The sequence below is a fragment of the Haliaeetus leucocephalus genome, unplaced genomic scaffold (assembly GCF_000737465.1).
Source record: "Haliaeetus leucocephalus isolate CR32 unplaced genomic scaffold, Haliaeetus_leucocephalus-4.0 Scaffold696, whole genome shotgun sequence".
Taxonomy (NCBI): Eukaryota; Metazoa; Chordata; class Aves; order Accipitriformes; family Accipitridae; genus Haliaeetus; species Haliaeetus leucocephalus.
Window position 1 is genome coordinate 151,577 of NW_010973132.1, and position 72,089 is coordinate 223,665.

At 40.0% G+C, this 72,089-nt stretch overlaps 2 protein-coding genes across 2 annotated transcripts in view; one reads left to right on the forward strand and one right to left on the reverse strand.

Annotated features, from left to right (window-relative positions):
* LOC104839639 (dynein light chain 1, axonemal-like) overlaps positions 1–5,142 on the forward strand; it is a 23,722-nt gene extending 18,580 nt beyond the window's left edge. The window contains exons 7-10 of the mRNA XM_010580024.1: positions 398–453; positions 1,671–1,797; positions 2,208–2,354; positions 4,795–5,142. Of these exons, the coding sequence (XP_010578326.1) occupies positions 398–453; positions 1,671–1,797; positions 2,208–2,354; positions 4,795–4,841 (377 nt within the window). The 3' untranslated portion in view covers positions 4,842–5,142. The remainder of the gene's footprint in view (positions 1–397; positions 454–1,670; positions 1,798–2,207; positions 2,355–4,794) is intronic.
* Positions 5,143–18,602: 13,460 nt separating this feature from the next.
* On the reverse strand, positions 18,603–40,949 carry ELMSAN1 (ELM2 and Myb/SANT-like domain containing 1). Its single transcript, XM_010580025.1, has 12 exons — positions 39,398–40,949; positions 33,429–33,746; positions 32,119–32,464; positions 31,587–31,653; positions 26,167–26,309; positions 25,082–25,185; positions 23,610–23,685; positions 22,339–22,427; positions 21,053–21,202; positions 20,672–20,848; positions 20,077–20,276; positions 18,603–18,819 (listed from the first exon to the last, which is right to left on the reverse strand). Exons 1-12 carry the CDS (start codon positions 40,853–40,855, stop codon positions 18,603–18,605), a joined length of 3,345 nt encoding a protein of 1,114 aa, XP_010578327.1. The 5' UTR covers positions 40,856–40,949.
* Positions 40,950–72,089: the final 31,140 nt, after the last annotated feature.

A 72,089-nucleotide genomic window follows, 5' to 3' on the forward strand; every position in this document is an offset into this window, starting at 1 on the left:
AAATCAAATCTGCTGCCTTAAAATAAGATTGGAACCACTGCCTGGAGAAGAAGGGGTACGAACTATGTAAGATCAAAACTAGCAAGTTAGCAGTTAAGAGTTCAGGTGCAAGGTGAAATAATATTTTTTATTTGGTATTTATCTGGACTGAATTTCAGCCAGGTAACCTGAGCAGCTTTGTATTCATGAGCGTGTTTCTGAGCTGTCCACCACATCCATTCCTGATCTGTGTAGGACAGGAGGTTTTGTTTCTGTTAGGTGATTCTCTCTTAAAGCAGCCTGTTCAGAGTGCAGTTTCTTTGTAAGTAGAATATGGCATTTTACCTGACTTACAGCATTTTCTTATATTTTAAAAACCCCCATTTATTAACAAGAAACTTTCTTTTATCTATTACAGAAAATTTGAGGATTCTGTCTTTGGGAAGAAATAACATAAAGAACTTGAATGGATTGGTATGTGCTTCTTAGTATCAATTCTACGCTAACAAAATGGAGTACTGTCTAGAATGCAAGATAATTTCCCTATGTTCATAAAAGTCTTTGCTGAATTTATGTTATTGCCTAATAATTTATTTTCTCCTTTCACTATGATCTGTTCATCCTCTTACATGTTGCTTCTGAATTTTCAGATAGTCTTTCTCTTTTTTTTGTTTAAACATGCTTCATGTTTGGAGCTTCTTCAGGGTTAATTTACTACATAAAGGGATTTTAGAAAGAGAGATTTTGTTGTCTTTGATAAATATAAGCAGAACTTTTATTTGAAAACTGCTGTCTGTAAAGCTTTCTAAATTCCACTGGCTTTACGTGAAAATAATTCCTACAGACTTTTTGCATGAGGAATTTTCTACCTGAAGATACTTAGTCTATGCTTCTTTACTACAAATATTGGCAGTCCTGTGAACACACACTTCATGAGAGTCTGTCCTTTTTATGTTAACTGGCACCCAGAGCAATATGGCTTTAGGGGAGAAGATGGTGGCAGGACTGAGTCTACCAGGTAGGGGAAAATTTGTTGAGGAAAAAATTGCATCAATTTTGTTACATTTCAGTTAAGGGCAGAACTTTTTTTCAATCAACTTTTTAAAAATGAATATAGAAATTCTTTTCTTCCTCAAGAGATGCTGTATGTTTCTCCTGCAGAATGTTTCTCTTCAAAGCTATTCCCACCTTCAGAGATGCCATATCTCTTAAGTGTGAAATGCAGAGTCAATGTGTAACGGCTGGTTTAAAAACCTCTTTTTTGAGAGAATTATGAATGCAACTTCTGGCCAACAGATACAAACATACATACACCCGAAATGAATCATTCCCATGTATTGCATAAACCCCCTTCTAAAGTAGTTGTTGAATTGCATTCACTTCAGGTATGTTGCAGTGCACAAGCAGCCAAATTTGTCTCCTCTGCCCCGATGCCTTAAGAACAACTACTCTAGCCAGCTATTCCTTGTCTTATTCTAAGATTGTGATTTCTGTCCTCCTAAATATATTTCAGATCCTTTGCTCTTAATTCCCTTGAGTACTTGTCATGCATAATTAGGGACCTGCTTAAAAGGAAATTAAGATATACACGTTAGTATTTTCTCACTTGAGGTGACCTGCAGGGGGTGAAGAGTCTGAAGAATAAGGAAGATATACTTCCGCTTACCTGAGTAGTCCTGTCATTTTTCCAGGAGGCAGTTGCAGATACTTTAGAGGAGCTGTGGATCTCATACAACTTCATTGAGAAACTGAGGGGTATCCGTGTGATGAAGAAGCTGAAGGTTCTTTATATGTCAAATAATTTGGTGAAAGACTGGGGTAAGCCACACCTCTCTATTCTGTAACTTCTCCTGTAATATGGTGAATGCATGAATTAAGTCACCAAGTGGAAAATAGTTCTGTATGTTACAGGGCTTTAAGTCTCACTGATAAGCCTGCAGACATGCATAGAATCGCTAAATAGCAACTCATGCAAGAGAGTAAAAATAGTTAGAATATTTAATTTAACTTCTAAGCCCAATGGAGTTTGTTCTTTGAATCATCTTTCTCAGACTTCTTTTAAAATGCATGCCTGTTCTTTAACCTGATACCAGTTCAAGCCCAAGCAATCCCTATCCTGCTGTATCCCATACTATTTACGTTTGCACTGAGTTTGAAAGGAACGTGTGGTGCAGATGTACTTTCTATGTTCCACAATCTGGTTGGTGTTTTCACCTTTGTGGTTGCAGCAGAGTTTGCGAGACTGGCAGAGCTGCCATTACTAGAGGATCTGGTGTTTGTAGGCAATCCACTACAAGAAAAATACGCCTCTGATCAGAAGAACAATTGGATTGAAGAAGCAACCAAACGGGTACCCAAGTTGAAAAAGCTGGATGGTGAGTTTGGGGCATGAGGCAATTGGTGTGAGTTAACAGCTTAATATAAAGACAACCACAGGGAAATTAATCACAACCTCAGAAATTAATCTGTGTGCCTATGTAATCAATACTCCTCCCTCCACTCTTTGGAGTTGTTCAGAAGTAGTTATTCAGATCTCGGCTGCGGGATCTTCTGAGAGTGTTTGATGGATTTGGAGTGTTAAATCCAAGTGGTCTTGCAGCGTACAGTTGGGCTTTACTCTTGAAGTTAGCCAGTCAAATAGTTTTAGCATATAACTAATAGTGAACTGAAAGATTTAGCATTAAATAAGCTAACAAGGCTTTCATCTGCCAAGCTGAATTACAGTTTTCCCACCAAATTTGATTTACAGTTTTCCCAACAAAAGAGGGTGACATGGTGGGGATGGGGATAGACAGGGATATGCTCTGTTTTGCTTCTGGTGCAAGGACAAGTTTTCAAAACTTCATGCAAGTTTCCTAAATGCCTGAATATCCCCCTCTCGTCACTGTAGTAAGCCTCAATTTGTGAGCTGTCCTCTCCTTTTTAAGAAGTCCCTGATATGAAAATATATTGAAGCATGTTCTGCTTTAAAAGTGAGATAATTTTAAAATCTATTTTTAAATATGTTAATTTCTGTTAATGGAGATGTTAGCTGTTCACTATTATCCCCTGTTTACTAAAGCAATGGAAGAGGACAGCAGGACTGGTCAGTAATAAAGAGTCAGAGTATCAGCAGGGAAGGTACAAGTGTAGGGATGGCAACGAGAGGACAGCTTCATTACAGGGAGCAATAAATAGGAAATCAAAGCCAGATCAACTGAAGCAATAAGAATTATTAGGAAGTGGAAGCCTGGTGAGAGAAGTGTACTGCTATGAAGGATGGCCTGCAGTAGTCCATTTGCTGTTGTAGTAGGAAACTTTTTGAGAGTGAAACAAAAAATGGCATAGGGCAAATATCTGTACAGGCAAAGAGTAACCTTGTTAGTATAAGGTTAGACCCTTAGTTCCTTAAGCATTTCTGCAGCCTGGAGCAATGGCCAGCTCTGAGTTAGGCAGGTACATTTCCTATGCAACATAGAAGGAGGATGATGTTTAAGAATGGAAACCACAAAAACTAGAATGTTGAGCAAAAAAGATGTCAGAAACGCTGTAACTGGCCATAAGGTTCTTGCTCTTACACTGTCCCATGGTCCTGTTATGCTTATGTACTATATGTGAGATGACTAATCTAGGGACCTCAAAATTATTTAAATGGTTGAAGATGTTCTTCTGGACAAAAATTAGCACTGAAGGTCTCTTTCAGCAAGTAGGTGTCTCCTTTCTGTTAGTCCCTGTGCCAAGAACCCTGCTCAGCAGTTAGGTGCGTAAAGCACAACAGAAACCAGGCTCTGGTGGTTTTATTTTCCATTTCCTACCTGTGAAAAAAGAAACACAGCAATCTTAGAGTAAGCAAAGGGTTCTCATCACAAAGCCTCACCACAGTTCAAGTCTCTGCCTCAAGCTCAGCAAAGCATCAGTATGACCCAGTTCCCATTACCCAGGTGACAGCGCAGGTGAATGGACATACACCTTCACACCCTGTTGTTCTTGTACTAGTTATTTAGGCATGTATTTGATTGTGCTATTTCAGCATGCTGTGAGCTTACCTATACTATTGGGTTTTGCTACTGTGGGGAAAATTTAGAACTTGATAAATCTTTTTGGGTGCTATTAGCATTTCAACTTATTTTAAATTCATGAACACATCACTATGAGGTGGTGCAAACCCTGCAGACTGCCACAATCTGAGGTGCCCTTGATCAACATGGCAGTTAAAAAGTGATATTTTTTTTTAAAAGTACCCAAGGGGTGGGTATAGACTGATGCTACTGTGCAATGCAGCTTTATTCCATGACGTCCAAGTTATCCCTAAGAGATGTGACCATATTGCTTCTTGGATCCATGTTAATGTAACTGTATTGTGTAGTGTGGACATCCTAGTTAGGTATCAGTGAGGAGGTATCCCATACTAACTTGGTCATCTGTGTCATGGAAATCGCAGCACAAAGTAGGGGCCCAACAAGAGAAGGGTGATGTGCTAGTTAGTTGTTAGCAGTTGAACCAACATGGTGCATCTCCCAGTGACCAAGTTAGGCTGATCTTTGCAGGTCCTGCTTTAGTACCTTTTTTATTCCCTGTTACCTGAGAAGTCAGAAAAACATCCAACAGAAGAGCTCATTGGTTGAAGGCTTTTCTAGTTAAGAGCAGTTCAGGTATGCAGAAGTTCATGTCAGTTAGAAGCAGTGGCAGGAAATTCAACTCTTTCCTCTTTTTGCCAGTCCGACTCTTTCCAACAGTCCAGATTAGCTTTCAGGTATATCAGCATTAACTATATTTTTCTCTGCATAATCTATTCATAAATTTTTGCAGATTTTTTTTTCTCTCTTTTTCTCTTAGGTACCCTAGTTATTAAACAAGAAGAAGATGAAGAAGGAGCAAACTGATGACACTTTCTTCTTGGGTATTTAATTATTTAAGTAACTCCAGATAGCTCGGCACATAGAACTTTTATACAAAATGTTTGTTTTGAACAAAATCTTTGGGCAATTTTTGAAAGACCAGCTTATCTCCACAGTCTGTCACCCAAAGAGGTAGTTACCAAAATTTGGGCACACCAGTTTGTCAAGTTTATGACACCTTCTGTAGAGACCAGTGGAGCTGAGTTTATCTGCTGTTTGGCTAGCAAGAGATCTTTACCTAAACTAATACATAGCTATTTTTAATCCCTGATTAGTGGTGCTTGTTGTTCACTGTTGGGTTATAATAGAACCATTTCAGCTTGTTAGGTGCAGCTGGCCAACATTATCATTGGAAACACTGAGGCCAAAAGAACTATGTTGTCGTTTAGACACACATTACAGGCTTTGTTGTGTTTCATTTTGTCATGGGTCTTCCTCAATATTTTAAATATGCAAGTTTGCCTTTTCATCCCCTTAACTGTTATGCCAAACAGGCCCAGTAGTTGTGGACCTACGCACAAAAAAGGTATTGGTCTGATAATCGCTTGTTACTGGCCTTAAGTTTTTAATTGGGCTTCTCGCATTGGAACTCAACTGCATTGCTTAGAAGGTCATGTATAACGTATATATTTATTTATTTTAAAGAGGCAATGGGAATTCTTTGCATGGTTTCAGTGAGACTAAAATATCTGCTAGCTTTTTTTTTTGTTTCTTACTAAGAAATTATTTTAGATTGGAATATGTTGCCTATTAACCTACAGCTGGTTCCTAGTTTTGGTTTGGGTCACTGGTGGACATAATCCTTCTCAGCTCCAGAATTTTCCTATAACTAAGTAGGCTGATACTAACACAGAAACAAACAGTGAACAAAAGACCTGGGCTTGAGGACACAAGATTCTGGGCTTGGGGATACTCATTTTTTATGAAAGCACAGATGTAAGCAGTGAGAGAAAGTGTATGTAGTTAGTGGGGAAGGTGAGACGAGATGGAAAGTGAGCATTGGAAAAAAAAGTATTGAAGACATACTAAATGTGCGATATTGCAGGGTAACCAGTTTTAGTAAAGCCCCCTTTATGTGACAAGTAACTATTTTTAGTGAAAAGCATTAAACAACGATGAAGACATACCTGACTGCACTGTTGGATGCCAATAGTAGTTTGGTTTTTTTTCTTCTCTTTAGAGAATAGATCAAGTCACCTGAGTAGTTTTTTTCTGCAGCTTGTTTTTATTGTTTCTTTTTTAAAAGCTTTTCTTCTAATTCATGGTACCATCTTTGTTTAAATGAAAATGGCAACAAGTATATCTGCTGGTTCCAGACCAGGCATAGAAGGGATGGAGGCAGAATGCCACTCTTAATTATTTTGTTTGTGAAGATGTGGCAGGAGTTGAAATCTTGGAAGTCATGGTCAGAGATAAAAAGGTAGAATTGGCCCACATGACAGTGGTATTGATCTCAAGCTCCAATTATAATTGTAGTAGAAGATATTCTCCCTCTAATCAATTTCTAAGCGAACAGTGTGAAGTAGATTACAAGACAATCACAGTTTAGATCCATTACTTAAAATAAGATCAAGAGAGCAATGGCAAAAACTGCGGACATTCTTCACCTAGCACAAACTATTTCCAAGCAGCTGTTCTCTTGACCAGAAAGCAGTTTCTTAGTTAACTAGCTCACTGGATTTATCCTACAGGCAACTTTATATTTGCATTTAATTTCTTTTAGAATTATTCTCCTAGCTTTATCATTAGTAAAGGCACCATTGACCAAGAAGCACAATGGAAGAGAGGGTATATAGTCAACAGCCATTTCATATTGGCTTCTTTTAAAACTAAGCCATTCAGTTCACTTGCAGCCAACCACTTTTGGCAAAATGGCTGTGCTTTGGCACACTCAGCCCCTACTGACCCCATCTGCTGTGGCCGGGCAATAGGGGATTGGCTTGTGCCCTTGACGACCATAATTAAAGTGTGGTTAACGTGAGCCAGAGCTTGAGTGGAGCAAAACTTGACTTCTGAATATTACCAACAAACGGAAATGCCAAATTCATCTGTGTGTTTGGAGACATTTTCAGAATAGATCATGCAGTGCTCTTGTCCTAGCGCTTGGCCACAAAGAAAAGTGTTTGAACCTCTGTAGCTGGTCTCTCCTAGCACAAAGGCTACAAGTATGGTACATATGGGTAGGTTAAGCTCCTCGAATGAAATGCGACAGGAGAGAAAGCGAGTGATGAGCACACAGTCCAATGCCAAGTAATCCTCCTGGTTGATTTTTTAGTATCTAAATATGGTCTAAGTGTACATTTCTGAAGGTCGTGTTAGATACAGCAAATACTCTACACTTTGGCTATTTTGGGACATTCTGAGAGCAGAATAGAAACTTACTGTTCTGACTATGTGGTGATGATTGGAACGAAACACAGCTCCATTGACAAGACATGAGGGATAAGAGCAGTTCCTGGCTCTTCTAAGTGACCAATACAGGCTATATGTATGGGAATCAGTCCAAGAACTACTGCAGTTGGCGGTAGAGCTGTGTGTATTGTGTGGCCCACTGTCATCAGGTCTTTTCACAGATTTAACAGCACAAATTCTCTAGCTCTTTTTTGGGGGCTGCATTATAAATACCATCAAAAAAGAAAAAAAATCATTATTGAATGAATGGGGCATCCAGTCTCAGCACAATTATAACAGCAGTAAGGGACACTTACAGTACAAGATTTCCCTTGCCTTTTGCCCTTCATGCTGTGATAAATTAGTATATATTTTAAAACCCTTCTGATAAAAACTGTACATCAATCTCAATGAAACAATACAGAAAGAAAAGAATAAATGGTGGCTCTTATTTGTCAGGAGATGCTTCAGATCAAAGCTGGGTGGAAGGTTCAGCTTAATGTTGCTTTGCCTGATGAATCATGATTATTCTCAAGAACAGATCAACCCCCCCTGAACTTTTTCTCCTCCAAAAAGAAGTAAAGTTTCCCTAAATTTTAAAATTTGCACTTTAAAATTATGCACTGGATGTGGTGGAAGACATACACAGGTGGTAGAATTTAAGCAGCTGATTTGCATATTGATGGTGCTACACCATGTCATGTATAAGCTAACAGTGAAGCTCGGCCTGCACGCCCATAGGGAGCAGCTGAGTAAAATGTTGAAAGGCTTGTCTTTCTGTATTACTCTTTGCTCTTCCTCATCACACCACATCCAATAAAGTTGTAAGCACATTATTATTCATGGATGAAAAGAGCACCCATGTAAAACTTGCAAGCCATGTGGAATTCTGCTTTTCCCAGTGAAATTATGGAGGATTAGCATCCACTTTATTCCTTAGAGAAATATCCTAAAATTAAATTAGTGATAGGAAATAGCTAGGTTTTTTACTTGCTTGTTAGCACACTGACCTCTCTTCGAAGAGCTGATGTATGCAGTGATTATATTGAGAACTGCTGGAAAAATGTGAGAAGAGACCTGAGAACCAGCAGATGACTCAGGTTACACCAGAAGTAGACTAATCTAGAAAAATCTTCAAGCAAGAGAGCACTTTTAACATCCCCTTTGGCTATCTTTTGTATACAGTAATTTTGTAGCATGACCAAACTGTTATATTTGCTGTGTTTAAATTATTTAGGCCTATGTTTATAAATGTTATTCTGTGAAACTTGTTTAAAAATAATATAATGTTATTTTATACAAACGTCTTTGGCTGTTGTGTAATGAAATAGTTGAGCTTGTGGAGAGCGTTCAGAAATTAAATTGTGTTCTCATTAAACTTTCCTAGCTGCTCAGGGAGCAATGTATTTATAGTATGTAAATGCTGTTCCTTATTGCCTCTATATTTTAGAATAGAAAATAACTTAGACTTTAAAAATGCTGATATATTGTGATTGTTGTCATCTGATACATAAATATTTTTGAATCTTTTGAGACATTGCTTGTCAGACTTTGTTCTTAAGTCCTGAGAGAAGAGTATACTACTGCTGTATGGGGAAAAAATCCAAATAAGTTAAATAAATGGCTAGTCTTTCTTCAGTACAAAATTACTAGTTCACTTTGAATTTAAGTTCCGTTAACAGCAATATGCTATCAATTCCATTAAACCTGGACAAGAGAAGGTTAACTGATTAATAAATTTCTGTAATAGAAACTTTAGCCTTCAATAGACAGTGTCACTGAAATGTAGTTTCAAAACTGAGATATAAAGAAAAAGCTTTATAGCCCACAGTCCACAGCAGTCGGTCTTGATAATGACAAGAATAGCATCCTGCAATGACAGTTGTAATGCTATTTAAAAAAACATATAGGGAATTACTGCAGAATTCCTCACAATACCACTAACTCAAAGCTTTCTAATCACTAAAATGCTTTATAAGGTCTTTTTCAGTAGCTGAAATAACTTCCAGAAGCTTGGGCTTGGATCCACCAATTAAAAAAAGATGAAAAACAAAATGCCCAAAACTTTTGACTTTTTTGATCATAAGAAGTTTGTTTGCATCATTTCAGTTTTAGTACAAAGTAGTCAACCTTTAGCACTTTTGCCGGTTGGTTTTGACAGGGAGGCAATGACATTCTTTAAAGCCTTACACAAAGTCTTGCTCTGCTACCCAAAGTGAAGGCTTTGGTGTTCCCTGTCTCTTCTGCCCACCAAGCAAAAATACCACTTACTTCTCCAAATGCTATTGCTGATCAACAGCCACATTTACAGGAGTAAATTAAAGCAAGGGCTTCCACACTGAGCTGAAAAAAGAGCATTTTAATGTCTTGGGCTGAGTCTTTCTCCTGACAGCATTGCCAAGAATACTGAAATGAAAATTTGTCAGCATAAATTAACAGCTAAAAATAAAATGGGTGTGCTGCTTTAGATTCTAACTGAAATCCAGCAGGAGGCCAGTCAAGACTATACACGTTTCTACCATCTGCTTTATGTAGTGAAACAGTTGCAGCTTGTAAAGACTTCATGTCCAGAGGTATGAGGAACACTTATGCAGGCTCGTTAACTAAAAAGCATTAACTATCAAAACAGAAGGAAACATATTAATACTTAAAATCCACAGCAAGAGATCCAACTACTGCCAGAGGAAATGAGATGAGCACTGTATAACAAAATATGTTTTACCCCCCCCCCCCGCCCCTAGATTCAGGTAACAGAACAGTGCCTTTAAGACAGTATTGACTAAAACTTTTTTTAAACTCTACCATTGAAAATATGATGCAATATGGTTTACAACTGGAGTCATTGTTTCTACAACCAGCAGATTCGACCTTGGAAGAAGGGGCAGGCAACTCAGGAGGACCACGAGGATGTCATGAGGTTATTCAGGGAGAAAATTAGAAGGGCCAATGCCCAACTAGAACTTAATCTGGCTACTGCTGTAAAAGACAATTTTTAAAGTTTCTATAAATACATTAGCAACAAAAGGTGGGCTAAGGAGAATCTCCATCCTTTATTGGATGCAGGTGGAAACCTAGTGACAAAGGATGAGGAAAAGGCTGAGGTACTTAATGCCACCTTTGCCTCAGTCTTCAATAGTAGGACCAGTTGTTCTTGGGGTACCCAGCCCCTGAGCTGGAAGACAGGGAGCAGAATGAAGCCCCCATAATCCGAGGGGAAACGGTTAGTGACCTGCTACCACCACTTACACACACACAAGTGTATGGGGCTGGATGGGATCCACCCAAGGGTGCTGAGGGAGCTGGTGGAAGTGCTACAAGCCACTTTCAGTCATTTATCAGCAGTCCTGGCTAACCAGGGAGGTCCCAGTTGACTGGGAATTAGCTAATGTGACGCCCACCTACAGGAGGGCTGGAAGGAGGATCCGGGGAACTGCAGGCCTGTCAGCCTGACCTGGGTGCCAGGGAAGGTTATGGAGCAGATCATCCCGAGTGCCATCACACGGCACGTACAGGGCAACCAGGGGATCAGGCCCAGTCAGCAGGGGTTTGTGAAAGGCAGGTCCTGCCTGACTGACCTGATCTCCTTCTGTGACAAGGTGACCCGCCTAGTGGATGAGGGAAAGGCTGTGGATGTTGTTTACCTGGACTTTAGTAAAGCCTTTGACACCATTTCCCACAACATTTTCCTGGAGAAACTGGCTGCTCGTGGCTGGAGCATGTCCAGAGAAGGGCAACGAAGCTGGTGGAGGGTCTAGAGCACAAGCCCTATGAGGAGTGGCTGAGGGAACTGGGGTTGTTCAGCCTGGAGAAAAGGAGGCTGAGGGGAGACCTTACCGCTCTCTACAACTATCTGAAGGGGGGTTGTAGCAAGGTGGGCGTTGGTGTCTTCTCCCAAGTAACAAGTCAGAGGAAAAGAAGGAACAGCCTCAAGTTGCGCCAGGGGAGGTCTAGATTGACTATTAGAAAAATTTCTTCACCGAAAGGGTTGTCAAGCATTGGAACAGGCTGCCCAGGGAAGTGGTTGAGTCACCATCCCTGGAGGTATTTAAAAGATGTGTAGACGTGGTGCTTAGGGACATGGTTTAGTGGTGGATTTGGCAGTGCTAGGTTAACAGTTGGACTTTATGATCTTAAAGGTCTTTTCCAACCTAAACAATTCTATGATTCTAACTACTAAACAGCAGGAAAATGTTAACTCTTTTTGCAGCAGCTCTAGATTTACTTCAGTCTCTACTTCTTGTCCCAGCCACAGCCATCCAGGAATTCAGATTTGATACAGGCCCCTCACGTACTAAGTTACTCCGTGCTGCCTTTGCTCTGCCCACTGTTTTTGTAGCTGGTTTGAGGTAGTGTCAGAATCTAGCTGGCCTTACTGACAGCAAAGCAGACCTAGAACCATTGCCCGTGAATTTCTAACACATTTTCATGGTTGTTACCTGGCATTCTGGGAAGGTGCTCAGCTTGGAGTGGGACACACACACCATCAACACTTCTGTAAAGCAACTGGAGCTGCACCTGCCAGTTATTTTCTTGGACATAAGACATAAAACACATTGCAGGCTGGTGTATTCAGGGAGAAGTTTACACTGAGAAACAGCCTTGAGGATTGCTATGGAAAATACAGAGGTGGGTATGATTAGAGAGCAGACTAGCTAAAAGGACTCACAAATGCCTCCTTTGCATGAATGCATCACAGTCGCTATCCACCCCGAACCCCCCAGGCACTCCCTCATACCATCAAAAAACTCAGCTATGAAACTATTTTTTTAAACCTCATTTAATAAAAGGTTTTTTAGATATATAGAGGATATTAAGTAAATAAGTTACATAGTACATTACAATCACATCAGCAAGATTTCCTTTAGTGTATTAATATTTTATAAAAAAGCACACAAAAAATAAATTCAGTCCAGTCTATCAACTGTACAGCAACAGGTAAATATATTTATATATGTACATTTTAAACATGTAACAGTCTTTTAAAAGGTGCCCTAGGCAGCAAACACACAAAAGGAAGTGTTTGCTCACTTGTTAAAAGTAATATACTTTATTATAAAGCATTTATACAGTAATTACAAAGGCTGACTGCTCCTGTACAGTACACCAAAGCTTTGACTACAAATTTAAAAACAGAACATAAAAAGAATGAACACAAAAAAGTTTATATCAAATCTGAACTACAAGGGGAAAAATACATGTGGAGAAGCTGCAGGAAACTTTTTTAAAATATACAGTTACATTTCTATAAAAATATATGTTGTCTTCTAACCTGGAGAAGTTAAGGGTTTTTTTCAGGCTCAGCTGTCCTAGTCTTGGAAAGAAAAATCCTTAGACAGCTGGGGATTTAAAGTTTGTGTCTTCCTAACATTTGACACAGGAGAGAATGAGGGCAAGTAAAGCAGCTGAACCCAAGTGATGAATTTACATAGAAACTCACCCCCACAAAAATCAAAACATGATTTGTAGACACTGCTTCTCTGTCTCTATTTAAAGCTTTATAAACTTTCAGACATACATCAGAAGATAATCAGGGAGAAAGTTTGTGTGGGAAAATGTGGTTTAGAATAAGGTTTCTGGCAGAGGTAATCATTGGACTAAAAGTGCCATTGTACAAAAGCAGACAAGACTTACATGGCTACAGTCCTCCCTACTCCCATTTCTTTTAAAATAGGGTATGTATATATAGGAACTTCCTAGTCCACTGCCTGAAAGAGAATTAAGAAGTGTGTAACTGCTGAGAGTGAGAAAGCTCACTCTTTGTGTTTTAGGAAACATTTTTTTTGAATGTTGATTTTAATCTAAGCTTGTTGCAATAATAAAAATGACCAAAAGCCCCAGTTTGATAAACCAGAGGATATTTTTTAGCTATTTTGGACTTCACATTACATGTCTAGTATGGGATTAATAGATGAGTCACTTTAAGCTTTAAAATTTCTATCTTTGCCCTGCCTTTAAACAGCTATATTCCTACCTGGTCCTAGCTAGCAAAACGCCACAGTCCTGCACAGTCAATTGAAATTTGGTAGGCCTTCAACTTACAGAGTTGAGTTCTCTCAGATCCATTACCTGTATCAGTAAATGGAAAAATATCAAATAAATTAAAATGCAGCGTTGTTCTTGCAGCTAGACTGCAAAACACCTGTAGCTATATCAGATATGCATCACAACTGCATGCATATATCTAGTAATTATATACAAACAGTCTTACAAAACTGAGATGCTATCCCATGCAGATCACAAACCTGAAAGACTGAATCTATCTGTAAAGGGCAGACAATGCAGGCAGAAGTATGCGATCGGAGCAAAGTGTGATCTGTCACTGCATCTCCACAATGCCCAATGCTGGCATCAAGACTCAAATAGGTAATGGTTTTGAAATACAGCCACCTGACTACTGGGTATATGACCACCTGAAGTCTGATCTCACACTGTTAGTACATGTTTACAGAATTGCAGTCTATAAATCTTTGTTCCTGTAGAAAAGACAGCTAAAGCAAAGAGACGCCTTGTTCAAACTCAATGACTGAGCATATGCTGCCTTTTTTCTACATTAACAGCAAACCCTTATACTAAATGGGTTTCAGTAAATAGGCCTTTAAGTGATGGAAGATAATGAGCACAGCGTTTTAAACTGGACGAATCAACAGAACATAGACAAGATTTTTTTTTTAAATCATAATTGGAACAACACAGCCTTAAATTAACACTGTGCTGCAGTAAAGAGCCACTCAAGTTATTTCCCCCCCCACCCCCTCCCCAAGAAGAGTAACAGATTCATTCCAGATTAGACAAATTCAGTTCAAATGCTTTGTTCACAGCAATTGGGGGTTGGTTAGTTTGAGTTTTTTTGAAACAATTCTCTGCCAAATTTTGCTAGTAGGCAGGATCTAATTCAGATGCAGGATCAATTCCAAACTCCTACCACAAGCAAGTGGGCAGCAGGTTTAGTTTTGCTTGTTCATTTTTAAACAATACATTCAGAGGAGCATTTTTACTTATTACCATGACAGAAAAGAGGTCTTCTGGTGGCTACCAGCAATATGTAAACATGCTCAGAAACATTTCCATTTGATGTCACTTACTTGGAACATTTACCTGATTTTGGTCAGCCATGCTAACCCACAGCTTTTAGGGGTTATCCTCAGAAAAAGCCCTTATCTTATTTCCTTCCAGTGACAGACCTCACTGTTATCAAATCTTCCTGTTCTCTTCTACTTCTACTGCAGCAGGGTGGGAGAAAAACAACCAGTACTGGGTTCAGCGTGTAATATACACACCATTTTTGTGCAACTGAAGAAAATCTCTGATATGTTCTTATCAGCACCTCAATGGCTTATCCTTGATGAGAGGAAAAATTACTCTTATAACAATTTCCTAAAATAGGGAGAATCAGTGAAAGATCTGGTCTTTGGAAGACTATAATAATGCTTGCATTCAAGCATCATCATATCTGAAAGAAGATTAAATTGGTATTTAAAGCAATCTCATTATTTGCTCCCTAAATCTTTGTAGTACATTTCATCTGTTCAGTTGTCACCATAATTTGCTATGCCATATCTAAAACTACTTCAGGCTTGAAAACTCCTGTGGGTCATGACTAAATGTTTTCTCATTATCACCCAGACATACTTCCAGACACTAAAAATACTAGAGTAAATGCAGGTGATATACAGAGCAGAAAAGTAAAAGGCAGAGAAACATCCCAATTTTATGCCCATAAGGAGAACAGTACATTTCAGCACAAACCCCTGTCCTGGTTTTGGCTGGGACACAGTTAATTGTCTTCTTAGTAGCTGGTATAGTGCTATGTTTTTTGAGTTAGGTATGAGAAGAATGTTGATAACACACTGATGTTTTCAGTTGTTGCTAAGTAGTGTTTAGACCAAGTCAAGGATTTTTCAGCTTCTCATGCCCAGCCAGCAAGAAGGCTGGAGGGGCACAAGAAGTTGGGAGGGGACACAGCCAGGGCAGCTGACCCAAACTGGCCAAAGGGCTATTCCATACCATGGGATGTCATGACCAGTATGTAGAGTGGGGGGAGGTGGCCTGGGGGGCAAATCGCTGCTTGGGAACTAACTGGACATCAGTCAGCGAGTGGTGAGCAACTGCATTGTGCATCACTTGTATATTCCAATCATTTTATTACTATTATTATTATTATTGTCATTTTATTATTATTATCATCATTATTAGTTTCTTCCTCTCTGTTCTATTAAACTGTTCTTATCTCAACCCACAAGTTTTACCTTCTTCCGATTCTCTCCCCCATCCCACTGGGTGGGAGGGGAGTGAGTGAGCGGCTGCGTGGTGCTTAGCTGCTGGCTGGGGTTAAACCACAACAACCCTGCTGCAGATTTGCCTTACTGGAGAACACACGTAAGTTCTTCTAGTTTAGCATCCTATTTTCTAGCTGGAACTATACCTGCTAGTCCATACTGTCCCTCGCTTCTTACTAAACATCTGCTCCTGATCTCTGTCAGAAACAAGACCTGGAGCTAGACAGAGCTTTGGTTTGTCCCAATATGAACAGTCTTTGTTTTTCCCTAAGGGATTACATGCTGATTGATTTTGCACTGTTTTAGCATGGACAGTAAAAGCATTTTCCTAAGACAGTTTGATTAACCTTATTTTAGTTCTCAAGTTTAATCAGATCTCTCCAATCTAAAAAAAAAACAAAAAAAACCCAAACCAACCAAAAAAAAAATCACACACCTCCGCCCCCAAAAATCTTCATTTTTGCCATGTTTCTCAATGTGTGCCAGTTCCACCTCCATCTCCATTTCTTTGTTATGTGTTTCTAGGCCTTTGCAGTCTCTGTTAAGTAACTGTAGACTGTTCTGCTGCTGCAACACTGGTATACCAGGCAAATACATTCGTTACAACACTATAACAATATCTACATTACTTAAATCCTTTCTAGATATACTCACAAGCCCTGCTTGTTTCTAAACTGTTGCCCTGGAGTTCTCAAGATCCGGAAACTATTGGCAGCTTCCCAGAAACATACTTCAGAGCTTTAATTGCATCACTGTTTTTTACTGGAATTAATCCCAGTACTACAAGTGGACCATGAGGTCCAGCTGCTTCACCTGCTGTCTGTCCTGGCACAGTGTGCTAAACCTTCTGTTCTCTGTAAGAGCCCTAGGATAATGGTAGACAAGCATTTTCTCCAATTTACAAAAGGAAGAAGATAACAACCAACATTGAAACTCTTAATAGGAAGACCAATTTGCTTAAGCTGCTTTTTAAAGATTAGTAGCTTTTAGTTCTTCGCAGTTTTTGAATGATTTTAACAGTTCATGACATGCCATCTGCTCCCACAGCCTAGTTAGTCAACAAGACCTGTGCATGTAGGGACATGGAACAGTTATCTAAATGCTGAAAGGAAACCTAATTTCGTTAGGAATGAAAAACACAACCTTGGCAGAAAATTGAACACTTAAATGCACTTTTTTCAATGTTGACACTTTTTCAGTCCTTAATGATAGTTCTACTTATTTTGTAAGAGTAATAACTGTTTCTGCTATTAAGAAAAATGATTCTACCCAAAGGCATATATATGTCAAAGCAAGCATGCAGCCTCCCAGACTTAGAGAGTGAAGCAATCATGGTTGCATAAAACCATGGGGCAGAAAAAGATTGCCAGATCACACACTGGAGTTAGAGCCACTTTCCACAGTTAACCTGGAATTTATCTAACAGCTTGAAGGGTCAAGATTTTAAAAAATCAGCCAGTCAGGAACACTCTGTAGTTCACATGCAGCAACCCCCGCAAGATCCCTGCTTGGGAATGCAGGAACGATCAGCTCCTTCGGTATTGCACCACCGGAGCAGCGCACATGCGATCTGACACAGTGCCAGCACCCAGGAAGCTGGGGGATCAGTGCTGCTTCTAAGGACTGGCTGCAGGGAAGGAGCTGGGCAGCCGGGGTGCGGACTGGGACTGACCAGCTGTGAAGCACAAGGAAGTGATCCGATTCTTTGCATCTTTACAAAATAATGATAAATGTGGGCTACAAAGATGTACAAAACAATCCTGTGCAAATCTAACATCTGTGTCACCTGGACCACATTACTACTTCTTAACTCTCTTTCACCAGCAGGCTTTTGGTGGCTAGACTTTTTGGGCTATTAGCATGTTGTCAGTTCTGAAGGAAGAGTCAGCCTTTCAGCAAAGAGCGTGGCTCACAGCAGGACAACCCAGCAGGCAGTGCTGTCCAGCCACTGGTCTGGAAATAAGTGACAAGCTTCTCCTGCATGTACATACTGTCTGACAGGAAGTATTTGGGAAACTAGGCCCCACCATACAAGCTCCTGACGATGGCAATTTCAAGGAATAAATGAGGGTTGCCACAAGAAAGAAATGGATGTGTTGAGAGGTTAAAGCCATTCACAGAGGGATCACTGCTGGAGATGAGAGTCCATTCCTCCCACCTCTGAGGCACACACAGTCCAGTGCACGAGAAAGTCTTGGTTCATTTTCACTAAACAAACTTGCTCCCATTTATGCAAAGTCAAAACCAGCAGTTTTCATTTAAAATTGCACTTGTGAAGCCCAGACTACTTTCTGTAAAGTTAATCAAAGGCAGACTATTTTGTTTTCCAAGATGAGAAAACCCGCAAGGCCTGTGGCTATTCTAATTCCACAGGATATATTTTTGTATCCATTGCTGCATTCTTAATGGCATAAAAGAAATCACCTCAGGTTTCCTTTTGAAAAATAAAACTTCCTCTGAAAAGGAAGAAAAGTGTCTTGCTCATCCCACTTTTCATTTTTGTGAAGCAGAGGCCAAAAGTGCACGCCATCTTTCCACAAAACTTGTTGGCTGCCTGAATAAATGCTCAGAAAGGAAGGCAGGGAAGTGTAACAGGAAGGAGAACTTTCTGAGAAAGGAAATATCTAGAAATCACCAGTGTCACAGTAACTGGATACACTTAGCTCAGAGCAGAGCATCATTTTCTTGCTCCAGTCTGGAAACCTTTATATCCAAGAGTCCTGTTATCATGATTTCCTGACAAGCACAAAAAGAAAGGTCTGACTGACCTGAGAGAGAACTTACTTCCACTGCAGGTGACATTGTTCTATTATGTACCTCAGGTATCATTATAAATAGAATAGAAATCTTACTTGTTTTTTTTTTAAAAAAAAAAATCCAAGTTGAAACAAAGCTTTTCATCCACCATTCCAGCTTGGTCTGTACTGGCAAGGTGAAGTGGAACATGTGGCATGAGAAAATGGCAGCACTGAAACTGAGACCTAATGGTTCAGGTAAGAAAAGTGCAAGCAAAAAAAGTGAGACCACCAAGAGGGAGGTTGGGTCCAGCCTTGCTTCTCCCTCCACTTCTGGTCTGCTGCTATATTTCTCCATCTTCGTCTGAGCTCACACTGCTGCTTCCACTGCTGCTGCTCCCACTCTCGCTGCTCTCTTCCTGCTGGGCCAGGCTGTGGGCTGCTGCTGCTGCCGCTGCTGCTGCCGCCTCTTTCTCTTGCTGCTTCAGTGCAGCTGCCTTCTTTTCCTGCTCCGCATGGCTTTTCATGTGAGCACTGCGGCTCTTCACCTTGTAGAATACCCTGAGGAAGCACACATGTACGTTAGCATTGGCCTCTCCTACAGCCTCCTTCATTAATTCTCCAAAAGAGCTTCTGCTGCTCCAGCCTCAAGTTTGTGAGCCTCAGGACAGGAACCCACGTTGGCACTGCAATACAGCATTTACAGCAAACACCACTTCTGACTTGGCATGTGCCAGCACTAGGTGGAATGCTAGCAGGAGATCCTGAGCACCCTCAAACCCCTCGTCTTGTTTCTTAATATGGCCATTTCCTCTCATCTTTCATTCGGCTCTTAAAATTTTCTAAATTCAGAGTTGCAGTGCTGGTATCTGAAATATGCACATGCTGCTTAACAAGGCAGGGCCCTGGTCTTTCGGCATCCCCCCTATGCTGCAAAAAGACAATAAACATGGAGGTGAACAAAGGCCAAATGCCACTGCTGAGCCTTGTCCACACAGCTAGAAACACTTGAGGTTTTTCCTCCTGACCTTCAACTTCTATGGTGTATCTCTCCACATCTTTCACCATTAACCATTTGGATTTTGCACTAAATGCCACAAGAAAAGTTTAGACACCATTAAGAATCCTTGCCTATTTCTCCTTTGCCAGTGGCCAGGACCAAATCCTAACTGGCTGACTTCTCACAGCACTGCCCTTTCCAATGCCACGTGCTCCCTGAGGGCACAGAGACAGGGTACCTTGGCAGGGCCAGCTAAGTACCCACCACAGCAAGAATCTGTCAACAGCCCTGGTGAGGTAACTAGACAGAGGTTGCATTTTCTTGCTAGCCCCTAGCTTGATGCCTTTTTTAAATAAAGGGATAACCACTGGTATTACAAGACTCTCAATTGTTTTAAGAGTAAGCAATTTATGTAGGGAACTGAATTTTCTTGACATTTATGAATCTATTGGCAACAAACTTACAAAAACTACTAGAACCATGTGAGGAAAGACAAATGTATTTTACAGATACAAAAGATGGGTGCAAGTTTAACCAGATGAACTGTGTACCCACTGCACACAGTTGAAATGCAGGTGGTGTCTCACTCCATTTGAGGAAAACCAGTCAGCAGCAGGTTATTAAGTAGTAGTATCTTAATACCAATAAATGTAAAAAATCCCTAATCTGCGAGTATTAGTGGGGTAATAAGTCATTAGAATTATTGTCAGTGTCTCTGGCCTAAATGGACAGAAGGAAAGCTTATTTCAGAATAAGCTTCCATAGGAGAAGCCCTACTGCAATTCTGTGACTATTGCTGGAAGCAGAGTTGCTCTTACCTGCCACATTTTTTACATGGAAATGTGTTTTCTGTGTTCTGAGTTTTACTGGTAGCATCTGATTTTATCTTCTGTTTCCGCCGCCTCCTCTGCACTGGAGCAGTAATATGCTTTCGAGGCTTCACTGTTGTCTCCCTTGGCTTCCTTCCAATTCTGCCTGTGACCGCTGCCTCTTGACTCCTCATATTGGCATCACTGGCCTTTGGAGAGAGGGGAACATTTAAGGCAAACTGAAACTTAAACCCACCATCAGAAGGAAAACAATGGCTGAGCTCCTGTGCTTCATTTATTCCAGACCAAGGTTTTATTTAATGAGAAAGTCTCCAGGATATTTTCAGGACATTTCTCATCATGGTCCTATGTGTGCACCAATCACAAAGAACTATATCGGGTTTTTTCCCCTTCCCAGTTCTCCCACCACAGCACAGAGTCTGGTTGCTAGTAATACTCTAAGCTACCTCAGCTCAGTCTCTTGCTCTGGGAGAAGTTAGAGGTAGAAACTTTTTACATCTGGAACTGCCTACCTGGTATTTTCTAAACTAGTTGCAGAGTGAAGGTGGCATCAAAAGTACAACATGGACAATGCAGCACTTACTATTACATCATCTTGTAGTGTCTGTTCATCTCTGAGAGGAACTGTGCTCTTCCTTCTGTTATCCAACCCCTCCTCTGCCTCCTCTTCTTCCTCCTCTTCCTCCTCCTCCACATGCCCCTGTTCTTCACTGTAAATGTCCCTTCTGGGAGGAAGAACACGTGCAAACCTATGGGAACTCTTCACCAGAAGATAAAGGAACTGTTAATGTTGGTGCCTGTAAGTAAATGTCATTATGTGACACAGGACACAAGTTTATGAGTCTGGACTTGTCCACACTGGCCAGATTATTTCTGCTTTTGATTTTAGCAGCAAATGAGACAACACACAAAATCAAACTTCACACCACAGCCCAAAAGAGGTGAGAGAAATTTAGGAAATTACCTTGATGTCAACTTCAGCTTCATCTTTCATAGATCTCTCATTTGCAACATCAATGTCCCCAAAGATTAAGGTCCCATTCCGACCAATTTTCACCTGTTTCTTGTATGTGTAGTAGAATTCCACACACTGAGCCACTGTTTTGGTTTTTATCTGGTGTTAAAAAACATAAAAGTCCAATGGATTACATGGTTTAAGAAAGCTTATAAATAATTACTAAAGGTGCAATAAATAAATTTTGTATTTTTCTTTCCTCAGTAGTCTCCATTCCACTACAACTGTGGTTAAAAGCCTTCTCTTCTGTGTCATATTCGCCACATGCCGCATCCCACAGCTCATCCCCTATTGCCACTATTATTCACTGAGAACTACAGGACCACCTTTCCAAAGAAAAGCTGGTCAACATAAAGGTGACAGAACCTGGTACTTTGTAAGCTTAATGCACCTCTTAGCCTCTAAAATGTTCCAACTGAGCTGTCGAGAGCAGCCTTTCAGTTTTATGGGGGAACTTTATTTTCCAGCAGCACTTCAGAGAAGATTAGACCAGAATACCGATCCAAAAATGGAAAGGAAGGTTAGCAGCCCTTTCCCATTTTGGCCACATGCATTTCATACACATATGGTGGTAGACAATTATCAGTACAGACCTGTGACCATCTACATATTCTCTATCAGTGCTTTTTCTGTAAGTTTTGGAACATATTCTTAGCTTCTGGGCTTTTGCAACTTAAATGCCTTTTGGGAATTTATTCAGGAAATATGTATGCAGCTCCTGGTTTTGCCCTCTCCTTCAGCGATTTCCCCCGCCCCCATTGACGTATCATACCTCATGAAAACAGATGGAAGCAATCATTTTTATTATCATTGTCTCAGAAAACTGGAAAAAAGAGATCCTAAAGGATGCATCATTCACATATCCTTTGGTCCTTTTCATCAGTAGCAAGGATGTGTTTCTATTTAGTTTTATAAGCAAGCCATTTAAGCTGTACTGGAACATTACTAGTGCTCTATAAATACATCCTTTAGAAGTGATATCTGCAGTGTAGACTAATGGAAGTAATGCACTAAATACAAGGGTTAAGTAAACAAGAGCGCCAAAACAAGCACTATTGTTCTAGCTTTCTACTGAGATTTTATGCTGTGCTGGATGACAAAATTTCTCTGAAATCTTTTGAGTGTGGGACTTAAATACTGAGGCTTCAGAAAAATCAAGATTGAACTTCCTGTATTAAATGCTCAACAAATGTGTAAGAAAGTATCATTGCTGTCATGAAAAAAAAGTGACTTACAAGCTTTTGGACCAAGAAAAAGTCTTTCTTGTAGATTGCAATGCCTTTGTTGAAAAGTTTTTTTTCAGCAACTTTCCACTTGTCTGATCCTGTAGGAAAAAAAGTTGTAACAGAAGCTCTTGCAATTTCAAATGTTTATTCTTCTACATATTTTTTCTTCATGTTTGTCTTAAATAAGACCAATACACACATGCAAGGGTGCAGTCTCTCATCACATCTAATCCAGTATAACTGCAGACTGCTGTTAGCCCCCCCACCCTGCACTGCTTGACTTCAGCTCTCATCACTTCTTTGTGTTAAATCTAGTACTCATCACCACAGGTTAACTCAGTACAGCTCACAAAAACCAGTCAATTAGATGAACTAAGATGTTTTCCAACAAAACAGCAAGGTGAATAGGCACACTTTGTGGTCGCCCAGTCACTAGATTTTACACAAGGGAAATGGTGGGGCAGGAGAACAGATCTTCTCTTTCAGCAGCAATCCACTGTACTTGAAGATTTATTACATCTCAAATATTCCTACTATCCTAGCACTCTTGCCTCTAATAATAAACACATTTTGGAATCTCCTCCTGCCTTAAAGATATTACTTAAGTAACATTTCCCAGCCATTATAGTAGGAGTGTGTAATAATGAAGAAATGTAATTTCTATGCTTTGTGGCGCCAGCTATTAGATCTCTCTCTATCACCTTACAGCAGGTCTTTCAGGTGGCTAGGGTCACTCTAGATCACTGAAGTTAGTGTCACACAGCTGACTATCTTCTAGTTAGGTACAAGACTACAAAGGCAGTTCACAGCATTTAAAATTTTGCAGAAACATTGACAGGCATCAATAGTTGGCTGAGCTTTCTTCAGCAAGCTTGAAAACTCTTCCCATAAAACCTTCTCTTAACTCCACCCTGGAAATCCATGCCAGAGAGGCTGTGGTTCTGAGGTTACCACAGCCTTTCTTGTACGTACTAGCTATCTTTCTGCATTCTCTGTGGCTTAGTCTAAGAAATCACGTTCCCTTTTCCCCATAAAGGAAATCAGAACACACACATGTGCAAATACACACATGCACGTGTTCTGAGAGAGGCAGTGGTTTTACATTTTAAGTGTCATAATTTGCTTGGGCAGAATTCTTGGCAAGCCATCACTTGATTTACCAGAGAGAAGAGTGGTCTTTTAATCTTATTGTAATGTTAGAGTTCCCCAAAAGAGCAGAAAAGGATAGAAAAAATCCTTTATGATAGACAGGAAGCACAGAGTTATTCTGGTTAACAAACCTGTGTAGTGATAATCTGCCAAAGGGTGGGTAGGCGATCGTACTGGCGTCTTCAATAGCAGTTTGGTCAAAGCTCCCTAAGATAAACACAAATAAAATAATTAATTTAGTGTTTGGGGTATTTAAAACAAGGATCTGGCAATTGTTAATACTCTCCTTTCCGGCAAGCTAACTGAAAAGAACCATAGCACAATTCAACATTTGTGACAACTTTAAAAATGACATTCTTGACTATTCACTGAGTCTTGGGTACCAAAGGCAAGTGGTAACTTCTCAGCACCTCTTCATGTCTCTGAGAACTGACACTTTCCAACACTACCACCATGGTATTGGGAGAGTTAATTCCATAGACAGAGACCATGCAGCAGTTTCCTCTCATTTACTGAAGGCCTAAGTTACATACTCACATCCAAAAACACTGCCCTAAATGATGTCTGTCTTAAACATCCAAGTTATTGTGATCTTATCTCACTCAACTAAGCAATATTTCAAAATAAAACCGCAGTCATGTGATGCAAATATTCCACATAAAGAAAAAACCCTCTCAAACGGCTTTTTACTTTGCATTTAAACTGGAAGTGCTTTCAAACTTAACAGGAAAGAGAGAATGGAGTCATGCTTCCATTAGCAGTTTAAACCACCTTAACAGTAACCTCCTGCTGCCAGGGGCAGCCCCGCTCCTCCTGAATGCCAGCAACAGCATTCACAATGGTGGGCTGGTTCTGGGAACTTATCTAGCAGAAACCTAACACATACACACAAAAATTATTTTTTATTTGTTCTCTTCTGCAGTGCAAGTCAATACAGTCTCACAAGTGTCCGTGCTGGTGCACTACAGAGAACAGGAAACAAGCAGCCAGGCAAAAGTGTGGGATACTCCTGACCACAGGGCTGATTTATGCCAGGTTAAATCAATCATAGAACTACAAAAGGATGACAACCCTGTGCCATATGCTACACTCTGCTCTTTGATATTACCTCCCAGGGGTGTCAAAGGGCATTTATGAAAGTGTATCATGTCTTACAATACTGACATAAAATTAGCAGCACAGCTGTTCTATAGACATGCACAGAGAAGTTAAATGGATCTGCCAAAAGTAAGAGGAGCAAGACACTGCACTTTATGTCTCAGCTTCAGCCCCAGCACCTTATTTTTCCTTCCAATCTGGTCATCTTCCCAGGAAGACATAATTTAAGATTCATTTAGTAGCCTCAGCTCACTCGCCATGGTAGACTGCCAAGTCTGTTTGTTAAAAAGCCAAATATGTTGAAGCGGGAAATAAGCAAGATAGTAGGTGAACATGGCACTGTACATCAGGCAGAACCCACTTTAGGGACATCTAAGGGACACTAAACAGTGGGAGCCAGGTGCATAGAAAGGAGTTTGCAAGGCTCTCCTCTCAGGAATGACAGGTTACCAGGCCTTCATTAATATCTTTCCCCACATCAAGGTGAAAAGCTGAGAAGACTCACCAGAATGCTTCCCTTTGCCTCATGTAAGAAATGCAGCGCCAGCTCCTGGTTGGTTCCAGCCCCAGGAAAAATGCTTGAACAGGCAGCAGCTAGCAGGTTTTCCACTATTTCCACAAAGGTATCAAACAAATTCAGATAAGATTAAAATAGAGTTTCCTACAGGATTCACATCATTAATTAGCTCTTTTGAAGCAGGGCTAGACATAACAGAAAGTAAAACTCTCAAAGAAGTTGAATGTCCTTGCAAATTTATCTGGGTCAAATTCAGACACGACTCGGCTTTAACTCGGCTGAGTTTTGGAGAACTGGCTAAGTCCAGGCTTTTGATGAGAAACGTTTCCCCTGAGGGGATGAGATCAGGCACATGGTCACACTGGAGCCCAGTAAAGCCTCTTTAGACCGCAAGGCCACGCAGCATTACTCTGCATGCAGCACTATTTACACATGGAGTTTCTTGCAAATCTCCTCCCTCCTATAATGTCTTCCCATCTCCCTTCAACTCAGAGATTTCCTGAATCCCCCTGCCCCTTATATTGTGAATTTCCATTTTACCATACCCTTTTTTCTCTCTCATTAGAAAGGTTTCTTCCAAGCCTGCCCACTTCCTCTTTCCTTCAGGATTTATACTGCCACAACCCATGTGCCCCAACAGCAGACAGCTCCCCAAATCTGCAACTAGCAGCCACAACTCCTGCTTCCTCATCCTGACTTCCGTCTAACAACTTGTTTTTTTCCAAAATCTTTTGTCTAGAACACCCCTTGAAAATACGGAAGTTGAGTGCATGTGGTGTTCAAATGTTAACAAAGACAAGGAAGCTTCACTGAGCAAAAGGCTGCTCTTTGCCTGACCATAACAAATGGTCCCATTTTATCTCAATGAAAAAACCCAATCCTATCAACCTCCCACCCGCCACACACAACCTGATAATCAAGTTTTACTCCTAAAACTGCTTTCAAGACCACTCAAATATGTCACTTGACTAGCAGCTCTGAGAGATTTTAAATTATGCCTACAGTAGATACATGGTTATCCCTACAACAACCGTGACAACTGAGTCCAATTTACCAGCCTTCCACGTTCTTACCATTCTCTTGGGTGACTTTGTTGGTTTCCAGGTCACCCCACGGCTGCCACACCAGCTCTGCTTTATGTTCATCAACTGCTGCCAGAGATATGTCTTGGAGTGATGGGATTTCTGCTTGAAAGCGAGTTCCTACATTAATTCGCCTGCCGAAAAGGTAAGAAGTAACAGTCAGGCTCCCTTTACAATATCCAGAAAGTCTCTGTCTCTGCTAGAAGCATTAATTACAAAGAAATTGAAATGCAGCAGCCTCTTGCATATAACATGAACAGCTTTCAAGTGTTGTAGGTTACATTAATAAGTATGACTCAAAAGGTGAGAGGTTTTACATCCACTACCAGTTTCCATTTTCTTATCAACAACGGTTGAAATTGCATTTAAATTAGGATCCCCTAATAACTGCTCAAATAACAGTTATGAGCTTTCAATAATCATCACTTTTTGAGTAGCCGTCACACAGACTTCTCTTACAGCAAGCCTGCTTCTTGTCCATAAGATAGGTGAGCCTGTTTTAGTATTAATGTTTTGCCAGTCACAACTACAGAATCATAGCGTTATTTAGGTTGAAAAGGACTTCTGGAGGCTATGAGGTCCCACTCCCCATTCAAAACAGGATTGATCTCAAAGTTTGGTCCTTTAGGATCTCGACACAAGCTAGTATCTTCTTGAAACTATTTCTAACAACTGAAATAAAAAATATAAAACAATGAAAGCTGTATTGCTCATTCTGTATCAAAACCAAGTCCCATTCTTTTATCAACAATCTCATACTTTTAGACTCTGAATTAGCAGACACATTTTTCACAACATGCAATCCACTGAGCTCTACACTTGCTTTAAGTCAAGTGACCATCCGCAGAGATTCTACTCTATACTAGCAAACACGACTTTGTGCACAGGGGTAGGTTAAGGACCACCACTGAAAGACTGCTCTACTAGACTTGGAGGTCTGCACCAATAGCACAGCAAACAGTGAGAGCATGGATGTCCTTTGTCTCTACATCTCTTACTCAACAGCAAAATACGCGGAGACACAGCAGTAGCTACACAAACTCAGAAAGTTGTCCTCGGACTAACTTTACACTAAGTAATGCAACAACTATGCATGCAATTCAGAGGTCCGGAAGAAAGAGCAAAAGAAATGTCCAAGCTAAGCTAGCAAAAAGACCCTTCAGAAAACCAAGATATCAAAACACCAAGATATTTGAGAACACCTGCTGCTCAGACCACTTAGAATATAATGAAAATCTCCTATTCTGAAATAAGATATCTATGCTTAATGCAAAAATGTTCCTTTTTCAGATGTCAGTCAACTAGCACCATACCGGTAGTTCCTGGAATAAAGGATGGAGAAATAAGCTTTTTTTTTGTGAGAGAGTAGATCAGGCAGTGCCCACAAGATGATTAAACTCTGGAGTTGCTTCATTAGAAAAAAGGTAAAACTTCCTGCCCAGGGCAAGGTTTGCTATAATTCTCAAGTCTTGGCTTGGTTCCCCCCCAGCATAAGGGGAAACACAATTACCAGAGAAAAAGCATGATCTAGTACAATAAGGAATAGTAACGAAAACATCTGAGAAATGCTGGCCTCCAGACTTTTTTGGTCCTCTGCTGTTCTGAAATGACACATGCACGTCCATTATGAAAGCAAGAGTCTGGAGGGGAGGCCTTGAAATAACACATATAAACCATACAAAAACCCAGAGATACACTAGCAAATGTTCTAGTAGGATGTTTTGAAGTCCTAGAAGACTGTGGTATCAAAGGGAAGGAATAGGGTATCACTTTCTTTTATGGAAGGGGAAGAAGGAAACGCTTTCATTCCCTTTTTTCTGCCTAATACATCAGTTCGGTATTGTCAGTAAGCATCTGCATCATGAGATGTCATGAGCTGAAAAAGCCTGCATTGAAAACAGATGTCTGATTTCTAACAGACACTAAAAAAGATTTTACAAACTATTTCTTTTGCATCTATAGCAGATCCAGATCTACTTCCTCACACTTGAGAGGAATGGTTTACAATTCATGTATCTATAAACAAAGAGATGCAGAAGGCAACTACCCTACACACTTGTTCTGACTTCATCCACCCATTCAGCAGCAGCTTGACATTGACAGGGTGAGATTCCTACTTCGACAAGCAGAATCTGCTAGATGCACAGACTGATGCTAACTTCCTTCCAGTAGGTGACAACAAGATGACATCCAGCATGACGAATGTAGCAGGAAAGTTTTAGACAGCTGCCATATACTATCTGACATCTTCCCCAAAACACTATCTCCAATACTTGCTGAAGGTAAAGCAACAGGGACATTACACATCTCACATCATGGGCAGGGGAGAACTAAACCAGTTGAAAATGTCTAATCTCCGATGCCCAGTTGTAACTGTTTCAGGATCTGCTTCTCAAAATTGATTCAATTTCAAATGCACGTGAGAAGTGGAACCTGCACAGAGAATGAAGAACCCCAAGAAAACCTCAAAGTTTGGCTTTGTGTTTTACAGGTGCAAAAGTCTATTAAATCTACAACACTACATAGTCTTCCATTTTCCCTTCACCTGTCGTGATTATCTTGGACAGAAACAGCACAATCCAGCCCAAAAATAAAAAGCAAGAGATTTGATGCAAGACTGAGAAGACCTTGCTAAAAAACAAAGCAAGACAAACACCCTGATAAATCCTTCTTTCAGCACACTCCGATGGACTACAGAATGATGTTAATGTGGAGTCTTCTGCTCACTGTGATTAGTCTTTCTTATTGTTATGGCACGCAGTTTCACAGGGGAGGAAAGGGGTATGGATTACGATCCACTCTAGAAGGGATGACTGCTGGGAACTGACACTTTGCTGTCAACTGGAAACAGATAAAAAGGCTGTTACTGCATTGGGAAATTTGGGAGATTTTGTGCCCCAAGATACAGACTTCTCTGGCGTCATCTGTGAGAGGGAGAGAGGTAACTGGAAAAGCTGGAGGGAAAGAATGCAGGCCTTCTTAAAAGGCTATCAGAAGTTACTTTATCTTGAAACTAAACTTAGAATATGGTGTCCCTGGTCTAGAAAAGCCTAAAAATTAGACCTTGTACCTGCAATGCCCAAATAAAACCAGATTTCTGCTGCAAGAGTTAACCTGAGCAACCTGATCTAATTTGGCCTGCTCTGAGCTGAGGCTCAGACCAGATGACCTCTAGAGGTCCATTTCAAGCTATATTATTCCATGATTCCTTTACTGATGAAGTCTAGATTTCAGTACAGCAAAAGTTCTTGCCCTGTAAGCACCAATGGTGCTCTTGGGACACCCTGGTATACAACTGAGCATTGTTAACACTCAGAACTGAAGCTGTGGATTGGGAAGGCAATTGAATTGGTGCATCACCACAGCTATACTGAAGGCTGAGGGGTGACTTTAAGACTTTGAAGCAACTGAACTGCAAAACCAGTAGGACACAAAGATCTGTGACACCAGCTGCCTATTGTACTACTTCACAAATAGAAGAATTAAGCTTCATTATCACATTTCCTATTCCAAATCTCTGCAATTAAATGACCTTTTGAAAAGCATTAGCAGGAAGTCTAGCAAAGCACAAGCAATTAAGAACGCCATATCAGGTAATCAGAAGTTATAGTCAACTTCTGACAGTCAAGACTACAAAGCAAACATTTTTTTTTTTAAAAAAAAAAAAAGGTGCTTCATGCTATATTTCCTTTATAGAAGGTACATCTACAGAACTGACCACAACTGTGCTGTACAAACTAGCTTTAGAGCAGCATACTGATTACTTCAACAACACACAATGACACCAGTTTGCTAGTTTATCTTCGCTAAAAGTTAAAGCTATCTACATGTGTAAGCATCTATTCAGTAAGACTTAAGATGACAGCAAGACAACTCTTTGCACATAACTCCCTTTTGGCAACAGGAAATGAACTTGCATTACTATATTATGGTTCAAAATTTCCAGCTACAAATTTGAAAATTTTCACACACAACTAAAATTGCAGCTAACTTCATGTCATTAATTTCAGCAATTTAAACCAACAGACACAACAGCCAAAGACAATTGCACCGTGGAGGTCAAAGATCAAGACCTGGTGAGGGGAACAAAAAATATCTGTTCAAGAAGAGGTTCCCCTAGAGTAGTGTGAAATGAACCAACAACAAAAAGATCAATTAAGCCATTTTCAAAACAGATTTAGACAACACCAAATGTGCTTATTTCCACGAATGGGCTCAGCGTGGAAGGGATTTGCAAAGGTGACAAGAATAATCTAGGTTCGTTCACAATTGCAACATTTATTCAGGATAGCCTGCTGCCCAAAGTGCAGAAAACTCAGCTTCAAACAGGAAGGCAGAATGGAAAAAGGGCAAGAGAAAATAAATTGACAGCAAATGTTCAGGTCACTTTTAAAAATATAAGCTATTTTGGAAGAAAAAGTAGAAGCTGCCTGGTATTTATTTGGAGAGAGTTAAATATCTCAAATGTTACAGGATACACTGCAGAGTTAGAGCAGAGATTCCTGACTGCACAGTCAGCAATATAGAGCCACATGGGTGTTTTTATGCTACATGGGTGTTTTCCATGCCATGCATCTCCATGTTTAGGTTTTCAAGAGTTTGTTAACCTAGGTATAATAATGAATTGGGACTAACTTGCTGTAGTTCTACAGCACTGAACTTTAGCTGATAACACTCCCAGAGGGTTTGCAAGGGCTGTACAGAGACATTTAGTACTCTTGCTTTTTTTGCTACTCTGCTCAGGTTTAGCAGGACTGGCACAAAGCCTAAGCTCATAATTCCAGTATCTCCAAACTGTGTTCCCTAGTGCTGCTGGGACCACACATGTCTGAGCTTTCCCAGCACACAGCCAGCTAAAAAAACTAAGAAGGCTTATTACCTCAGGCCACACACACTGTATGCAACTGGCTGTAGTGCTTTCAGACTGAGCTAGCCCAGGAGGGAGCAAAGTTGTGTTCACAGTTGTGCTGCAGCTAATACACACCACGTGGATAACCTACAATCTGGCCAGTCCACGTGAGAGCTAACTACATTTTCCATACTAAGTTTTGGCCTTCCTCTAAAGGAGCATTATTTCCCCACTCTAAAACTAACATACTGCATACAAGAGTGTTTGTATACAACAAAACAGGACAGACTCACCTTTAGCTAACCATAGTATTTCAGCCCAGAGACAGATGAGTAGTAATAGAAAGCAGTTAACATCACCAGAATTACAAGGTGCATTTGGCCAAACAAACATTATTTATGGTATGGAGTAATTTTTAATAGACAATTTATGTTTTGAGTCATCAATAGGAATAGCTTTAATGTTGCTAAGATACATCAACTGTACAGGGAGTAGCTTGAAGGTTTAGGAGGAAGAAAGGAAGAACATTTACTACCTGGCTAAGAATCTACTGGGTACTTACGGTTCAATGCTGACCGGGGTGGCTTCCCCCACTACTGTAAGAACAGGAGGGGTAACTTCTGAACTATCTGCAAGGAAAAGACAGAACTGTTCAGACAGCTCATCTCCACATTTGAGATATATTCTTCACACAGCTTCTAAATCTAGCTGGAGCTATCAATCCCTCAAAAAAGGTACCGAAGTGCTAAAGGAGTTTAAGATGACCAAGAACTTACCTTCCAGTCACCATCAACATCTTAGTAATAACTATTTACTGTCACCTCAGTTCAAGATAATGACAATCTATTATAGAGAAACTGACTTTTCCATTCCTAATAATGTCAGTAGGGGGTGTTGCAGATCACTTGCGAATGCATCTTAACATGCATGCCCAGGTGGAAGCAACATTGCATTTCCTCCATCCTAGCTCCCCAGACTATCACGAAGTCCCAGTTCCACACAACCACAACTCCCAAAGTCATGATCTTCCTCCTATTACCCCACAGTTCCTAATCATAAATTAGCCAAGAAAGGAAGGATAAAGTGAAACTTACTTGATCTAAGCAGAGTTCTGTGAGCACTTTTAGGAGTCATTGGAGGTGGAACTGAATGACCACTTGAAGAGAGAATAGCATTAAAATATAGTCCAGATCCTTCTCTCACTGGACTAAGAATCGGCGGAGGAGTGTAAGGAGGTAGCTCAAAGTTCCTATCTGAAGGATGATCTGCCAGACGGACAGGTGACCGTAAGTGGCTCTGATATGGAGTAATGTTAGAATAAACAGGTGGTGCAATAAAGGTGCCAGCTTTTGGTGGTATGAAGAGTGGCTCAGGCCTTGGCCGCTGCTTTGGTTTCCGGGCAAAGCCCTCTGCTTCATCCTTTGGAACAGCATCTTCGTGCTATTGAAAAAAATTACATACTTAATTTTAAAACTTCAGGTCATTTGAAAAACTTCAGTGAGATGACAACATTCTTTCACGGCAGCTCAAAATCTAGATAGGGCAGCTGGAGGGCTTCTCAACAATTAGCACAAAGGGAAAGAGGGAGAAAGAAGATGGGGAATGGAATGGACACAGGAACTACTAGGTAGCAACACTAGCTCTAAGGGCTTACAAAGTTGTATTTTACAAGAACTACACGTCTGGTCCAACCTTTGTTTGGAAAGATAATGACCTCATGGTAGCTTTAAAAGAGGACACAAAAGTATAGCAGAACCCTGGTACAGATATAGGGTGACACCAAAGAGTGATAAGAGTACAGAAGACAATATAACAATATTGTCTTAGATGCTCAAGCATTTAAATGCAGAGAAACCTCCTTAGATGCTTGCCATTTGTCTTGTATCCGAACATTCTATTGTACTTCTGAATAGAAGAGACAAAAAAACCCAACAAACCAAAAACCCACTCAACAGCACCATACTTAAGGGGAACACTCAAGTACTGACCTTCAGAACCTCAGTAAGAGATTTAAGTTCCATAAGAATAAATCTTCACTTTGGATTTTATTCATATACAGAGGTATGTGCACTACTCACAATTTATTATCTATGTATGTATGGAGAAAGCACTCTTTACTCAGACAGACTATTTATTCTAGTGTTATTGACCATCTGGCTTTATTCACTGTGTAGTAGTGGGGCACTGATTGGCTGTACTAGCATTAGCTGTAGGTCATGAAAAGCTAGTGATGCCCAAATATATGGCAATATTATTATGAAAAAAATCCACAGTCCCCAGACTACATCCATTCCAAGTTCAGGCCTTAAGATCAAACTACTTTAATAGAAAAGCATATGGATAAAAACTAAATAATTAAATCTAACAGATTTCGCTCATCTTTGGTTTCTTAGTGTATCCATACCTGATTTGAGGTTTCCACGTTCGTACTACGATTAGATCGCCTCCGAGTGACTATCACAGAAGGCTTGCGTTCACAAGGAGCTCGATCATTCATTTGGCCTCTCTGGAGCTTTCCATCCTCAGACTTTTCCTTTCCAAGGCTCTGCAAGTCAATTTTTCTCACTGGCACAGACACAGGAATGATAAGAGGCACGAGGCTGTTATCCTCCCGGGCTCTTTTGGGAGCTGGTGAAGAACTGGCAAATTCCACAACACTTTTTGCAGCTGTAGGTGCTGGTGCTATCAGCACACTCTTCTTCTCCTCTGAAGTATCCAGTTCCTGAGAAGAAAAAGAGATTCCTTATAAGTTCTGTAGTGTTTACATAATAGATCAGAGGATATCCCATATTCAGCGTATATCAAGTTTCTCAATGAAATTTGCAAGCTGAAATGGATTTGGAAAAGTGTTACTGGAGGAAAAAGAATACTTCACAAAAGCATTACCAAAATTTCTTAGAAGTACTTGAGGATTGCCTGAAGTCTCAACTGCTAGAATATTTGTATACACCATTCTTAAGTATCATTTCACCACCTATGGTTTGACATTTTATTTTCCAGATGAATTTGTGCCCTGCCATGTAACTTCCAACAAAGGTTCTTAAGTTTTAGTAATGATCAAAAGCTGCATATTATTAATTTCAAGTATTGGACTTCTATTTCAGGAAAGACTGAACCATGATAATCTTAATTAAATCTCTCATACAAAAAACAGAACTAGCTTTTCACTGCATTTTTTCTGATTTACATGACAGAAGCACCTTTCCTTATTATAACTGGAGCCTTTGAGGTTTGTTGTTTAACTAGGCTTGAGCCTGAAAGACTTTAGCTCAGCAGAATCAACACGGCATAACGCTGGCACTTTTTGCATTAGTATTACAGCTTCCATGTCTCTGCTTTCTTTTACTCATGGAAACCCTAGAAAACAGAGCTCCAAGGAGATGGGAATGAAGGATGAGTTACGGAATAAACACATGGATACTGTAACACCAAATGGCTTCAGGTATTGTTACATGAGTGATTTCTAGTCCTTCAGCTGACTATCCACATGTTCACTCGGCTCTCAATTCAAAAGCAGTTGCCAGCTTACTTAGAAGCCAGATGTTAAAGCAGAACTTTCAAAAACACCTCTCAAGGGATGTAAAAGGCCTTCTTGAGCTCTGATGAAGTGCAATCTAGAAGCTGTAGAAGATGGTCCTTTTGGTGTTTCAGAATTTCACTCTAAGAGCTCTGCTTGGAAAGCCTTTGGATAGGATTAGGTATACAACCTCATCCTCCATCAGAGCCACAATCTACTGAGGAATCCATCTGAACAGCTGTGTTTTGTAGGTAGAAACTAAGGCACATTATCTCTGAGGTATGACAAGAGATCTCCAACCTGGACTTCCAAAGTTTTGCAGAGGTTTACTGAAGTCCTCAAAAAGAATCTATTGTGAGCCATTAAGAATACCCAATTCTGATTAAAAAGCTAGCATAAGCAGGTTCTGTCATACGGATTCAAACACCTCCCCAGTCATTTCACTGTGGTCATAGATCAAGCAAGCAGGCTTCACTGATGAGCGAGAGAACATGCTCCAGCTGGCCCATGAAGAGTCAACCCATTATAGCTAGAAGGACACCAGACTGAAGTGCCACTTTGATACTATATTTATATTGAGGGAAGCACAACTGTATTGTCATAAGATGCATCAGTCAGAGCCTGGAGTTGGTGCTCTGGCTTCTCTCCAAATGAGAGTCCTGGTAATTTTTGTTGCTTTTAAGAGCAAACAGGTCCACTCTGGAACACTAAGCCTTCCAAAAAAGCTAGGTGCCAAGCTTGTGCAAATAAAATCAATCATATCAAGAATATTTAGGACTGCCCCCTTCCAAGACCTTTTATTAGAATACAGCTAAGTGTGCACAGAAGGGTTTAACCCATAAGCGATGCTGCAGTTTAGAAGTCTGACTGCTTCTTCACAGAGACTGGAGATATCTGCCCCACCACACAATGATGAAACACAAAATTGAAGAGTCACAGTTGGCATCAGCTGCCCCAGACTGCACTGCAGAAGGAATTAATGAGCATATTACTCCAGGCTGGTGATATGCCCCTGTATTTTCCCAGAAGACTACCAATGTTGGATTTGGAGGGCATTCATCATGCTGACAGATACATCACTAGGGACCACTACCTCTAGGTAGTAAGGAGCTCTTTTAAATTTTTGTAGCCTCCTTTCACTACTTCAGGAAAGAGAGACTAACAAGGATGCCTTTTTAAACATATAAACAGGTCAGCTACTGGAAACAGATGCCTACTTCCACTAGTCCGCCCATACCTGAAGAAACAGCTCACATATGGCTTCATGCTGCTATACATGGGTCTCCATGCATCAGGGAAATTTATGATGTTATCACTTTATTACTGAAGCCTACTTAAACATCTGGGATAGCTCTGGGGTCTTCTTCTGGCAGCGAGAACCACAGTAAGATAGTTTTGCACCACTGTTTAGAATGGTGCGTTCATACTACATTCTTCAGACCACTGCCAAGAAAAGTCTTGGTTTTAATCAGATTACTTTTTCCTCCTAATGTAGCTGTTACTAGTGCAAGCACTCTAGCATACTTTCTGGGTACCTGAGAGAATAACTGCAATCAAACAAGTAAGGGCAATATGAATACATGAACAAGCACCAATTCTGACCAATCTACAAACCTCAGATACTTCCTGTGTGCTACACAGATCTCTGTAGGTCAAGAGACACGAACTAATTTCCTGACTACAAGGAGGAAATTATGGCAGCTAGTCACACAAAAGATGTCACATTTCTTTGGCTGTATGATCAGTTAAACCATGCTCTTTTTATTTTCAAGATTGAGAGGTAACCAGCAAAGGACCCTCTTCCTTGATGATGGGAGAGATGACCCCTTCGAGAGAAAAGAGAAAGGAGGAGACTTGAGCAGTAGTAGAGATAGAGAGAAGACACCACCGGGAATTTAATATAAATAGTTGAGACATCCTTAAAGATGCTCTGGTCCACAGCAGAGCTTTTCTGGTCATGAAAGATCATACATACCTAAGGTTTATTAAGCGGGGACATGACTTATTTTGGAATTAAGCTATTTTTTTCTGATCCCTAGTCTCTCAACTGTTTGATTATGCTTAGAGGTAAGCAGAAATGACTCTCTGAATAAGGGACAGGACCTTCATTTGTAGAACTGCCAGGGGATTTTCAGCTAGCTCAGCACCTCTGTTGCAGAATTTGGGGCAGGAAGGCTGCTGGATAACTCCAGCAAGTGCAACTTGTTGCACTTCCATTTAGATTCTTGCATAAATATTGAGGGATGAACTAGCGATCTACAGTCCTCCAAGACACCCACAGAAACCCATCAGTCATTTTGGCATTGATCCTGTCTATCCCTCAAGTGGTTTCTAAAAAATTTAGAATTCACAGACAAAACCCAATTGCAATAGCTGGAAGAATTGTTCCAAGGCCACTGCTGTGATCAGACAAGAAAACACACTAGCCTTTTAGAAACACCTGCCAGTACAGTGCTTTCTGACATCATTCTGCATCTTCTTGCTAACAGTAAAGGTAGATTCTCTCTGCAGTCAGATTGAAGCTTGTCCATGAAGGAGGTGAGTCCAGAAGTGCAATTCCACAAATAAATCTTTTTTTTTTTTTTTCCCTTCCCCTTTTGTATGCAGCAGCTGGTGCCCTGCCCTGTACCAAGGGAAAGAGGCCAGGTAACTAAAACCTCTGTCTCCCTTCCATAAAGGAATATTTAAATCCAGACAACCTTAAGACGACCATTTTAGATCTGAGAAAAGTTTTCTGCACTATTAAAGAAAACAAATTACACTGCCTTTTTGCATGTAACAGTTGTATGTGAAATGAAACCATAAAACTAAGAGTTGAGAATCTGCTGCAGCCTGTAAGCAGCAATAAGCTTGCACCACCTGAAAAAGGCAGGCACAGTATGATGGGCAGTTCTGATGCAAAGCATCAGTTGTGACACTGCATGTAGACAGATACTGCTGTCCAAAATACTGTTTTCACATAAGGTACACACACCTACATTGGAATGTTCAAACAACTGCTTCAAATTATGAATGTGTCTTCTTTCATCAATAAATTAACCCTATGGCCTTCTTACATGCTCTTAACATAACCTACACTACAGAAGGGTTCTAGGTTGTTTATAACAGAAAGACGCTGACAAGAGAAGCAGACCACTCTCCTCCAGTAAACAAGTTTTCTTTTTCTCCCTCACGTGATATCCAACCCCCTTAAAGGTGTAAAATCCATCAGACCTCAGGTAAGAATCTTATCATCTTTCAAAACCTCATCCTGAAAGCCTGAAGCGATCTAAACATAAAGAGTTCTTCTGCTAGTGCCATCATGGAAGCAAACAAGCTGCTTGCATAACTGCAAAGAACAAAAGAGCATCTGTCAAAACACTTCTCTGTTTGGTCTTTACGTTATTAATCAAGCTGCAAGCAGACATGCCTTCAAACGGCCAATTTCTTGCTTCGCCTCTCAGCACCTTTTTTCCTAGATGCTCTATTAGCTTTTTCTTGCCACTGTGTTGGTGATCAGACTGCAATGTGAATTGTAGGCCTTACTTCAATATAAGCATACAATGGCTGGGAGGGTATGAGCAAATAGCTCACACTGCTAACTACTACTAGTTTTCTATCAAATCTGCTTGTTCAACTGGAGTTAGAGCAAAACGGATTGAAAACAGCATCAACAGTCACTGGTTGCTGTCTGCTGTGCAAGAGATGGAGTAGGCTATGGATATTTGCTTCGTTGTTTATTAGTTTGGTTCTTTCACTCAAACAGCACATCCCCCTAAGGAAGGGATTGGAAAACATGGCCAGAGACAGACTAGGAAAAAAATGATGATGAGAACAAGAGAGGGAATAAAATTCCCTTCCCTTTGTTGCCTGACTGGGCAGCAACTCAAGTGGCAAAACTGTAAGTAAAAAGTAGCTCATGCTCTAACACCCATATTTCACCAGCCTCTGACAACAAAGCTTCCAAATAAAAGTGTATCTTTACTTCTCATAAGAGGCACTCAATGAAAGATTAGTCAAACCACAACTGAAAGAAAACCTCAAAAAATCCCCTTCAGAAACCCCCTACCCAACTCCAAAAACCCCACCACTTGCCTCCCCTAGGCTAGTTTATTTTGAACCTTGTCATTTTGCCATATGGAATACATACTGTACAGTTAGACTAATGGGACACCAAAAGGATGAGAGTAGTGAGCTACCTAATCAGCCAACACTAAATTTCTTCCCCATCAAGCCCTACAGAGGGTCTACAGGCAGACTTTATCCTCAGGTTACCAATCTCCAAATATTTGCTGCAGGTCATTCTCAGAAACAGGTTACCGCATCAGGCAGACTTTTGTTATGCCTGGTATAAAGTTCTTCACGTGCGGCTTCCTCAGGCTTTTAATATTTGGGAAATATTGAACATGTAAGTTGCATTATGTACTTTTTAGATAGCACAATTTAGAAACACTTCAATTGTTAAAACTGAAAAACTGGCTGATAAGCAGCAGTGTTTTAACATAAAAGGAAGAGAATGTTAAATTGATAAAAAGACACCAAGTGAACTGCTTATACTTGTCTCTCTAAATTCCTGATCAGCTTGAGGCCTAAGCTCAAAACATCTGTATTTTGAAGCCCTGGGATAAAATCACATTCGGTATTAATGAAATAAAACTGCCTCTAGGTGGTTTCACTGCACTAGATCTCTGTTCTCCCACATCTATGAATTACAGTAGCTGAACCTACATGCCACCACTCCAGAGCTGCCCTTGCTGCACTACAACACTTCTTGCATCAAGATACCACCCTATCCTGCAGATGTACATAAATTCTTCTCATTTCAGCCCTATTTTGTAGTCTAAAACATGCTATATTGGTCAGGATGTATACCTTACCTTTACATTCTGAAGAGAAGCCAGCTCAACAGCTTTTTGGGCCAAAGTTAGCAAATTGGCTTCTTGAGAAACACGCCGTCTCCGTCGTGTACTCTGGATTACACCACCTCTGACACCCTGAAAATCATTAGTTCTCTGAGCGTTTTCTTCAACTGCTTCTGCCTGTTTCTCCCCATCTCTACCATTCTGGGCTGTGGCTTGCCTGTCTACTTCCACCTGGCACAGCTCACTCTTGACCAGGACATCCTTCTGCCCCAGATCCATTCTCTTGGGGTGCGAATAGCTACTTTTGTTGTGGGCCAGTGATTCAGGCGGCTGCTGTAATGGGACCTCTTGCTGATGTGTTTGCCAGTGATGCAGAAATAAATTGCTAGGTTGTTCTTCTGCCTGCTTGGAAGCCAACACTTCTCCTGCAGATGTCAGCGGGACACCTTCTTTGGAGAGTCTCCGTGACCTTCTTGGAAAAGGAATCTGGGTCTGAGGTAGCACAGTCTGTTGGTTCTGCTCTGTTAGAGCCTTGAATAGTTCCTGGTTCCTCTCTGTTTGCTGAAACTGGTGTGCCATCATGTGATGCTGAGGTGCTGCAGCTGCCACATGAGGCTGTGCTATGGAAGTGGTTTGCTGCAGACTGAAGGCTTGTGTGGCAGCTGCCTGCTGCTGCTGCTGTTGAGGATAGAAATTTTCAAACAGTTGTAGCTGGGGAAGAGCTTGCTGTTTTTGTTGAGCAGTAAATGCTGGACTGGAAGAAGCTGGGGCTTCTTGAAAGACATGTAACAATTCAGGAAGACCCTGCTTTTGGCCTTGGTGACCAAAAGCAAGTTGGAAAGGCTGTAACGGCAGACTTTGATTCTGCTGCTGCTGTTTCTGCATCTGATGAAAAGAATTTATCTGAGCTTGCTGTCTAACCAGGGCTTGCTGCTCCAGCTGAGCCTTCTGGGACATCATCTGCTGGACAGCATCTCCATACAAGTCCAGCTGTGACACAAACACTCCTTTCTCTTGATTTCTTTTAAGGGCTTCTGGGTGGCCATAGAAGCCTGGGGCACCAGCATTGGAGTGGGGTCCTTTGGGGTTGCCCCCAAAAACCATACTGTGGTTCCACATCGAAGGTGGAGACTGCCAGTGGCTGTCACCCCTCTCTGGCAACCGGTTTCCCATTAGTGAATTCTGCCATTTGACAGCTGTTACCGTCTGGGACATCATCATTGATTCTCCCCTATCTTGACCGTAAACAGAGTTCATCAGAGCAACATTGTTGGGGGCATTTGTTAATCCTCCTGCATGAGAAATCTCCATAGTTTGGGAGACCGGTATATTCCCTCCATGACCATAGTACTGTCCTTCCTTAAGCTGCTGCTGTGGTTCTTTTGATGACACAGCTATTTCCTGCTCATTAAAATAGGCAATTCGTTTCCCAGTCCTTTTGTTTGAAGACTTTTGCTGAGCTTGAAGATTCATAGTTCAGCCTATTCTCCCAGCTGCACACACCGTATTTACAATCCACCCATCCCTGAGGGTGGGGGAGGAAAGGCACGGAAGTCTCTCTTTTCCATTCAGTTTTAGTAATAAAGGGCAGGAAAGAAGTCCAGATGAAAGTGCATCCACTTCCTTTTTCTTCGTATGTTTCTCCCACTTCTTTTCACTCTTATCCTTTGTGGTTCAGAGGTCAGCAGGGTCCACTTAGTTACAGGTCCTGAAATAGAGAAGTAGTTGCAATGAATCAACAGACATAACTGGCATATAAACCCTCACGTGATAAGCAACAATGTGTATGTCCCACTTCCCATGGAAATGAAGATCAGGATAGTATGTGTGAGAAATAATAGATCTGACCTGCTAGAAGAATGTAAAACAAAACAACTTAGTTTTACAAAACAGGTATCACACTGTATTTGCATGATGCAACTTCCAACTGCACACAGACTTTTGACTAATCACTCAAGCTCATCCTGAAGGTTTTTCTCTTAAACTCCCTCTCCTCTGGCCAATTACTTCTGTGTCTTCCTGTAGCCAGAAAAATCTGGTTTTAATATGAACTCAAAAATACAAACCAAAAAAACCCCTCATGAATCGCCAAAAGAAAAATAATGTGTCAGGCCACATTTCCCAAAGACATTTAAAACACACACATGTACACAAAGGCTGCACCCAAACACGCAGCAAGATGCTTGATTCAGTGTTTTGAAGGGAAAGATCAGGTGGCAGCCCATCATTCATCCCCCCTCCCCCAATCATTACAGTTGCTTTCCAATTAAGAACTGCCCACCAAGCATCCAAGCACGGAAGACAGGGCCTGCTCAACCTGTTGCCCTTTCAGATGCTTTCTTCAACAGCTGAAAGCAACTGCTCCTGCTCAGGTCACACTCATGGAAAAGTAGTTCAGGCAGATTGTTACAGCTGCTCCCAGACACCAGCAAGTATCTGTTAGTGTAAAGCTACAAACATAATAGGAGAAAGCCTTTCCAGAACATGCAGCCTAAGACAATTCTACACTCCCCTTCCACAGAAAAAAGCTATCCACAAACTTAGGCTTTAAAAACCTAGTTGGCAGGATTAAGGCCTAATGTGTTAACACATACACCAGTATTTCTGTTAGGACACCTAAAACCTTTTAAGAAGTTTAGTTTTAAATTTAATTAAATTCTTAAACTACTACTAACACTCAAGTTATTAAGTGTAAGTCTCTATTACTCTCTCTCTTCAATATGCACTCTGTTCCACTTCAAATCACACTGCCAATATATTTCAGAAAGATTTTAATAAATTGTTAAAAACCTACTCTTATTGCATCCCTTCTGCTAAAAAAATCAAGTTTCTCTTAGTGGAGCAGGTAAGACTAACACACACATCCCCTCCAATTAAACCTGCAATCCATTTCTCTCCCTCTGTAAAATTAAAAATAATAAAACAAAATCATAAAGCACACTTAAGCCCTGTAACATGAGCTTCCTCTAAACGGATATGGCTATGGTGCAGATTTTAATACTGAGGTGGGGTTGGGAGCCTGATGAGGAGGAAAAGACAAAGAGTTTAAATTAACTTACGTAACTTCCACCTCGGAGGCCAAGATTGGCTTCAGTGCTACTGGAACCATGGGTCTGTGCTTCAGAGCAAAGTGACTCACTTCCTCAGGCTGTTACATAGCTGTTCCCCCCACACTCCCTCCCCCTTCGCCCTGGCTACAAACCATGGACCTCTGCCACCCCGTATCACAGAGCCAGGGTGTTCCTCCCTCCTCTAAGCACGACGTCTCGGCTCATTTTCCAGTCGTCTCTCAACAGGACGAAAATAACTCTAGGAGAAATTATGGACACGTGAGATGGAAAATTCTCTCTAAACTGCAACTAGTACACAAACGAGGATTTCATAAAGTAAGTTTTTCCTATTTCAAAACTTCATTAGGAGAGGAAAAAACATCCTACAGCAGGAAACTGGATCCCTGGTAGCAAAAATGTAGAGGTGGTAAGGTTGCTCTATGCCTGTCAGGAGCATTAATGTTATTCTCTCTCCCTGCTTTTTGCAGCACTGCTATGAACGTAACGGAGCTAACAACTAAACCACAATACCTGAGGTAACACTATTAACAGTGGTTTCTGACACTATCTTACTTTCTGAAATCATCAGAAGCTATTTTTCTCTCCGAACTAGACAACCTTGTAACAGTTTTCCTTCCACCGATGCTTCTGCATGCTTTTGTATTGATCAGTCACATAATTCTGATAGAAAGAATGCAAGTTTCTCTGTATATCAGAAGGCATTACCACTAGATCAAATTTAAACCTGCCAGACAACCTTTAGAAGCTCTGCTGTACATTTTCTACACTTTGAGGAAGAACGCAACGATAACTGCCCAAAAGCTGGCATACAACTTCAAGGGTCCTTGGTTTTAACACTTAAAGAAAAAAAAAAAAACCAGACAGCTGATGCTGTTCTTAATAGCGGTGGCTGAGATTTGCAACTACCACAAACACAAGCATCCAGAAGACCTTTAGAAAGAGGGCTTTCAGGTTAGTAAGAAGTGTTGTGTTAGCACAGCTCTCCAAACCTCTGCTTGTGCGGATTTTGGCTCTGTTTTTTCCATTACTAGATAAGAAGCCACCGGCATTGCAAAGCCTAACTGAGACCACTTCAGAACTCCACCTATCTAGGAAAGAGATATAACAAAAGTATTAAGATGCAAAGTTTACAAAAAAAAAAAAAGTAAATTCAGAGATAACCTAAAGGAAGGAAAGGACTATGTACTTGTGTGTTCCATAAAGGGAGTCCTAAAAAATATTATATGCCTCTTGGGGAGGTTATCTTGTCACTTGAGAAGACTGTAGTGACTGAAGAACAAGTGAAGTTACAGCAACACAAAAACCAGGATAGTGAAAATGACATTACCGGGAAGAAAAGAGATTTAAGATACTTTGAAGAAAACATCCTTACTGAACATCCTGGTTCTCCCAATTGCATGCAAAAATAAATAAATCCTAAGAGATCACCACGACAAAAAGAGGATTTGGTGCATCCAGTACTAGATGGTAAAAGAAAACATCACAAAATTAGCTTTTTAGAATTTCTTTCTACATAGAAAAATCACAGAAAAATATCTTGTAGGTCATCCTAATAATAACAGTCCATAGTTTAAGCTGAAGTGATAGATGTTCAAGCTGCAGCATGACTATGCTCCAGGAAAGCTCACACTTGGCAGCTTCACTGGCTGAGCACTGCTGGCTCTATGACTAAGCAGGCTTCCTTCCCTGAGGTTGAGGGATGAGCTCACATTATCATCATCCTAGCCAATTACCAGCTTTGGGGTTTTTTCTTTTGTTTTACTTTAATTTCAGCACAAGAGTCAGCCTGCAGTAGCACAGTAAAATGGCAACACACTTCCAGGCTTAAGTGTGCTTTGCAGCAGCAGTATGCCCCGACCACTTCCTACCTTTGAATAAAGCACAGAGCCAGTTCTGATACCATAATTCCCAGAAAATACTGTGTCTTGCCTCCAAATATACTGAAGAGTTATGAGACCTTGCATTGCTTTTACACTGCACAGAGAAAAAGCAGAACCTAGCATCAGTATATTTTGTTTTAATAACTCTAAGATCTGGCATCCAACATCATCAGTTATTTTCACTTCCAGGAACTTCTGGCATGCAAGAACATCTCTCAAACTTTCTTCAGGTGAATAGAAAATGTATATCACCACCTTTAATACTGTAAATATTTTCAGATTTCTACAGATTTTTTCCATGTTGCAAGGCTTTCTCTTCTAGACCTAAAAAGATTGTCAAATTAGATACACATACTCCCAACAGGCACTTATGCAGTATTTTCTGGAATGAAAAAAACATAAGCAAAGTAACTTATTTTATAAACTACTGAGAGAAATTAGGGTTGGCATTTTTAGCTAAAACTTCTCCAGCTTATCTGCACTAGAGTTAAAGAATAATCATAAACACATATAAAACAGCATGTGGGCTAGATTTAGGCAAAGTCTCCTCAAGGACTTAAGTATACAACAGGACTAAGGAGGAGTCTCTGCCTGCATCCAGGATGCTGTTCTCAAATTAATAAAGTCCTTTCAAAGCAGAGCTATCTGAAGAGTGCAGGGCAGAGGCACTCACTAGGCTGGTACCAGCCCTGAGCACCCATTAGCAGATTTTACTCAACCCAAAGTAGGTTCTGCAGAATCATTTAGACATCCCTATCTGTTGCAACTATCTTGTCCCAATTTATCATTAGCCTGGAGAGTTTGCTATAAAACCTTTTTAATGTATTTTTTTAATTGAAGTTAAAAGGTTATTCGATTTAGAGGACAAATTAAAAATGCTCAATTACAATCATTTAATATAAAGTATCTTTATCTCCCTTTAGAACTTTTTGCCTGTATATTTAATAACCACTCACCATTATTCCATTTCTTTAAATATTCTCTTCAGTAAGTATGTGCATTTTTGTACAATTTCACCTATCAAGTTCACAACCTCACACACCATAGTAACCTTAAACTCTACTCTTCAGCCCACCTGTTGAGGGCTGTGTTGTCCTGTACTTTGCTTAGTTCATTTGCTACTTTGCATGATAAGCAAGTTTAAATTTTGCACATTCCTAATGTCCTTTGTGACCATTTGCACACAATTCTCTGACAGAATGCTGCAGAAATTACTTGGGAAAGACTCTGACTTCTCCTCAAACTTTGGCAAAGTTAAGAATGCAGAAAATAGAGAAAATGGTCTACAACCACTTGTTATTTCACCACTTTAATCTTAGCTTTTAAATACTTCTATTTCATTTTTTTTCATGTGAAAAAGCAGTGTTCAGGCTAAGTCAAGGATTTTTCAGCTTCTCATGGCCAGCCAGCAAGAAGGCTGGAGGGGCACAAGAAAGTTGGGAGGAGACACCACCAGGGCAGCTGACGCAAATTGGCCAAAGGAATATTCCATACCATGGGATGTCATGCCCAGTATATAAACTGGGGGGAGTTGGCCTGGGGGAGCGAATCCCTGCTCGGGAACTAACTGGGCATCAGTCGGCAAGTGGTGAGCAATTGCATTGTGCATCACTTGTTTTCTATATTCCAATTCTTTTATTATTATTACTGCCATTATTATTTTCTTTCTTTCTGTCCTATTAAATTGTCTTTATCTCAACCCATGAGTTTTAATTCCTTTTTTTTCCAATTCTCTCCCGCATCCCACTGGATGGGGGTGGGAGTGGGCAAGCGGCTGCGTGGTGTTTAGTTGCTGGCTGGGGTTAAACCACAACACGTAAAAAGCTACCCAGTATCCTTCTGAGACAGAGCAATCAAGCCTTACTTCTCTAATTTGCTCATTATGATGGTCAAAGCCCATATTTATGAAACAGGTAAAGAATCATGACACACATTTTACTAATGAGGAACAAAAACAGAGGAACTAACTCACTAAGATCACACAACAAACCAGGTCAAAAAGCAAGAACATAATATAGGATACTACCTACCAGTTCCCCTCCAATCCTCCAAGAAAACATGGGTTTAAATCTACACGCAAAAGATAAAAATTGATTGCACTATTTACACATGTGCAGAAAGGGCAAAGAACATTGAATTCCTCTAGTGCAATAGCAGGACAGAGGTAGTTCAATACAGTAGGTTTGGTTTCTGGGTTTGGTGGTTTGGTTTTTTTAAATGACTGGAGACTTACAGGACATCACAAACAAGAAACTTGTTCCAGCTAACAGAAATTTGCCCCTATGAAACCACCCCCACCTATTGCAACAGTCTTGAGTAAGAACCAAGAAAGCGATGAAAGCATGGGACAGTTTTTGTGTTCGGTAGATTTGCAAAGCTTATTGCACAGCTTATCCATATTGTATGCTTACCCTGCTGCTTGTGAAAACAGCTTCAATCTCTCCCTCAGAAGCCTCTCCTGCACACTCACTTCGTCACATTTTCTTCCAGACAGCTACATCAAAATCCCTGCAGATTGTTTGCAACCTCCCACTCCCCACCCTCAGACACCTTGAACAGGAAGGATAACAGCACAGCTTTCCTACGCATCACCCTGGGAGGGAACAAGAACAAACACAAAATAGACCCTGTTTGTAAATTCTATACAGCAAAGCACAGCAATCTATCTTCTGAAGAAAGGCAGGGGAAAGCTCAAAGCAACTGAGAAACACAACATTGTCCAGGAAAGCCAAAAACTTAAATGGAGGATGATCATTTATGTCCCTGTCACCTTATTCCAAATGGTATGGCATTTTCCAGATACCTATAAAGTCTGTCTCTACAGTGAAAGGCGTATTATTTTCCAGGAGTCTAGCACCACAGAAGAGCAACAACTGAAGCCCGAAGTGAATAAGCAAAACCAACCAACTGAACAGTCTCCAGTTTAAAAGAAGCCCACTACAAAAGAATGTTAAGTAGGAAACAATCACACACCCCCAACACCTCCAAGTAAGAAACTAATTTAGGGAACTGTATCAGATTAAAAGTCCTAGAATCAATAAAGCCTGTGAAATGGGGAAGGCTTACTTATTTGTGTAACATCACATAGCAAAAAAAGAACTCTACAGTGTGCCCACAATAGGGGCAAAGAGATCAAAGGAAAGCTGCTTCACAGACAGGCAGACAATAACAAAAGGGAAAACACAGCAACCAGGAAGCTTGACAACTTCCACTGTTGCCTGAAGGTACCTGCCTGGGGCAGCAAATGCTTACCTAAATAAGTAGTACACATCGAAGGTTTATGACCTACCCAAATTTTCTCTTGATTGGCTCATTTCTATTGCAGAGAAAAACTGAGGCTTTAACTGACTTAAAGGGCGCCTCTGTCCTCAGGACAGCACGGTTAAAATTACTTTGCTACCACTTTCACTTTCCCATTTTCAGAGGCTAGGAATTGATAAAGCTGTATGAAACCATTGTCCTAACCAGAGATTCAAAAGTGAAATCCATTAGCTCTGTGACCTGAAGCAGGGGAAACAATGGCCATGCTTAAGGACTACGTGCCAGCAAAATCAGGTAGCTTGTATTGCACCACCAGATGTGACAAACTACTGCTCCAATCTAGACCGTTCTTGACATTCAGCATCATAGGTTAATTACCTACAGCAACCAAAATAACACAAAATGTAGAATTACCATATCATTTGGGCAAAACATACATTCGCAAGAAGAAAATATTAACTACACCTCATGAACTAATCAAACCAAGGAGAAATACAAATCCTACTTAAGTAAAATATTTTGGTCTATTACAGTAAAGGATGTAATAGAGGAGAGGCAGTGAAAAGATGTTCTCATAGATGTTATTTAACTGGGCAGCTTTCTTTTCTGTTTGAATGGTCTTAAAATTCACCTAAGCATGAATTCTGATTATAATTTGGCCTACTATTCACATCTGTAGACATCGTTCTATTTATCCCCTATCATCACAATTTGCCACATTCCATCTAAACACAGATGCATTCTAGTATGCAAGATGTTACAGAGAAGGATTTTAGGTTTTTTAATTACAGGGTCTGAAGCACCACAGACGTGCCTCAAAAGGAAGTTTTCAGATAACAGTTCTATGAGAGGCGAGTTGCGTAGTTTTCAAGGAATGCTCAAAAAACAGCATGTATTTTGGGGTGTCTTCCTCAATTCAAGCTGTAAACTTGGTACAAATACTGGAGGTTCACTTTTCAAAACACACCTGGGATTTTCCACATAATTTTGTTTTAAAGGGATGAGAAAGACATAAGAAGTTGTTACTAAGTGCCCGTTAAGTGCTGATTGGTCTTGTCCTTATGACAAATGAGTAAGGCAAAACGTGGCTTACACAAACAGCTCCACCAGAACAAAATCAGCATGGATGGGGAAGAAAAACTATGAAAAAGACAAATTGGAATTTTAAAATTTACCATATTATTAAACAAACAACAAAAGGAAAATAAAACCCATCCTGATTAATTTTTAAAGGAACTGTCAATGTTGTTTCTACCAGCTATTGAAAAGATACTACAGCAAATACAAGTTAGAGCCTCAACTAATTTATCCTCAAGCAAAACTTCAAGTGGTATTTCCAAAATAATTGAAGTTTTTCCAAAACCTCATCTCATGAAAACATGATTCATGATTTGGACCAGACTCATCCTTCATCTTGCACAGGAACAACATGCAGTTCTTAGAACTATGAGAAAGAGACAGCTACATAAACTGGACTTTCTTGAACAAATATGCAGGAAAGCCCACCTTCACAAATGGCTTTGCAACACAGTGCAGGCTTACCCTTTAACAAAATAGGTATATGGTACATTTCTTAAATTAATGTTTATAAACTGTACTGAAGTTGGGAATACTAGTTATTATAATTCTCACCATGATAAATATCACAATCTGAAGAGACTTGGGCAGCCTTAGAGGACAGAAAGAGCACAGCAATTAAGGAGTATGAAACGCTGCTCTCAGGCTTTGTGAAGTTACAGGAACATACTATTCTTTCCCACTGGAAATGGGTTAACAGTTCTTCTAATTGTAAGCACTTAGCTATTTTAAGCTTTTTTGTTTGGAGCTGTCAGGGAAGGCAGTTGCTAGCAACAGAGAGACCAATACTCCAACATGCAGGAATTGCTGCAGGTTCTAAAGCCAGAATGGCAAAGAGCAGGCCAAAAGCTTCTCCCTGCCCTCACATTCACATAGCTGACATAACCACAACGTGTCCTTCACTCTGAATGCCTCTCCCGCCACAAACACACCAGCTGCAGAATTGCATGGATACACCCCAGAGACAGACCAAATCTCTGCGCTTTAGCTCAGAGAAGAAAACACACCCGAATGCACTGAGCTGCAACAGGAAAGACTGCTGCAGGTTCAGTTGTTTCCATCTTGACCTCTCCAGCACTCCATCACAAAACCAGACATACACAAGTGTCCAGTGTATGGAGTACCACAGTCTGAGCGCTTCACAGACTCCTTCAAGGCTTTGCAAGGGGTAACGGCCTACAAATAAGGGAAGAGAAAGGGGAAAGTTCATAGAGGTGATGCCTTTCCATCCCCAGAGGTTTCTTCATGAGAGACATAAATGCACGTAATACCTAGACCATAGCTCTCAGCAGAGATGCTCTTGACACCATCAAGCAGGCATCATCACTCACCCAAGTCTGGCTGGAGAATAGCTGGGACTAAAAGCACAGGCAGAACCTCAGAGGATCTGGGATCAATTTCCAGCTTTGCTACAGACATGTATGTTAAGCCACTTCAGATCAGTTCACAAAATGAGAATAATACCTGAAACCTAATACACTAATATTTATAAAGTATTTTGAGGTCATAAAAGTCATATTATCTTTAACAGTACCCACTAACAGGCTAGATGGGGATTCTTCCACAAAGAGCTTTAGAAGTCTAACTTGAGACATGATGCAACAGGGTAGCAATAACCAAAATAGAAGGAGGGGGCCACAAAACAAAGGAAAAAGGTCACACAAATAATAACGTAGTTGTTCTTTTGTCATATGCCTCTCTCTGCCTCACTCAACCCAGAAATATCTTTTTGTTTTTCAGCAGTTATCTAAGCTGAAGCAGTGCTGATCTCAGTTTGCCCACATCCACACACTTGCAGCCAGACAGATGCCAGTACTGACTGAGCTAATCTATTATAAAACTACTCAAGTAGTCAGTCTTTAACAGCACTGACAAGACTTTAGTTAAAATTTCTAAAATTATGTCTTTTAAGAAGTTTTGTGGTCACTGTTGAATATAAAATGATCTTTTTACTGTACATTGTAACAGACCAGCACAATAAGCTCATGACTGGGACTGTCAGGCTTTACAACAACACAGCTAGGCAAATGCACGCTAGTTAATACTGGTGTAGGAACACTGAAAAACATAGGCAAGCATGATCATCACACAGGGGAAACCAGCAAGGCTTAAAGAATCCAGGGGCCCAGAGAGGTCTCTGATTTCTTAATCTTTAATTAAAGAATCAGAGCACTCTCCAGGCCCCCAGATTCAGAACTCCCTGCCAGTTACCTGCCAGACATCTGCCCAATCTCCTCCTTTTAGCCACAGGGATTTCAGTGGAGGAAAGAGAGAGCAGATGGTTGGCACCAATACTGGAGCAAATACAAAGTGAGCCTCTTCCATTTCTGTAGTGGCTTATTTGTATCCTTACTAACATTATAAAGCACTTCCACAATGGAGCATAAGTGACACCAGCCTCATATGTACTCAGAGCAAAGTCAGAAGCTTCCTAAAGATTCAGCTCAACAAGGCTACCTGAAACCAAACAAACCACCTATCCCTTACTTCCTAACTAGAGAAGAAAAATGTCATACAATGACAGTGTGAGGAAAAGTGCCCTCCATTAAGAACACTTAAAAAGCTATTTTAAATTGAGCAAAAGACTCAGTTCTTAGTAAAACACAAAACTAAGGTCGCAATGATCAAGCTCAACATTACAGGAAAAATTAAAGTTTACGCATTAATCCACCTGAACATGGAATTCTGTGAGCGTTAAGCAGATCAGAAGTATAACATGCTTTTATATTTCCTCCTGCACTTACACAGTTCACTTTGTGAGTCCTGGAACAATATAAATACATACTAATCGAAGACATAACATTTTGGGCCAATAATCCCACATTACGCTTTGAATAACCCTATTTACTAAAGATACCAACTATGTAATTGCTATTAACAGGAACAGTTAAGTCCTTCCCAACTGTGAAAAAACAGGCCATAAATAATTGGAAAGTCACACAGCAGCTTACAAGAAAAGCCGGTAAGAGGATCAGTGCTAAACACTTGACCATCTCCAAAAGAAATAGCTAAGCATTAAAAAAAAAGATTTAAATCCCTTACATAACATAGTTTTCACTCTCAGAATGAAAGGCTAACGAACTAATCATCCCTTCAGATATATGGATTCCATTAACTTGATCCTCTCACACTGAAGAAAAAGAAATTCTGAAATTGATGCTCCTTTACAATCCATAATGCATCTAGTGGATTCTAAAGGATTTTTCCACACCAGCTAGATAACACACTCTTATTTCAAATAGTTTACTAGTTCAAATTATGTCCTACAGCTTCTGATGAATTTACTATTTTCAACAAATCTCCAAAAAATAACAAACGTCCAGTCTCCCATCAGCAGGCTGACATTCGTTAAACAGTTCTCCCCCATTTGGGAGAGATCTATGCATCAACCAAGGCAGGAAAACATTCTACTAGTTGCTACACTGAAGAAAAATTTCATTTGGGGGAAGTAGTTGAAGGAACTTGCCCACAAACAAACTTGACATTACTGGAATACTTGACATCTAGGTAGCACTTTGCAACAGTTAAAGCAATATATTAACACCAGTTCATCCAACCTCACAACATGTCATGTGCAACATTCTATATTTTTAACAGGTAAACAAAGAGAGACAAAGCAGTCTGCTTTGCACTAAACAGTGAATGGGTAGCCAACAAGAGATTATTCTTCTGGAATTCCTTGATCTCAGTTTTGTCCACTGTTCATTCCTTCATACTGTGCAAATACAGACTACATTTGCAATATGTCAGGTAAAGCATCTTCACTTTGAACAGACACACTAAAATTCAGAAACTGTTATAGAACACTACTTCTTAAAATACCCCATAGAACTCCCCCCACCCTGATGTAAATGTTAAGGCTATTTTGATCTAAAAATCACAATGTCTTCTAAAGCACATAAAAGTTCACCCACCTATATCTGTAGAAGAGCTCTAGCATTAATATATAAATAGCAGTGTCATACTAGAGATCTCTAACCAGTACTCCACAGATGCAGTGTTCTATGATGCCTTTGTACGGTCCATGAGCTCTGCCTGGAACTGCAGGCTAAGGGGAAGGGCTCTTCCATTTGGATGAACTGTACTGGTTGGGGGGTTTATATTTTGGATTTTTTTTTTTTTTTTTTAAGAAAATGACAACACTAGCCAGGTGTACTCCTCTTATTGTCCATGCCTTCATTTCTTGCACTGTAGTATAGAAACAGAATTACAGCAATTTCTATTTTACACAGATGCATGGCCTCATAATCACAGTATAACAGCACTATGTACTCCTTAATGCACTTACTCTGGCAATGCCTCTTTAAAGGAGGGAACTACTATTACCCCTCTTTATTGAAGGGGACTAAGTCAGAGAGAGAGACGATGAAGTGACTTGCCTGAAGAGGTCTATGACAGAGCAGGGAACCCAACTCAGTGTCAAGCTAGTGCCCTAACCTTTCAATCATCTTTAGTCTCTTACTCGGTTTAAAATCCCATCCTAAGGATGGCTAAATGAAATCTCCCTGAAACATTTCTTCCCATTTCAGCCTGCCCATGAGACTGTATGCCATGCATAATAATAAACTCAAGATAAGCATTTAGCAGCCAATGCAGGTTTATTGTGGATCTAAAAATATTTTTCTAGCTTTTATTAGAGTTGTCACCTATAAGGCATATATGCATAGTGATACACTAGTCTTGGCTGCAGTAGTGTCCAGGGGACACACACAGCAATTCAGGAATACTAGACAGACCTGTTCAGGTGCAAACATGACATTGTTATTAATTTTGTCTAGGGATTAGATAACAATGCTGAAGAACCTCATCAAATCCCTTCCCTGCATGCAATTACAAATTCAAATGAAGAAAGAAGGGAAGGAATATACTAATTTATAGCTGTAAGTAGATCAGCTTTGATGCATATTTTCATCTGTTTACATCACTTAATAATCACCATAAGCATAAAATCACACTTTGGAATCAGGAAATAAAAAAAGGAAGGGGAGCTCTTAAATCCTGTTAAGACAGTGCTTTTAGCAATCACCATGACATGTATATTCCTCCCATCTTTGCAACCTCCTTCCTGACAACCATCGCAGGGGGAAAAGAATTTTTGTTCTTTTCCCACAACTGCAACATCTGAGGTGCCACAAATAAGAAACAGCTTTCAGGCCCACAAGAAATGGATGCGTTGGAGTTGCACGTATTCAGAGCCCACCCGTGCAGGGACAAGCTTCCACCCCTTGAACCCTCTAACTGAATCTTCTCTTTAACTCTGTCTCCAGCCAAGTTGAGAGCAAAACTCTGGTTTTTAGCAGAAACATGGCAGAGATTGCAGCAGTTGGTCTGCAGGAACAACAACTCTTTCAGCAGACCACGGGAGGGGCTCTGTCACTGCCACCACTAGCCCTTCAGAGGTCCTGGAGGCTGGGGGGGCACCATGGTCCTCAGCCCCGGTTTTGCTCTGCAGCTACAAACAGGATTTCTATCATTTAAGGGGGGAGAAGGGGAAGGGAGTGGCACATATTTGGTTGTGAAATATAATGAAGTGTCATGGAAAAAATAAAATAGGGGCCAGAGTTTTTAAAATGCAAACACTAGAGATGAAATTGCAAGACTTGCTTTTCCCCTTTCCATAAAAAGCTATGTATTTATAGCAGCTGCTTAAAAAAAAAAAAAAGGCAGCCTTGAGAGTTATGCATGAGGAATGCTAAGTCACAGTATCACTTAGAAAGAAAGAACAAGTACTAATTTGCACATAACAGTGATGAAACTCACCTAGTAGATAAATTTGTTAAGCCAATTCTGTTCCTAAAGCTCCCACCACTTATATTTGTGGCTTTGTTCTCTCTTCCTTACTAAAAATCTTGAACACTCAGCACAAAAGGTTCCCTTGCAGACAAAATCTGCCAAATCAGAGCCACTAAAGTACTGTCAGAGCCACAAAACTGAACAAAAAAGCAGAAAAAAATTCACACTCATTGCTACCTGCACATAAGACCATCACGCAAAAAAGTTCAGATAAAAGAATGGCTTCTATATGTACATAGTTCCTACACGTAGCAGGCTAAGTTTCTATTATTGTAGCCATTTCTAAACTTACAGCTTTGCTTAAGCAAGGTTTCCGCATTCTTCAGGTGTCTTCAGCTCACCTTCTGCAAGATGTGAGACGCTGGTGTTGGCATAAAGCTTCACAGTAGCATCTGCACAGAGAGGGATTCATCCCCCTGAGAAGCAGTTTCAGAGGCCCAGAGCAGAAGAATTTTTCCACTTTCAATTTTAGACTGAGGTCAAATACAATGGTTGGTTGCCATTCATCTTGCAACATGTCGGAAGCTAAAGCGTGAGAAAAAGGTGAGATGAAAAAACTAGCAGGAAGAAGAAAATATCTCCCTTCTGAAACCAGAAGCATATTGGTCCTTGCAGATGCCCTTTCTTTTCCACCTGCATTCCTAGTACATTTTGTCCATTTTCTAGAACACAGTGCCTTCCAGTTAAATATACTTAGTTCCACAAAGATACCATTGCAGGACAAAGTGTTTCAAAAGACATGAAGCACCCATCCAATTAAGCAATTGTAATGACTTCTTAGTCTGCCTTTTTTTTTAGTAGCTTCTCACAATTGGTAATTTCTTTAATTTTTTTATTTCTGCCTTATCTGAAAGTAACAGGACAGATTTAGACATAAAAAAGATACAACCAATAAAAAGAAGTTGTTTACTATTTTAGTTATACTTCTCAGCTCCTTTCCTTGAAGAGATGAAAGGTTTTCATTTGTTAATATATCTCTCAATTTTATGCACAGATATTTGCATACTGAAGAGGAATTATCACTTCTCTTTTTGGATATGGAAAGAATATTGTGCGCCAAATTTCTCAATATCATTGGAGGAACTGCTTATGGTTTGAAAGACTGAATTCTCATAAATCAATTGAAAAATTTTATACGCATACCTCCCCCTAACATTCAGTAGACATTTGATTTAAAGGTTCAGGCTTTTAACAACAGCAGCTGGAAAAAAACCCACCTGTCAGTTGCTCAAATCCCAGTATCACTTCACTAGCTCTCTAGTCAAATTCTAAAATAAGCAGATCTGCAACTCTAATGTTAAAAAAGGAAATTGCTTGCCACACTCCAACTTTTCAAGGTTTTTACACCTTAAGCAAGTAAATTGATACTTCTGGTGGTCTTTGAGTAAACAGTTTAAAATAAAGTCCACAGCAATAAAGATACTTTGCTTGCCTAGCTGCAATAGTAAAAATTTCCTCAGCTGAATATGGATGCATTCTTTTCCTGTTCATTGTGGAGAACTAACTCTTCAGTAACAAGATCCACCCACTGCGTGTTTCTTGCTAATCTGTGTACTTACAATAGTGTCTACTATTGAGAGCAACTTAGCTGTTTCACTAAACAAGCCCAGGAATAATTTCCACAGTCATTCTGGGTAGGAATGAGGGGAGATGTATACTTGTAAATGGTTAACACTCTCCCCCCTCTCCCTCCAAGCAAATTGCACACACAGGCAAAAAGGCAAGGGAAATAATTAACCTTCCAACTCCTGAATTTTGGCTTCAATTCCCTAAAGTAGCTTCATGCATAAAATGAACATGTGGAAAGAATAATCAGTGGTGACCAACTTGCTGAGGGTTGTGGAAAACCGGCCTGTGGAGCGCAGCGAGCTCTTGCCAGAGATCTGCTGCCGTCTTCTGCCACACAGACCTCAGTAAACGTGCACCACAAAAGCAGCACCATGTCCTTCCCAGGCATTCTGGAAAACCTCAGGGTTTAAAAGCAATCACTGACCACCTCTTCCCTCCCACACTGAAGCTTGACAATCTTTTATTTTTTTATTTTTTTAAGAAAAAAAGACAGACATACAATTGCAAATGTATGCACTAACTTAAAGTCACTTTTTAGTCTTTAAGGCATACAACTCCACTGCATGGCCCTAAGGCCTCCTCCGGATACTGGCACCATTTATGTCAGGAGATACAATCCGTTTATTTTAACACACAGAGGGTTTTGTGTTGTTTAAATCTACAAGTTAGCTTTCAGTTTGAAGCTGCTTTTGTAAAGCAAAATCCCATCAGTAACAACTCCCTCTTCATTAAATTATCTTACTCTTTGAAGACGAAGTGATAAACAATACTTCATTAAAGTATTCATTAAAGAAAAAAAAAATCCTGGAATGATCTTATACCAGATCCACTACTTCAGCATCATAATCCCTTCCTGAAGAAGCAGCAGCTCTCTTAAGTGCTGTCCACATATAATTTTAGCTCTGTACTTTGCTCTACTTATTATCAAATATTTTAGGAAGTGCATCTGTAATTACTAAATATCTTCCAAATTTGCATTCTTAAAAAAAAAAAATCTTATTTTTCTATCCCAAATAATATCTGTGTTTTGGAGGTGGCAAGACACAGGGCTTCCCCCTGGCAGGGAAAGGCTATCCTCCCCTGCTCTCTCTGAGCATACTGACGTCCAGTATGTTAGTACCTCTGGCACATACACCTCTGTTATCCAGGTCCACTCACACTGCTGTAAAAGAACTGCTCCTGGACACTTTTGTAGGCATCTGGGGACCAATAAATTTTCATGTACATAGCTGTTGTAGCTCATGGCCTTCATTTCCCTAGCTCCTTTAGTTTTTCGAACTCCCTAAGATGCCTATCTCATTCCTACTAGGCAGGAATAGTGTTCTCCAATCGCTGCTGCAAGAAGCTAGCGTAAGCACAAATTTCCATTTATAGCTCTCTACTAAAAAGGTTTTTTTCTCTTGTTGAGGCAAACACTGGCCTCAGTATGATTACAATCCATCTGTGCGTGTATCTGGTAGAAAAGTTATTTCCTCTTACAGAGGGTTATATTTATTTAGCCACAGTACAGCTGCTCCAAAGCCACTTGGAGTCTAAAAGCGTGCTTTTCTGATGTTGCATTTCCCAATGAAATGCATCAGCTGCTGAGCAAGAACCCAAGCAATAGCCTGAAGAAACAGTATCTCTCAAAGCCTTTGTGTCCACCCTCCAGCTGAGCTCACCAGTCTTAAGTCATGAAGCACAGGCTGCCCTCAAAACCAGGCACCTGGCACCCTCCCCTGCCCTCCCAGGCAGCCTGGCATGCCATGACCTGTGGCTGCTGTGACATCCAGCCCCCCTCCCATTAACTTAGGGCCCCCCAGGCTCAGTCAGGCACTAAACACTCCTGCAAATACAGGGGAGACAACAGGCATTTGCAGCACAAGTGTGGAGTCCTGCACCCTGTTTGGCAGTGCACATAAAGGAATCCTGCAATACATTCATTTCACTTAGGTCTTGGATGACGATTTTTCAATATTTTTTTAAAATATACAGCCCCTTCTGTTGTTTATGCTACTTGTTCTGCATTTCCATAAGAAACAAATACACACAGCCTCTTTTTCAACTTCTGCAATAGAAGGAAAGCAAGCTCCCTGAAATGATAAATTAGATTAAAAAGAGCCTAGCTACATCACAGTGTTCAGACTTCACTAACAAGTGGCTTGGTTTCGGTCAAGGATTTTTCAGCTTCTCATGCCCAGCCAGCAAGAGGGCTGGAGGGGCACAAGAAGTTGGGAGGGGACACAGCCAGGGCAGCTGACCCAAACTGGCCAAAGGGGTATTCCACACCATGTGACATCATGACCAGTATGTAAACTGGGGGGAGTTGGCCATGGGGGAGGATCACTGCTTGGGAAGCCACAGGGCATCGGGCGGCAAGCAGTGACCAATTGCATTGTGCATCACTTGTTTTGTATATTCCAATCCTTTTGTCATTTTATTATTATTATTATCATCATCAGTTTCTTCCTTTCTGTTCTATTAAACTTTTCTTATCTCAACCAATGAGTTTAACTTTTTTTTAATTTTTCAATTCTCTCCCCCATCCCACTGGGTGGAGAGGGGGGTAAGCAAGCAGCTGCGTCGTGCTTAGTTGCTGGCTGGGGTTAAACCACGACAGCCCTTTTTGGCGCCCAACGTGGGGCTCAATGGGTTGAGAGATCCGACTGGAACGTGTTAGAACAAATTTGTTATAAGTATTCATTATATTCAATAGTCACTGGACACAGTGTTGATTTATTTGCTCTCAAAGTTGGTGCGCTTTTCTTAAAATTGCATTTTGTAATACCTTACTTGCAACAGGACTTCCAAAAAGGGACTTGTCGTGGTTTAATCCCAGCCAGCAACTAAACACCACGCAGCTGCTTACTTACCCTCCCTCCACCCAGCGGGATGGGTGAGAGAATCAGAGAAAAGTAAAACTTGTGGGTTGAGATAAGAACGGTTTAATAGAACAGACAGGAAGAAACTAATAATGATGATGATAATAATATCATCATCATATCTGGAATACAGAAAACAAGCGCTGCACAATGCAGTTGCTCACCACTCGCTGACCGATGCCCAGTTAGTTCCCGAGCAGCGATCCCCCCCCAGGCCAACTCCTCCCAGTTTACATGCTGAGCATGATGTCACACAGTCTGGAATACCCCTTTGACCAGTTTGGGTCAGCTGTTCTGGCTGTGTCCCCTCCCAACTTCTTGTGCCCCCCCAGCCTTCTTGCTGGCTGGGCATGAGAAGCTGAAAAATCCTTGACTTAGTCTGAACACTACTTAGCAGCAACTGAAAACATCAGTGTGTTATCAACATTCTTCTCATACTGCAGCCAAACCATAACACTATACCAGCTACTAAGAAGAAAATTAACTCTATCCCAGCCAAAACCAGGACAACTAGGAAGGCTGGCTTTTTGTTTTAAATATTAAAAAACCATACACTGCTACCCACAACCCTCAAGAAAACCCTAAAACAAAGTATCTCTCAATTGCTTTAATCCTCAACTTCCAAGTGATGCAACACTTTAAATGAAATTAAGGCCATAATCTATTTGCAGCCTGGTCAAAGGTGATGTTCTCCCTTATACTAGCATCCAATTTATATTTGGATGTTTTGTTCGGCAAGAATAGGAGATGAATTCTATTTGCAAAGCACATTTCGTTTGAAGTCACAACAATAAGCAACAACACCTGTGATCATTAATCAGCTGTATTCTATCTTGGCTATACATTATACCTATACTGTATGTATACATGCATACGTTTATATGACTTCATCCACTGTAGGTAAGAACCAATTTAAATGGGAGAAATTCTTCCTAAGTAGTTTACTTAACTAATCTTTTCTTAAAATCATGCTTTAACCCCACAAACAAACAAGCACTACACAAACAATCTGATTAAATTATGAAGGCTCCAGCATATTAATAATGTCTTTGCAATCATCGAGGAATTGTAAAAACACTCCCTTGTTTAAATTTTGAAATAAACACAGTTATTTTGCTTTCAGGTAGTTCTTGTAAGACATGCATCAAGGACTTCAGTTTTTTCACCTCTGAAAATTTAATGAGAACCTTGTCAGTTATCAACAAACTATTTAGCAACTATGTATTTTTTCAAATTTAACCAACAAGGTGTTTGCAATCATTAAACCTGTATTTAAGGTGATCTACAAAGGGGAAGAAAAAAAAAAAGATTTTTCAGCTGGAAATATTTTAATTTTTAAAAGTTACTGGGATGGAGGAAGCTTGTATTCTTGAAACTAGGAACAGCTAATCTAAAATTCTAGACAAATGAGTAAGTTATAGATTTATTAAAATGAAGTTGAAAATTAGCACTGAGGGCACTGAAAAGAAAAAAGAATTCATACTGTTTGAAACTAATATCTAATATACACTTCAGAAAAAAAAAATTTAAAAAATAAATTAACATCCCTGCTTTCAATTAAGATGTGAGACCCAAGACATTTTTTTCCCGCAATTGTATTTAATAATAGTAAGGGACTGTTGCTGAACAGATAAGCTGACAGTTGACATTGTTCCAGACACATGAGTTTTCCAGATCTTCCTTATTTAAAGAAAAAAAAACACAACCCAAAAAACCCACACCCCAAAAAACCCCTTCTATTAAAAAAAAAAAAAAGGGGGGGGGGGGGATGGGGGAGAATCACCTTTAAACAACATGGTCTCCATGAGTCCAGTCAGCATGCCAATTATTAAACTTCTCCTGTTGGCATTTTTTGAAATTTTGTTTGTGTAATATGCAAAAATCAAATCAGTGGCTCTTTCCCTTCAAAGTCATCAGTAAGTCAGCTGTTCTCAAAATTCACCATTTGTAAGAAATCCTGCAACACTGGTGTGAGACTAAAAGTGAGTTGTGTGAATGAATAAAGGGATATGGAATGATTAAGAGTAATGAACTGAGTTTTAACTTTTCAGTAAGATAACTGCAAGTAACACTAAGTAAAATGCTTTGAAGTAACTTATTTCCAGCAATGAACTAGTTTTCAACTAAACTGACAGTGTAGTTGAGAATTTCTGATGGTGTAAGAGTATAGAATATTGAAAGCCAAAAGAAAACCAACTTTCTCCCAGAACAAACTCCCCAGTTACTCCATGCAACCTTGAATCAGCTCTCCAAACCAGGACCATAGTAGTAGCTACAAGGAACAAACTACAAGAAAGCTTTCTTGGTCTTAATTTATGTACTATGCTAACTGGTAGTAGTTTTGTGCAAATCAGTCACGTGCAGAAAATTTATAATAGGAAGGGCAAAGTTTCCGCAAGACTTTGCAGTTGTTGCTGTCAGGTTTTGATCCTGTTTGCTGGGTCTCTCCAGCCACATAGTGCAAAAGCAGTATCGGTGTCATGCAAAATACAGCTGTGCTTTTGTACATAAATAAAACTTCTCTCAGCTCCTTATTTGTTTGCAATCCAATATTACCTGTGCGCAAGACAGCTCTGTCTTTTCTATGTTGTAGCATTGCGCACCCAGGACCAATTTTGAATCCAAGCTATAGCTATTCCCAATGAAAAGTATATTAAAAAGCGTTACAAACAAGCAATCTACCACCAAATCTTCCCCCTCCCTTTTCAAACAAGAAAACCTCATGCTCTTCAAATCTGTTGTATGATACACTAAGCAATCTTGTGTTGACAGAATAGTATTAGATTTTCATTAAAATATATCAATACTATGCAAAAATTTTCAGTGGGAAAGCAAAGGGTTAAAATCTCCATTATAGTTGCTGCAAAGAAATAGTGGCAAGTAACTTGATAAAACATTCACTAAGTTTCCTGCATTCAAAGTCATTACACTTTTCCCCTTCAGACAGGGTCACTATGTCCTGCCAATTCATGAGCTCCCAAAAATAAACTAGTTGAGTAACTAAAGATGTCAATAGATTTTCACATTCCCTCCATGCATCCAAACTGTACAGCTCAGATGGTTACTTGTAAACAGCCAGGCATCCTACACTTAATCTAGAGCATTTTCCCAAGCAAATGCTGTCACAGTAACTCAGCTGTCACTAAACACAGAATATCCTTCCACCTCCAAACTGTACTTTTCTCTCATAAATCAAGCCACTTAGAACTGTTGTCTTAAAATACTTTTTAGCACACAGCAAAATTGAGTAGTTCTGTTCATCTTCACAATAAAAAACACAATAGAGCAGCTGACAGATGTATAACCACCTGGAAAAAATACCCTGGAACCATGCTCCAAGGGAGAAAGTTGATCCACCACTTTGGTTTCTTCCATCTCTGACCTTTTCAATGACACTGCCAAAGTTACCCAACTGAGAAACAGAAAAATATGAAATAAGTCTGCATAAGAGCCAGACTTAAATCACCTAAGCGCACAGAACCACGGAGATGATAATTTTGTTCCCTGATTTAAAGCTGATAAGTAACCTGGCTAGGGAAACTCCACTCAATCTGCTCCACACAAAAGTTGGTGCCTCGTTTCTACAGTGCATTCCAGAAGCCTCAGTTCCATGTCTCAGATTTCTAGAACAAACATGAAGGGATTAAGCATCTTGCAGAGAAACAAAAGTCAGCGTTTTAATCAGGATGTCCAGGAAAAAGCCAGTCAAAAGGGTCCATAGAGGATGCGTAATACAGGCAAACATGTATCTGCATCTGAATGAAAAAAGTTGCTATTCTGCCTAAGGCTGAAGTGCCTCTATCTCCTGGAGGTCCACAGAGGGTGCCAATAACTATTTCTGAACAACAAAGCCAGCTCCTTCTCAAACACAGTAGGTGTGAGAGGGTGTGACCTCCTGTACAAAGTCTGCTGACAAAACACTCGCCCAGCCATGGAGATGCAAACTCAGACTCGCATATCACACCTTCCCATAACGAAGCCCCCATCAATCAGCTCCCCTGGGTGGGGCAAAATCTCCATACCCACTCTTGACATGGTGCCACCACTTGTTAGGCCAGGATACCTCTTCGTTGAAGGCAATTACCTCACTTAAAACGAGGATGATAACAAGGCACAAACAATGTAACTTACTTGTCAGCAGTGAGATTGCAAGAAAGGGAGAAGGCTGTAAACAGTTTTGTTGCATGTACTATGGCACCAGAAAACAGTTCTCCCTGTATAGCATTTGGTTGCCTTCTCTTTCAAGTCCGTCTTTGGTCTTAGTTGTCCCATAGTTGTCTAACAGTTTGTAAATGTAAGCGTAGACTCATATATAAGATGCAGGAAATTCCATGACTGGAAGACCTAATGGTCTTCTGGGTCAGGGCAAAGAGCAAGACTTCCTCTAAGCTCTAGGTACCTGCGCCTTGTTGATGACCATTTTAGTTTGAAGTATAAGCAGCTTGTTTTGTCTATGTATGAATAAAAGGCTCAATGAAATCATAAATACAACCACTTTTGCCCTCCAGAATACTAACACCAGTTAACTCTGAGGTGGAACACTAAAAACACTTCAGGCTAATAGAAGAGATTAAGAGCAAGATTTTACTCAAGATTTTTAAAGGCTAAACAAAGCCATTGACTTCTTGGTAAGAGTACAGATGTGACTTCTTAAATGTTTTAACACAACTAATATGTTAGAAAGCTCCCCCTAACTTCAATTTCTAGGCTGTATTCCTGAAACAGACCTCCCTCCATAAGAACTGCTGGTACAGACCCAGTCACAGCATTGCAACCTCCACTAGCAAATCAGACCCTCAAATTCGCTTTTGACAAAAGGGACACCTATAGATCACTTAGACCTTGTAAGTGTAGCCTGCACCTTTGTTACATATTATGCAAACTAAAATGGCAAAAACCTGCAGTAAAATCTTACTGGGTCAGAATATGAAAGAGAGTAAAACTGTAGACTTATCTATACCATGTAGCCTGAAAAATTACAGAGCGGGTGCAGTCCTTTTTACTAATGCTCATGATGTGAAGAGCAGAAGCAAACTATCTTAGGCAGATTTGGATAATTCTCACAAACCCTCTTCAGTAGATTTCTGCTCAAATTTTTGCCACAAGACTATAGAAAACCAGGGGTTTTTTTGTTTCTTAAGAAATTATCTTTCTGCATTAGACACCACAGAGTTGCTGCAAACATCAGTGCCATCTCTGCTCTTTAGCAGAGTAACATGTGAACCAGTTCAAATACTGAGCTTTCTTATTTGATTTTTCTCATGGAGTCCTTGAGGTATGCTATTATGGTAGTAGACGGACCGAACTAAGCCTTCACAATTTGAGATCCAAATCCAAGTATAGTTTAAATACTAATACCTTTCATGAAGAAAGCATTAAAAGCTTCTAAATTAAGTATCTTCCTACCCTGGCACTTTTTTATTTTGTGTGCATGTGAGAATATTTGTTTGTTTCGGGGTTGTCTTTTAAAACCAGGAAGTTTTGCCCTTTTATCAAAACCCCATTCTTCCACAAACATCAACAGTAACTTCACACTACTATATAACAGAATATTGCTGGTCAGGACTGTAACAGATTATTGATTTAGATTTATCACCACTGGGGAAAAAAAATAAACCAAAACACTTCTGTTTAAAAAAAAAAAAAAAGCCAATTCAATGTCACCCAAATACATAGTCAGCAGAAAAGAAGCAGCATCTTGCCAATGTGGCTGTTATAACATCAACTCCAAATACCAAATAGACTGTCCCTTTAACTAAATATCCGAGTGCGCGCAGTCAAGCAATTGTTGATGTTAACAAGTATTTGGGGCACTGCCTTTGGTCTCTTACTTGCCTAATGATACCTCTGACAGAGGTGCCTTGTGGAGAAATCCATACACTCGCTAAAAAGCAGCAGTGCAACCTGAAGTCCAGTGAAAGGCCTCTAACTTTGCTCTATCGCCTCTGTGTTGGAGGGATGCCTTGCTTCTTTATGACCAGTCTGCCCAAGTTGCTTTTGACTCCTGTGCTTTACAATTTAGCAAGTATATGTCATTCTTAGACAAACAAAGAAAAACCTGCATCTTGGCATACATGTGTGCACAGGTAGGCTAGCTCATTTTAAAATGCCAGGAGAGATTATGTGAATGAGGAAACTGATTATTCCAGTGTGCAACTTATATCAATAGTAATTATTATTACTTAAGAGCTCTTCCCGCTGTAGAGAAAAACTTTACAAATCAAGGCTTCAAATCTGCATTTTATCTCTTTTGCTAACGAAGCTCTCTGTATTTTAATTTCCTCCATAAAGGTAAGGTAACTAGGTTTATTTACACTGCAAATGAAAAACCTCAGATAGGCTTCGTTCATTTAAGAAAAAAATATCAGCATTGACTTGAATGAAGCTTCTTGCAAGGCAGCTCATTATTCAACATTAACGAGTGCAAAACCTAAGCACAGTATCATGTATACCAAACATGGTAGATTTTTAATACCTCAATACTTAAAATATTTATTCTTTGCATCTCAAATTCAAAATTAAAATGAATTGTTTGTGATGATGTTTCCACATGAATTTGGAAAGGAGTTCCACATTCTTCTTTTCGTATTCTTAGACAATAAAAGTGCATTTTCACTACAGATCAAATTTTTCTACAGGAGAAGTTATACCACATTTTCTATAGAAAGAAAGTGGTAATAGCAAAGTCAGTCAGTAGTACCATACCTTAAATATTTCACTTTTGCCAAAGAAAGAGCATTAAACCAAAACAAACCAACAAAAAACCCAAACAAAAAAACCCCAAGGCAGAGTAGTTCTCATACTTCAATAGGAAAGAAGAAATGTCTTAAAATATTTTGCATTTTTGCATGTATTTAGAAAATCATGGTAACAAAGACCACTTCAATACTGAAATTATCACAAAAAATGAAGCCCATAATCAAATGCAACATTTCCTACAATTATTTACTTGCAATAACACCCTTTATGTGCAAAAGACTTTCCAAATATTCAAGGAGGACAGCTTAAACTCTTAATAAAAAGAATGCCCAACGGTACAGTTAATATTAATTCCTATCTTACATTTATAGTATATTCTCCCCAGGCATCTCAACATCCCTTAAAACATCTTCATTTAAACAAATACTGCTGTAGAAAGGCTACCCAATTTACTCATGATACATATCTGAAAAAATATTTACATTTTCTAAAAATCTGAAAAGATAATAGCTTTCCAATAAAAAAACTGAAATAAACTTATAATCTTAATTCAATTTATTAAAGATTACTTTATAAATATTCCCAATGTTTACCACATCTCATACAGGAAAACATCTAGAGCTTGTCAAAAAAGATTCTAAGGGAATAATTCAACTCAGAATTTTCTAAGTCACAAAATCAAACTAAATCACAGGGGCAGTCAGATTTCCTTGCCAGTTTCACATACATGAATATTTGGCATCCTAAATTGTCATCACTGGACTCTCCTAAAGCAATCCGAATACCTTACAGCTGTGGCTATCTCTCCTCTCACCAGGAATTTGGCAGTGCTGGGATTTTCTTCTCAGATGGTAGAAAAACCAAATTCAAAATAGGAAAATACTTTGCTAGATTCTTCTCCACTCAAGTGTAGTAATTTCCCACAAACACAGCAAACTCTCTTTTCAGGAAGTGCTTGAAAGAATGAACAATACATTATGTAGGAAGAAATAAAGCCTGAAAATAAGACAGTTTAATGGCAAATTATCCAGTAAAATCCCAAGAGTATTTTTAACGTATGACACACATTTTTACTTTACTTTTCAGCATGTCTAAAGGTGACTATTCAGGGCCAAAAATCTTAACAGTTAAGGATATTACAAAACAGCAAGAATAGTTGACTTGCACTACTATAAAACTCTAAACAATAATGTAATTTATGACAGATTACTAAGAGACAGATGCAGGAGTTCAAAAGAAGATGCTCAAGGAAGCATAAGTGTGTGTACACACATGTAGCAGATAAGGCTGCACCTAAGCATACATGATTAAGTTGAGTTTGAAATCATGCAACATCCTCAAGCAACCTGGGATCCAAACAGAAATGCACTTTTACCCTATGAACTATACCATAACAAGGCAATTTGGAGATTATTCAGACTTCTGGAACTCGTTTCAACTTTAGACTTCATCACAATGCACACTGCAGACAACGTGACAAGCATTTCAGCAGGCCCACTGCCCCACAACATGTAGCTTCAGGGAACAGATTCTAGTTTACCCATGCTGAAGGGATGCAGCTGATCTGGTAGCTGGAAATCAACCATACGACACTGTACCACAACCAGACTGCAAAGCCAAACCAGTATTTCAAAAAGTCTTCTCAGGTAAAAGCCCTTGATAAAAAAAGAACAATCCTTGCAGCCACAGTTCATGCATGTTTTGGTCACTATAGGTCTAGAAATACTAAAAGCAACATTATTAAAAACAATAAATTAAGATAAACCCGAAAATTTAGCATGATACTCAAGCTTGAAAACATAGTACAAACGGTCAAACAAAAAAAACTTCAAAAAGTTTTTTTAAAAATAAACAAAACTTCACAAACAGTACTCTAGCATCACAAGAAAAAGGAACATTGTTCTCAGGGAAACTGAGTTATAAAATGAGAAACTTAAGGGTGTACAACAGAATAGTGTGTGTACACATAAATATACACAGGCATTTAATCTGTCTTCCCAAAATAAATGACAAGATGATATACCAATATATATTATTGCACTATAACCTCTCCTACTAGTAAGGTATGATGGAGGAAGCCAAGCAACTAAGAACCAATTTTCATGTGAGAAGATAATATACAGCAAAGAAATGCAACATAAATATTGACTTGATTCCACTTAACTATCTCTTTACACCCCAACACTGAACATGTAATGAATCAGTAACGTATTAGTAAAAAAAGATATCAGAACTGTTTCTCAGTTTACTACTTCAGTCACTAATAGCATTTAACTTGTTTCAATCTTTACCAATACTTAAGTCAAACTATACAGAACTTTAAAATTAATTTTCAGAAGCTAAAGAGTAAAAAAGAAAGTGTTATTCCAAGTTCTGCTGTAGGCCTTTCAAGATGTCCTTAAAAAAAAGAAAATCCCCACTGAATACTTTGCCACCCCCTCCAAATCTAGCTTTTCCCAGTTTTTAACTTCTTGATCAACACCAGCTGCCAATGCAACAAGGGGCATTCATGTAATTTACTTGTACATAAAAAGAACAATCATTTTTGAGAAATGTAAATTTCAAAGAATACCTGTACATCATCCATACTATATATAGATTAACAAATTATATTAATTCAGGCCTGCTGATCAGGTGGCTGTCAGTTGCACCAAATGTGATAAAAAGCATCAACACAGCCAGAAAAGCAAAGAATTCATTAACAAGATTTATCTCTGCATCCCCATTCCATTGTTTGCTCCTGAATACCTGAATGTTGGCTGCATTCAAAATGCATACGTTCACATTTTTCCCTGGTGTGAAGAGTATAGCTTTTTCTCATAATATTCTGTGTATTTTTCAGTCACTAGAGTTCATCGGCGGAGCACTAGAGAAGGGCTACAGTTGGAGACCATTCAGAAACAGAAGTGAGGCAAAATGTTATGAAGTGCTTATTGAGCAGCCTCACGCTGGAAACACATGCCATTTGTGCACTGGGAGCTGCTGTAGCTGCCAAGGAGCTTCCACGCGGAATGCAAGTTGCTGGTATGCAGCTACAAAAATTTAAATTATTACTTGAGCAACCACCTCCTTCAGGGACCTACATATCACACAACAAGGATTTCTTGGTTTGAATGTTCAAATCACACTAAAGGGAACATGTGATTCAAAGCACGAACAACTCCCATTTGACAGATAGCTCTGTGCCACACTTCCAATTATTAGGGGAGGTCCTAACGATGATATTTCCTTGAATTAGCAGTACATCCCTCCTATTTACGAATTGCTCAGTGACAAGTCTTCCATTTGGAGCTGACTCATGAGCCTTTGCTTGCCTGTGCCAGAATTTGCTAGCTTTTTGGACATGTGTTGCAAAACCTCACCACCAGAGCTCCTGGCTCCATCCCCCCCCCCCCCCGAACCCCATCTGAGATGAACACTAAGAGAAAAGTGTTTTATTTCTCCCTTTATATAACTTAGAATATAACTAACTGCACTGGAGACAATATGCATATTTACTAGATTTCATTTTCACTGTAATTTACTGGGACCAATACTAAAATTTTATGCAATGCCTCAGAAAAAGAAGAAAAAAAAATCTTTTTTTTTTTTATTTTAAGAAAAGGTGAAACAACAAAAACAAACCAGCTCTTATCCCTAATACAAATCCCTTCAACATCCTCATTCCATGATTTGATCAGTAGGTTAAAAAAGTGGTTGCTAAATGTTTACCTGAGCTTGAGGGAAAACTACTTAAGTTTCTTGAGTAGGAACTCAAGAATTGCTAAGTATATATGTCCTGGTTTCAGCTGGGATGGAGTCAATTTTCTTTCTAGTAGCTGGTACAGTGCTATGTTTTGGGTTCAGTATGAGAAGAATGTTGATAACACACTGATGTTTTCAGTTGTTGCTAAATGGTGTTTAGACTATGGTCAGGGATTTTTCAGCTTCTCATGCCCAGCCAGCAAGAAGGCTCGAGGGGCACAAGAAGTTGGGAGGGGACACAGCCAGGGCAGCTGACCCAAACTGGCCAAAGGGGTATTCCAGACCGTGTGACATCATGCCCAGCATATAAACTGGGAGGAGCTGGCCTGGGGGACGGATCGCTGCTCGGGAACTCACTGGGCATCAGTCAGCGAGTGGTGAGCAACTGCGTTGTGCATCACTTGTTTTGTATATTCCAATTCTTTTATTATTACTGTCATTTTATTATTATCATCATCATTATTAGTTTCTTCCTGTCTATTCTATTAAACCGTTCTTATCTCAACCCACAAGTTTTACTTTTTTTTTTCCCCAGATTCTCTCCCCCATCCCACTGGGGGTGGTGGAAGTGAGTGAGCAGCTGCGTGGTGCTTACTTGCTGGCTGGGGTTAAACCATGACAATATAGAAAACATCCACCTTTGGAAACAGGACCATGGGCTAGACAGACTCCCATTCTGATTCATGGCAGTCATTCTTGTCTCCTTACATGCCTGAACATGCCCCCCACACACACACACTGCTGCTACCACCGTCACCAAGGTGGCCATTTCCAAAGAAAGGCTGCAGGTCCTCCGTCAGGGGCAACTTAAGGGACTGCCTGGCCACTTGACAGAATAGCGTGATGGGAGAGATGCCAGGCTTGAAAATCTCTCCTGCAGTTCTGCAGCTACCACTTATGGGTGACAATAAGAGTGAAAATGCAAAAGCATAAATTAACATCTAGAATGATTATGTAGGCTCTCAAAAGGCTTGTGCTGTGCTACAGCCCTCATCATTTCATGTCACTGATATTCTCATGCGCCTGAATGGGTTGAAGGCTAGCATGGCTATGCCTCCCTTTTGTTAATATGCACACAAATGTATATCTATGACTAGTTCCACTGACTACCACAGGACGACTCACAGACATACAAGTTACCTGCTCCTTTGTATACAAGCCCAAAGAATCCTGGCCTAAAACATATCTCCCACCACACAGGCTGTGAAAAGCAAAAGACATAGCATAAGAAATAACTACACTGTATCACTACCAAAAATGATTCAAGGAATCTTTAAGCACTGTTTTTTTCCCAGAAGTAATTTTGACATTGAAACACCCAGTATAACATAGATTTTCAAGTCAGTCAAGACATGAAGAACAATTCAAAGAAAAATCTACAAACAGAACATCATAGCAACACACAGATGAATGTATCTTTGCTTGTTTTGTATTATGATAAAATGCTCCAATAAACTTACAGAAGGATCACTATGAAAGTTCGTCAAGTGACAGGCCTAGTTTTGCAGTTAATTAGCCACTTGCTAAAACCAAGCAAACAAATGTAAACTTCTTCAGCACATCACTACATTCTTCATTAACAAAGCCACATACATTTTGCATAAGCATTTCGTTGACAACCTGAGGAAACTACCAATAATAAGATGATCTGTGTGTTCAACTAAAGTTCTAGTTCACCTAAATACGTTCTAGTTGAACACCAAGAAGTTTTAAAGCAGTTTTCCATCACAATGCTCAAAACACTTTACAAGCCTTCACAGCATTTATTAAGACATCAGCAATGACTGCTAAAAGTAACATTTCTAGAAAATTGTCTCTAATCTTAGAAAGACCAATTTCTGAGTACCAGATCTGAAATCTTTAGGATCTGGTATTTCATGAATTCCAAGTACTAAACTGATAAAAATTACAGGTAACCATCGTCTCTGAAAAACAAATCTTAGGTACCTTAAGTTGTAGCTGCAAGAACTTTGGTGTAATTTTGATGGTCTTTCAAAGCCTTAGTTAAAATTAAAAGACTTGCTAATACAGTGTCAGCGGCACACTCTCAAAGCCTTGTCCTTATCCCGCAGCCAATGCTGCCTGCAAAATCACTGAGCAAGATGCAACTCTTCAACTTAAGTTGAAACAGCATGCTCTAAACTTATGTCTCGTCTAGCACTCCTTTCAACCTCTAATTTTTTGTGGCCTGACACAGAAACTCTCCCCCATGCTCTTCTCTCTGTTTCCAAGCAAGATAGCTGAACTGCAGTTGCTTATTTTAACATATGCGTTTTTCCCACACAAACACACAAGAAATTAGACCAGAGGAAGAATTAAACTAAACTTGCAGGACTGTTAGCAAACCTGCCTGATTTTTACGTGCTGCATAATCACTTTAGAAACATGAACCCACAGATTCAACGAGCTTTCAATTTCTTCTGTGATTTCAGAGACTACCGATGGCGTTTCTGCTAAGTATTTCAGGTCCGTGACTTCTACGATCAGCCTCGCTCCACTTCTGCTTCCCCCCTGCCTTCTAGTTCTTCGGTGAAGTCAAAGAGGAACGTGGCAGTTCAATGCAGAATACATTCTCTTTTTAGCATTTGCAATGCAAAACTAGGTTTTGTTCGGTACAGAAATCTTGCACAATAGCCTGTGTATACGTATTCGTTCCAACAATGCTGTCCTATGCAATCACTCTGTAATTACACACAGTCATAAAGCTGCTGCTGTTGCTGCTTGGAACTGCAGTCTCGCCCTCTAAACAACC

Coding starts and splice junctions, on each gene's coding strand:
- ELMSAN1 (XM_010580025.1), bottom strand. CDS start 40,855: ATGAATCTTCAAGCTCAGCAAAAGTCTTCAAACAAAAGGACTGGGAAA. Junction 21,203..22,338: donor TTTTCTTGGTCCAAAAGCTT/GTAAGTCACTTT, acceptor TTTTAACACCAG/ATAAAAACCAAAACAGTGGC. Junction 20,277..20,671: donor CACTACAAGATGATGTAATA/GTAAGTGCTGCA, acceptor CTCTCTCCAAAG/GCCAGTGATGCCAATATGAG.